Consider the following 56310-nt stretch of genomic DNA (forward strand, 5'->3'; position numbering starts at 1 on the left):
GAAATGTTGACATCAGAAGAAGTATTACAGGGTATGTATATACTCTAGGAGGTATTGCAGTGAGTTGGGTTTCTCAACTACAGAAGATTGTTGCTCTCTCCACAACTGAAACAGAATATGTCGTTGTTACAGAAGCCAACAAGGAGATGGTTTGGCTCTAAAGTTTCTTAGAAGAGTTAGGCAAGAAACAATAAAACAATGTCTTGTATTGCGACAGTCAAAGTACCGTCCATCTAGCAAAGAATCCATCTTTTTATTCCAGGACGAAGCACATACAATTGCGATATCATTTTATCCGGTCTCTTCTGGAAGATGGGATTTTGAAACTTGAAAAGATTAGTGGAGCTCAAAATCCGGCAGACATGTTGACAAAGACGGTGACCATGGACAAACTGAAGTTGTGTTCAGCTTCAGTTGGCATGCTAGAATAACAAGACTAGAAATGTTGTTGCATTGATCAAGGTCTGAAGACAGATTAAAATCAGTCTTCAAGTGTGAGATTGTTGGAAAATGTCAAAATTGGTGGGCAATTTAATGTCAAAATTGGTGGGCAATTTCGGTGGATTTTTGGAGGAGCCATTTTCGGTGGCAGCAAAGCTGAAACTTTTGACTATTGGGTAATGTAAAATCACACATTTAGTCATTGTACTTTAGGGTATTTATAAGATTAGTTCTTAAGCTTCAACTATAAATACCCTAACCCATTTAGCTTCAAAATCATCCCAAAAATCATTTCTTTCTCCCAATACTAAAAGAGTTTAGAGAGTTCTCTTGTGAGTGGTGAATGTTTTGTAAACACCTATAAATTTTCTCTCTTTAGTAAAAGATCTGCAGCAGTCCGGAGACGTAGGCAAAATTGGCTGAACTCCGTTATCAATTTCAGGTATTATTTTTCCGCTTTTATTTCGCATTCTCACTAATATGGTTATAGGGAAATTACTTGTTTATTTCCCAACAAAAATAAATAAAAAACGCATCCAAAAAAATTAGAATAAAACAATTATGTAAATAGATGTGTTTGCATCAACAAACAAATTACAATAAGTGATTAAACTATTTAAATACTCTCGACTATCGAGACACTATCAGCTTAGCTTAATCACTGAATAAATTACTTAATGACTCTTAAATTTTAAGATTAGAAACAAAATGTAACATACCTACCTAATACAACGATAGATCTCCACCGACAATTGATGGGTTTTCAGAACGAAATGGATTGGGATTTTAGGATTGGTTAAGGAATAAAAGAAAAGGAGAAGGTAAAGGCTAAAGAAGGAATAAAAGAAAAAGACAAGGTCAACGCAAAAGAAAACTAAATGATACCGGCTTATAAGAAGTAATAGCAAAAAGAATCTTTATAGTGCTTTTTCAAAGGAAATGAACAAATGAATAAATACATTACTTGATATATAAATTGTATAAATATTATATTTTTATATTTAAATTGTAAAATTTAATATTAAAATCTTTAATTTTTTTATACAAATAGAAACAATTAATTTTATTAAAAAATAAGAAATATTCAAAATTACAATGAAGGTTTACACTCATAAATGTAAACTAAGCATATAATTAGGATTTATTCCTATAATCATTGACACAAATATTAACCATTTAAGATCATACAAGAACTATACAAGGAAAATATTGGAAACTCAAACAAAAAATAGATACAAACAAATTTGATTGAGTTGGCAAACGAATCACAATAGAATATCAAATTATTAAAAGACGACAATCGCAAATCAGAGTTGAGGGTAGTGAGAAAATTATCTCCGAACACATCGTATATTCAAATTCAACCGATGTAACGTCAAATCCAACCATATAAAATTAAATGAAGAACAACCAAACAATCAATAAAGAAGAGCGAAATAAAAAAAAAAGCAGGAAAAAATATAAATCTTAAACTAAACCCTTAAAAAACTGTGTAATTAGATATTTCCATCCCATGTTGGGTTGAAAGAGGGAGTAATGTGAATAGTAGGGGTGTTCAAATCTAGGACCCAAGATTTTGGGTATCCAAAGTACTGGGTGCCCATGTTGTTCGGGTACTAAAAAATCAGCTCATGACTCAACCCGTAATAATTGAATACCTGTAAGTCGGGTACTCGTATAATCAGGGTAACCGCTGATTTAGGTAATGGGGTACCCATTCCTTTTCTTTTTTTTTAATTCTGCACTAATTTGTCAACATTATGCATTTAAAGAATCTAGATTATGCATTCTGCAATAAAGAGAAGGCAACCCAAAGAATCTTATACAACTTCATTTCCAGACTTTTCTACAAGTTATTTAGTTGAAACATTTTGCATTTCACTTTCAATAAGATAAATGGTAATATGTTTGAAATGTTATGTTTTTGACAGAATCATTGTTTAAAATGTTTTGTTTTTGACAAAAATCAAAGGAAACTAGATATAATTTAATTATTTAAGTTGCAATATTCAAATTTATTATTCTAACTTAGCCAATGCAACTCAATAAGAAAATGCTTTCAGGGGAAAAGCCCAATGGGAACGAAATAGCAGCCAAAGGTTTTCGATGAATTCAAAAAAGGGTCTAGAAAAATTCAAGAATGAAGTGAAGTTAATTTCCAATTTTCAACAAAAAAAATCTTGTGAGGCTATTGGGATATTGCATGATTCATGACCCCAATAGCACATCCTATTATTAAAAACGAAGATGCAAATAAATTGGGAACTAAGATGCAAATAGTTATCGGTTTGGGTCTCTCGATTGATTGACTGTTAAATGAAATGGAAGCACTGAGGGGCGATGAACTGGAAGCACCGATTTGGATCTCTCGCCTGCTTGATCGGTCGTTTGATCGTCCGACAATCGTGCGTGAATGCTTGAATGGTGGCTCGTGAGAATGAGGGTTGAAGGGTTAAAAATTGAAATTTTTTAATTTAAGATTGGGAGAAGGATATCCGTAAATCGTGATACTAACTTACTAAGTGAAGAGTCAAAACCTAAGCTAAAAGGTTCCAGGTACCGGGTCAGTGGGTACTCGGTTAAACCATATTTTGTGACCCGACCCCACCTGGAAAATTTGAGAAAATTATTGGGCCGGGTACCCGACTCGAAAATTTGAATATTTTCGATATAATTACTCTGTAATTTTTTATCAGGTCGGTGTGTCGTCGGGTTAGATATTTTTAAACACGCTAATAAATAGTTGGTGGAAAAGTTAAGATTTTCCTTTTTTTAATGAAAGAAAAGTACATGCCGGTTTTTTCTCCACCAGGTGGACATTAAGTTGCATGTGTTTTCTTTCTCCACCAAAGAATTTCCAATATTAAATTTGTCATCTGTCATTTTAAATTATCTTCTAAATTAAATAAACAAGTTTTGAATTTAAATAATCAGCAAAAATATATACATTATTAATAATTAAATAATATTTTAAATAAATGTTACTTTGTAATTCTAACTATTAAAAAATTATCATTAAATTTTAATTTATTTATATCAAAATCGTTTTTAATTCAAATTTTATTTGAATTCAAATCACAAATTAACTCCACTACAAGGTTAGTACGCGTCTTGACGCGTTCACACTCAAATTTTATTTGAATTCAAAGCTATAATTAATTTCACTACAGTGTCAGTACAATGCGCTGCAGCCTAGCCCCATCTATGGAGCAATCTCATCTGGCAAAATTTCTCAGATAATGGTGTGGGAAAAAGTCCCACAGATAATGTTGTTGGAGAATTATTTGTTGATATAGGGCATTTGCTACAGGTCCACGTTGCTTGCCAGATGCTCTAAGTGACCAAGGAAGTTGCCAAGCTATCCCCGCGACCACTGCTGAGTTGCTGAAGTTGTCCATGCGCCATGCACGTAGGTCGCCCGCTGTAGGTAGTCATGCACGCCCAGCGACCTGTAGGTCGTCATGCACGCCCGACGATCAAGCAACGCCTGCTCCCCTGCTCCCCACTGTCCCCTGCATACAGCTATGATAGCTGCATTATTGTAGCATGATTCAGGCCGGTGATTCCCCTGCGCCCTTACATGAGCATGCAGCAGCAGCTGCAGCAGCTGCCACTGAACCAGAATGACAGCAATAATTGTTGCATTTCAACGCCCGTGATTTGCTTCAATTATTTGAGCAGCTGGGTTGTTATATATTGGGGGGAGGTTTCGGTTGTAGAAAGAAAGGGAGAAGAAAGGAAAGGAAAGGGAGAAGAAGGGCCTTTAAGGTAATTTTTTAATTTTTAAATTAGTTTAAATTAGTAGTTTGTTAGCTAGGCATAGTTTAGGGTTATGTTATAACGTTATATAACAAAAAAATTAGTTTGTTAGTTTAAGTTAGATTAATGTTGAAGAATTATATTAAATTTGTTTGTTGAATTACATTAAATTATATTAAATTTATTATATGTCATTATTTTATTAAAAAATAGTTTTAGTTTAAATTATATTAAATTTGTTATTATATGTCGTTTAATTTATATTTGTTTGTTTGTTTGTTGAAGTTATAATATATATAAAAATTAGTCAACTAGTTTTTTAGTTATATATAAAAAAAATATTTAATTAGTTTGTTAGTTAAATAGTTTAAGTTATATTTGTGTGTTGAATTCATATTATATAAAAAAAATATAGTTAATTAGTTAATTAGTTTTAGTTATATTATAATAAAAAAATAGTTGGTTAGTTTAAGTTATATAAAAGAATAGTGTATTAGTTGTTTAAGGGCAAAATTTACGTTTAAGTTATATTTTAAAAAATTTAGTTTGTTAGTTTATTAGTTTATTATATTATAAGTTATTATATAATTTTTTTGTTGAATTTATATTATATAAAAAATTTAATTAATTAGTTTATTAGTTTTAGTTATATTATAATAAAAAATAGTTTATCAGTTTAAGTTATATAAAAGAATAGTGTATTAGTTGTTTAAGGCAAAATTTCTCAATAATTGTTGTTTAAGGGAAAAATTCACGTTTAATTTATATTTTTAAAAAAATTAGTTTGTTAATTTATTAGTTTATTATATTATAATTTATTATATAAATTTTTTTTGTTGTTTTGTAAATTACAGTTAGTTAGTTAGTTTATATTAGATTATATTAAATGATTTTTTAAATATTGTTGTTTAAATTTTTTTTACAGATGGCTGACCAAATTCCATTGCTGAGACTTGACAATAAACATATTTCTACTCATTTGGGAATAATGGTATTATTCTTATTTAATAAAATAAAATATTTGTTTAATGAATTATTATTATTAAATATTTGAAGATTATTTTATGATTGTGATAATTTTTTTGAATTATTTAATTGCAGGATGACGAGCAGCGAGTCCTTCGTCATCAACTAAATATTCCGCCCAAGCCACACCAATTGATAGAAGAAAACTTGCAACATGTTGGATTTTACTATGTAACATTTGTACGAGAATACAAGTTGGTCCCAGGTTTGATCAGTACGTTGATTGAACGTTGGAGACCAGAAACGCACATATTTCATTTTCCGTGTGGAGAATGTACAATAACTCTGGAGGATGTGGCAATGCAACTCGGGGTCCAAACAAATGGGATGTCGGTGGTAATGAAAAATGAGTACAATAATATGGAACAACTTTGCAGTGTGTTTCTTGGGCAAACGCCAGTAACACCATAGTGTAAAGGGTGGCGTGTGAAGTTGTCATGGTTGAAGAATCAATTTAAGCTCCAATGAAATAATACGGAACAAGAAATTATATATGCAACACGAGCATATATTTTGCAGTTGATTGGGGGAATTTTGATGCTGGATAAATCCGGTAATCTAGTTCACACTTAGTATCTTCTATTTTTAAGAAATTTTGTGAATACTAGGCAATATAGATGGGGATCAACGATATTGGCGTTCTTGTATCGTCAGATGTGTAAGGCGTCATTAGTCATGAATAATAATAATACAGCATGAATCGGTGGATGTCTGATGCTGCTACAATCATGGGCTTGGCATAGACTTCCGTTTTTGACACCGATTAGTCGAACTGCAGTTGACTTTCCACTTGCCGGAAGGTAATATGAATTCTCTGTTTTAATATAAAATATTAATTATAAATTATTTATTTTGATTAAAAAATAACATATTTTTATTGATTTACAGATTGAGGCATAAAATAGAAGGCACTGAGTTGGTGCACAACAATATTAAAGAGTTTAGGCTGAAGATTGACATTAAGGGCAAAAAGGAGGTATATATAATATGTTATTATTAATTATTATTTAATTTAACTATATTATTTGATTTAAATAAATTTTATTGTTATTTTAATTTTACAGTTTAATTGGAGACCATACGTAGATGCAGAAATTATGGCGTGTGTGCCGCACGATGTTTTTTATAGGTGTCAATATTGGTGTGCTGTTACACCATTGATTAATTTTGCTTTTGTTGAGATCCAATTTGCGGATAAGTGTTGAGGCAATTCGGCTTCCACCAACCTATTTCGCAAAGTCCATGGGATCATGACCACCTCCACAAATTAGATGGTCGTCGTTAGGTGAATTGGGTTGAGACGCATGACCAGCTCCACAAATTAGATGGTCACCGTAAAGAAAATGAGAATTGGGTTGTGAAGCATGCAAGCTACATTAATGCTTGGAACAATAGGGCTTCATTCTTGCCAACTCTTGATCCCATTTAAGATGACGACTTTAATTTTGAGGCTTCGGCTTACCTTGATTATTATTGGGATAATAGAAAGTCGTTCTTGACAACAATGGTAGAAAGGCGACAGTTTTTGAAATTTAAGAAAAAGTTTGGTAAAGTTGAATACTCTCTACCGAGTGGGACTGGGAGTTCATCTCAACAACCTGAAGTGGAAATAACCCATGTGGATAATAGCGCACCACAACCATTCGACGATGCGGGATCATTGCATCATGTATTTGATGATTCTACTGTCCCGGCATACGTACCAGAGTTTGTGCAGCCTCAGGAACCCATTTACTCTCTAATGTTTGAGTCAACGTATGACTTTGACCAAATGACATCTATGATGTCAAATACCAGTATTTGTCAGTCAACGTTTACAAGTGGGATGGAAGAGCAAACTGGTGGAATGACAGAGCATAGTGGTTTGGATATATTTACAACACCAGTTGAAATGCCCCCAATGAATGATAAGGATGGGTACCATACTCCTGAGCAACCGCAACGACCACAACGCATCAGACATCCGCCCCGACATTATCATTCAACAGCACCCCGGCATCGATAACAATTATAAATTCAATTGTTATTTGTTTAAAATTAAATATTTAAATCAGACTAGTATTTTATTTTGTAAACATAAGTTATGTATTAAATTAGACTGATATTTTTTAAAACTTAAATATTATAATATTAAATATGCATGCCTCCATGTGAAATGTAAAAAGAAAAAATTTGACTATTTATAAATATAAATTCAACTATTTATAAATTTGATTTAATTTGAATAAATTCTATTTAAATATTTAATCATTATTAAATAATTATTAGTAATTATTATAATTTTATTATTAGTAATCATTATTAAATTATTAGTATCAAATCATTAAATATTAATAATAAATCATTATTAGTAATCATTACTAAATAATAATATTGTTATTGTTATTATTATCAAATTTCCCCGACGAGTTTGAATTCATAAATCTCTTTAAAATCTGACTCGTAAATTATTGAGTGTTATTATCAAATTTAAGGCTGAATTAAATATTGTTTTTTAACATTTAAATTAATAAAAAAATAATTCTTTTAAATGATTTAAATATGTACAAATTTGAATTTGCTAAAATTTAAATGGTTAACGTTCGAATCTCTTTAAAAAACTTAATAGTCAGAGGAAGATTTCGACTAGTCCACACTTGTAAAGATAAATAATTTTTTAAATCAAGATTGCTCAGTTTTGAAATTGAAGTCACGTGTAAGCCTTTAATGCTCAACTACGACTAGAAAGCTAAGTTAAAAGCTAATTTGAAAGCTAAGTTGTTTCAATTGAAGTTAGGGTCCGTTTATTTCACTGAAAACAGTTTCCGGAAAATGAAATCTGGAAAATGAATTACATTACTGAAAAACATTTTCCAAAAAATATTTGTCAGTGTTTGAATGTTACATTGTAAAATGTTTTGCACTGATTGGTTACTTTTTCTAAAAGCAGTTTTCAGAATCTGTTTTTAATAAAGAAACATACATATTCGATATGTTTTTATTTTTTACCTTTTAGTTTTATTAAAATTTCACACATTGAGAGTAAGAATCAAATTATTTTATCATGTTTATTTGATCATGTTCTGAGATGTGCTATGATTCCTACTGCACATTTTTCAGTGACAAAGCATTTCATGGATTTGGAGTTCATTAGTCCTAATGCTCATCCTGGAGTATACTTCTTTTATGACTTTTCTCCAATCAAGGTAGGTTATTTTTATTAACAATCAGTTCTAAAATCTTGACAGATATGTCTGAAGTACAATAATCATTTTTCACATAGTGTATTACCTGGTACTTATTTAACTACTTGGAGGTTATGTTGTCACAAAGTACATCACAATAATGCACCGTGATCGCAATATTCTATCACAATTTTCATGCTAAGTTTATGACATCTACCTTAGCCAGCAACTGTCATGCAGCTAACCACTTTCAGATAAGTTATTTCAAGTCAAGACATGTTAGCTCAACCCACATTTAACCTACAATTTAAGTCAAAGATTTGTTTGAACTTCTTTCTGCTAAATCAAGGACTATGTTCTCCAATAGCTTTAGAGATGCCAAATCCTTCTTTACTGCTTAACTTGTGATCTTAGTTCTACCTTAATCCCTCCTCATCTCTCCATGTATTTCATTACTCCAGCTAATGTGTATCCTCAGCCTGCATTCAATATTTTAAAACCATTCAAGTCATCCTTTAAATTTATGATGAATGGTTTTTTATTATTCTTTTCATGATAACCAATCAATTCTGGAATCGGTTATTTTTCTGCTTCACTAGGCTTAAAATTTAATGTATCAGTTCAAATATTAGAACAGGACATTTTTATATCAAACTAGCAATGCAACAGTAAAAGTGTTTGCTTTTCAAACAAGCCAAACCAAACAAGACTTTTCAGTCAACAACTATAGTAAAAAAAAACAGTATTTGCCATTTTATTATGTTATGGTTCATATTTTCACCTTATGAGTTGGGGTGATTCTGCTGTGCGGCGCCTAAAAACGGTTAAAAACGGTGTGATATGTTAAATAAGTGACCGGTTAAAATTTAGACTGGTTATGTTATATCATTTAACCGGAAATATTATCAAGTATAATAATATATTAGGTAGCGCTTATATAATGTAATAGGTAGTGCTTATATTGACATATTTTCTAACTAAACATGTATATTTAAATTGGTAACATTGCAAATTTACCTATTACATTATAATTATCGGTTTTGATGTTTTTGGGATTGATACAATTTTAAATGTATCGACACTTTATGCGTGCACCTCGTTGTGCTTTCATTTTGGGAAAAAAGTATCGACGCATATTTAAAGAGTGTCGATACATAATGTAAACCTATTTGCTAATTAACCAGTATATTTTTACCGGTCACATTGTAAATTTACCTGTTACATAATAATTATCGATTTCGATGTTTATGAATCGATACTTTTCATAAATGCATCGACACTTATGTGTGCACCAGTTTGAGTTCTTCAATCATAAGTTTATTCTTTAAGAAACTAAAACTGATCTAACTTTATCCTATGGAGATAATAAGAGTATATCATAAGTTTGCGTTGAGAGATGTTTGTTTCTGGGTTTTTGTTCTTTGAGAAACTGATAACATGGTGGGTTTCCCAATGTTATTCTTTTGTTACTGTAAAGTTTTTGTTATTTTCTTACTGGGTTTTGTTTAAAATATTCAACTTTTTTGTATTAAAAAATGAAAATTCTAAAATAAAAATGATCACACAAGCACACTTTTTTACTATCGGTTTTGTTATTTCGAGATCGATTTTGTCATATTTTTACATGTTATATTGTTATAGATCGATACATTTTTTATAAAGTATCGACACTTTATTGACGCTATAACTTCTTTTCTTTTAAATTCCAAAAGTGTCGATACTTATAATAAAGTATCGACACTATCAACATATTCGGTAGCTCTTTATTGGTTTTGTCATTTCGATACCGGTTTTGTCAAATTTTTACCTGTTATATTAGAGAAAATCGCCTCAGTGACCAAAAATGCCTTATAATATACGATTTTAACCAACTTTTTTTGGATTTGCCAAAATGACCAACAAAATCGCAACGCGAAATAAAAATCGCAACGCGATCCCCAGAATCGCAAATCAGTTTCCAAAATCGCAACGCGATTCTTGAAAATCGCAATGCGATAGTACAAATTCGCATTGCGATTTTCCAGAATCGCAACGCGAATATGAAAATCGCAACGCGAACACATAAATTGCAACGCGTATCCGTAAACCGCAACGTGTATCCGTAAATCGCAACGCGTATCCGTAAATCGCAATGCGTATCCGTATATCGCAACGCGTATCCGTAAATCGCAACGACAATACGTAAAATCGCAACGCGTATCCGTAAATCGCAACGCGATTTTTAAAGCGCCATTATAATCGCTACGCGTATTTTAATTTCAAATTACAAAAACGAATATTAAGACAAAATCTCGTAATCGCAACTCATAACCTAAAACCTAAAATCACAACTCAGTCCCATCTCCATCTCTCACTCTCTACGGCGAAATCCGTCCCCATCTCCGAAGATTTCCGTCCCCATCTCCGGCGAAATCCCTCACAACCATTCACGGTCAGAAATCCCTCACAATATTCAGAAATGGAAAATCAACCTCCGAGGGTTAGTTTTTTTAATTATTTTTATTTTGAAATTTTGCATTATTGTAGGTTTTTCATATTGAAACTGATGATAAGTTTACTGTCATTTCAATAATAGATTAACCATTTCACTTAGATTTCATTTTGCGTTACGATTCTCTCGTTGCGATTTTCATTTCGCGTTGCTATTCTCTCGTTGCGATTTTCAAGTTAGTATTTGTCTTTGTCTTTGTTCTGTCTTTTGGTTGAAGTAATGCAATCCATTCAAGTTTCAATTTGCAGAAGAGTCGCAACGAGAGAAATGAAAATCGCAACGTGAAAATGACTATCTGCAACGAGAAAAATGAAAATCGCAACGAGAGAATCGCAACGCGAAATGAAAATCGCAACGAGAGAAACGCAACGCGAAACCAAAATCGCATTGCGATTTTCATTTCGCGTTGCGATTCTCTCGTTGCGATTTTCATTTCGCGTTGCGATTCTCTCGTTGCGATTTTCATTTCTCTCGTTGCGACAGTCATTCTCTCGTTGCGATTTTCATTTCAACCAAAAGATAAAACAGTGTTGCAAATTTTAGTTTCAAGAATAAACTACTACTTTTTATGTTTATTGTTTTGGTATATCTTCACAGTGTAGTTTTTGGTATATCTAACTTGGTATGTTTATTGTTTTTGTAGAAATTTTTTTCGGCTTCATTGACATTAAGGAATAAAGTTAGCCTAGCCACTACAATTGCTTCGAAGCTTTCACCTGCACAAAGACAATTGTTTGAGGAAACCTGCTTCGGGCCATGGCTGAGAGTACAGCATCCGGGTGGAGATGCTAATTTGACCCATTTGTGGCTTCAGACCATGACATCAAATCTACCCGACAGTATACAACGTGGTGAGGAAGAGATATGGTTTCATTTTCCACCAGCGTATACTTGTTTTGGGCGGAAGGAGTTCTGCTTAATCACTGGTCTACGATTCGGACACGATGATGTAGGCCGGTACACTCGTCATATCGCCCGCCCATCATGGTTATCCCAGGTTTTTCCGGATGAGTCAATAGAGAAGCCGAACCTACACGTCGACGACCTGAAGAAATTGTTTAATAAGAAAGCTGGTTTCACTCGGATGGATGACGTCGATGTTGTCCGAGTATGCCTTCTACTACTTGTGTATGCCGGCTTTTTAGGCAGAGAGGCCAGACAACCTATTCCTCGGGAGCTAATAATATTGGTAGAGGACCTGAATGCATGGAATCTGTTTCCGTGGGGTTCGTATATATGGAAAGCTACCTGGACTAAGTTGTCTACTGCCTTTGATGACCGCAAAAGTTTGCGTGGCGATGGGTCGAAATACACTTTGTCAGGCTTTGTTTGGGCCTTTAAGGTAAGAATTTCTATATAATGTTTCTAAAATTATAATTAATTATTTAACAATTACTAATTTTGTTATTATATTGTTTGTAGATTTGGATATTCGAGGCTTTCCCCAGCATGCGTACATATGCAATAAAAACGTCAAATGATATTCCCAGGGCTATTTCCTGGAAGAGGAAAAATCTGTTGGATTGGGAAGACTTAATACCATATGCGACAATAAATAATGTAAGTTAACACAAATACTTTCATATAATATATAAACAAGTTATTAATAGTAGACGTTTAACTTTGTTTGAGTTTTTATATTGTTAGGAGGCCAACATATCATTACAAAGACTGACACCCACGGAGGAAGAGCTTGCCACTGATTGGTGGCAAGCTAGTCAGAGTTTTTTTGATGGCACGGATGATGAGCAGCATCCACTTCCTCCAATTCGAGAGCCATCACCTCACCCAGAGCCATCACCCGATCGACCCGACTATACACCTCTAGAACGAGAGCCATCACCTATCCCGTCACATCATCGAGCCTCTTCTCCACCATCACCTCATGATAAGCGACCGGTAAAGAGGCCACGACATTTATCTCCTTGTTCTCCACCTCCACGGGATGAGTTACGTGATGAGGTCAATGCCTTGCGTGAGGAGATCGGTACTCTACGCGATAACGATGGTGCATGGCGTGTGGAGGTGTCAACTTTACGTGGTGAGGTTGCCGCTCTACGTGAGATGATAGTATCGTTGCAGAATGAGGTTCATACTCTACGCAACGAGGTAAGTTTAAGATTTTCCATATTTAACTTAATGATAAATTTACTCGTAATTTCACTTAGATTAGCCATTTCACTTAGATTGCTTAGTAAATTTATTCGGTTGCTGCCAATTCTGCTAAACTGTGTATTCTTTAACACTGTGAAATAGTATTTGTCTTTGTTTTGTCTTTTGGTTGAAAGTAAATTTGTTCGTTGCTGCCAATTCTGCTAAACTGTGTATTCTTTAACACTGTGAAATAGTATTTGTCTTTGTTTTGTCTTTTGGTTGAAAGTAAATTTGTTCGGTTGCTGCCAATTCTGCTAAACTAATACCCTGAAGTCAGTATTTGTCTTTGTTTTGTCTATTGGTTGAAGTAATGCAATCCATTCAAGTTTCAATTTGCAGAAGAAGAAATAGTTTACTTTCGCAACACGAAACTTAAAATCGCAACGAGAGAATCGCAACGCGAAATGAAAATCGCAACGACAGAATCGCAACGCGAAACCAAAATCGCAACGACAAAATCGCAACGCGAAACCAAAATCGCATTGCGATTTTCATTTCGCGTTGCGATTCTCTCGTTGCGATTTTCATTTCGCATTGCGATTCTGTCGTTGCGATTTTCATTTCGCGTTGCGATTTTGGTTTCGCGTTGCGATTTTGGTTTCTCGTTGCGATTCTCATTTCGCGTTGCGATTTTAAGTTTCGTGTTGCGAAAGTAAACTATTTCTTCTTCTGCAAATTGAAACTTGAATGGATTGCATTACTTCAACCAATAGACAAAACAAAGACAAATACTAACTTCAGGGTATTAGTTTGAAACATATTTTTCTTTGTTATCTGATGCATTTTGTGAACTATGATAGAATAATGACTTGGGTGAATACAATGCAAGTTTGAAACATATTTGTCTTTGTTTTCACTGTTTAAATATCATGTCTGTTTATTTACTGATTTTTGTATTTAATTATTTAGCGGCCCGATAGAGTGGATGCTTTACGTCGGGTTATGCTTGCACGACGGAGTTCACGCATCAGACAGCGTGCACGTGCTATTAAGTCTCCGTACACCCCAATAGTGCGAAGACACCGTAAGAAGAAGCCCGACTCGCCTGTCATCCCTCAAGAGTCCACTCCTATCGTTGAAGAGGCCCCCCCTATCATTCCTCGAGAGTCCCCTCCCACCGTTCAAGAGGCCACTGTCATCATTGAAGAGGTCCCTCCCACCATTCAAGAGCCCGATTCACATGGCGTCATATGTAGGCTTCTTGAGAAACCCTCTGACGTGCCGGACATAATGGATGAGAGTTGGCTCTCGTATAAGTTACCGGCCAGTACCATTCCGGTATCGGAAGTGGAGAGGAGACAACTACCAGACACAATTCTGGATAACACCCTTTGGGCTAAGACCGCAGTTGATTTTTATCTACATGAGCGGAGCCAGGGGTGTTTCACTGACATATGCAAGCTCACCGATGATATCTATTTGTTGCTGATCGGTCTTGGTGGGGCGTATTATTAGGGGTCGAAGACAATGGCTATTTCGATGGGGGGTAAGTCTTATATTTTCTTATATTTCAATTTGATTAATTTTTTTTTTAAATTTATGTAAGTCACTAATATGTGTTTTTTTGTAAAACAGCATATCGATGCGTGGGTGACACGTCTTCTAATAATAAGAAAACTTAAGAAAAATAAAAATATACGATATACAATTATGCCGACGTCTTTTAACGCCGTTCACTTGAAGAATGCACGAGATGAATCATTTGATTTGGGCAATGGACAAGCTAAACTTTATCCTGCATGGTGGGAGGTCGATAAGGTTAGTATTTATTTTAGATTGAGTTTAAAGGTTTTATGAAATAAGTGCGCAGATGAATGAATTATTACTTATGATTGCAGGTGTTTATCCATGTTTTGGAACGTAAACATTGGATTCTCGTCGAGCTTCAGCTCCCATCCCTTAAGACAATAGTGTATGACAACATGATAAATTACATATCATTGGCTGATTTAAGAGATATTATTAAGGGATGGAGCTCTCATTTGGCTAAATTCTTGGATGCGATCAATTATTGGACTCGTTCTGGAAACAAGAAGCCAAAGAAGCTCAATATTACAGTTATTAGAGACGAGACCGCGCCACAACAAACGGAAGGAGCCAGAGCAGATTGTGGTCCTCTCGTATGCTTGGCGTTGGAGCGTTTGACGACGGGAAGCACCAAGTATCTACCTCCCACCGATAGAGATAGAGCTGCAGTAGGCTTGTGGTTTCGGCATTATATGGCTAAATCGATATATACGAGACGCTGCCTACCTGCATTCGCGTTATAAAAATGTCCATAAACAATTGGTAAGTTTATAGACTTTTGGTTTGAAAATGTTTGGTTAAGTACCTAGAATTCAATAATTTGTTGTTTGTAGGTTTTAGATGTGTAGAAAGTGTTGTTTGAGCAAATGTTTGGTTTCTGCAGGTTAATCTCAGAAGTGAACTGCGTGAAATGATGTATGGCTGCAAAAGTTGATTCAATAGTTTAATTGATTGTTTTTTGATTGTTTAATTGATTTGTAAAAGTTGATTCAATAGTAGATGATTGGAAATAAGAATTATTGCTTATTTTTTGATTGTTTAATTGATTTGTAAAAGATGATTTGTAAAAGTTGATTTGTGTAATTGATGCGAACATAATTCTTATTTGTGCTTGTTTAATTGATTGAAATGTAATGGTTGATTTGTTGATTTCAATCTGCATTATGTTGAAGGCAAAAATGACTATCGCAATGCGAAATGAAAATCGCAATGCGAAATGAAAATCGCAACGAGAGAATCACAATGCGAAATGAAAATCGCAATGCGGAAATGAAAATCGCAACGAGAGAATCGCAATGCGATTTTCATTTCGCATTGCGATTTTCATTTCCGCATTGCGATTCTCTCGCTGCGATTTTCATTTCGCATTGCGATTTTCATTTCCGCATTGCGATTCTCTCGTTGCGATTTTCATTTCGCATTGCGATTTTCATTTCCGCATTGCGATTCTCTCGTTGCGATTTTCATTTCGCATTGCAATTTTCATTTCGCATTGCGATTTTCATTTCCGCATTGCGATTTTCATGTTGGGATTTTCATTTCGCATTGCGATTGTAATTTCCGTGTTGCGATAGTCAAATGCATGCCTAATAAGTGATAACAACTGAATAACAAGAGTTGGTTAAGTCAAAATGGTTGGCCTGAGTCATTAATTCAACTGAAAATGTTAAAAGTTCACACATAAAATCCACATAATACAACGTTTGCATTTAAAAATCACCTAAGTTAACAGTCCCAAAAGGTGAAGCCAATTGTGATTGGGATTTTAAAGATGATTGCCTTTTGCTTGACACCATATGAGCTTTGGATTTTGATGAGGATCCATATTTTGGTAGAGGAAAAGATGATTTTGATGGCACTGGTGATCCACATGTCAACCTTGTATGACCACTTTCCTTGCACCGACTACATGTCGATCTCTTCTTCTCTTCACCCTTAGACGGTATACGATCGTGACTTTTTGGTCGGCCAGGTAGCCTTCTGTCCATGGCTGGTGGCAAAACTGTTTGTAAGTCATCTGGTATGTCCCACTCAGAAGGATGTGGAATAGGGTAGACAATCTCGGCATAAGTCTGTCGATAAACTTCTGTAGTGTAGAAATCCATAGCGTATGCGCTTGAATCATCTTGGTTTAAATGAAGAGCAACTTTTATAACATGGTCACACGGATAACCAGATGTTTGCCATTTCATACAATTACACGTCTTTGCATTTAGATCGACTAGCCCATTTAAGTTATTATCCAGTACTTGAAACAAAGTGTTTGAACATAGTTCAACTCTCCATGACGTTGACTTCACAACACGTTTCGTTATTTTTTTTCAGTCCATGGTGTAACACGATGTTCCAATGTTCCTGTAAATTTAAATAAACAATACTTAGTAAAATATATAAATATGATAAGTTACGAATTCAAAGAAATAATACCTGCATGGTTTCTTTTCTTGTAGTACCACTGTTGAATAGAGGCTCGAAAAAACTCCATTAACATAGTAATGGGTAATTTCCGGGAATGACGACTTAGAGCGTTGATTGATTCTGCACTATTAGACGTCATGAAACCATATCTTGCTCCAAGTTGATGTACTCTTGACCATCTTTCAAACCCGACATCTTCTAGTGTTTGAGCACACTGAGGCAAAACACGTCTTAAACAATTATATGCTTATTGAAATCCACTTCCCGATAAGCTTTTACAGCCTTCCAGTATGTCCATTTGTGCTTTTTTATACCAGCAGACCTTGATTTTAGATTTCTATACAAATGAACACCACAAAGTCCATGAAAAGCATCTGGGAAACACCTTCTAACAGCGTTGTCAATTGAGTTTGCCCTATCGGATATGATTGTCAGATTGCTAATAGGACCTATGCAATCCCTAAGATGCCCCATAAACCATGTCCATGAATCAGAGGTTTCAGATTTGCCAACCCCGTAAGCTATTGGCAATATCCCATTGTTAGCATCCATGGCTACTGCTAATAAGTTTACTCCAAGGTATCGACTTTTCAAATGTGCTCCGTCAACTATAATAACTGGGCGCATGCAAGTAATAAACGAACGAATCTACAAAATAATATACACAAGAAATATAATCATTTAAATGTGAAATGCATGTAACTAACAAAAATGAGTCAACAAAATTATATTGATTTACTAACCGTAGCACCAATGGCGATAAACAGCAACTCAAAGTGTCTATCTCTATCTGTTTTGATATGAGTTACCGACCCAGGATTTTTCAGCTTTAAATTGTGACAATAAGCCGACAGTTGGGCAAACGATGCTTCTGGCGACCCCCTCAACAATTCCAAGGCATAACATTTGGCTCTCCAAGCTTGAGAATATGATATACTAATCTTGAACCGAGCATTCATGTCAGTCATAATTTCATGTCCCCGATATACCCTGCCATTCAAAAACATTAACTCAGCCAGAAAACCACCCAACACCTTTTTGTTTGCCTGTCTATGGTGAGGAAAAACTTGGGTTCTTGAACATGTATGTTTATCAATAAAAGTCCTAACTTGAAACATTTCGCAATCTTTTATTCTCTTTGCAATCATACGCCACGTACAGTTTTTGTCAATCATACACCTTGTTTCAAAACGATCTTTGCTTGATTTGTTAACTTTTAGTTGATAGCCATCTTCCACACATTTCGTATACAAAGCTATCTTCAAGTCTTCATTTGTATCAAAACAATCATCTTTCTTGATACGAATAACTTTTGTGTAACAATCAACTGCTTTCTTTACCAACTCTTCTTCCGGTATCTGAAGTAATTCTGGCATATTCCAGTTATACGCCCGTGGCATTTTCTTTCTTCGGGGACTTTTTCTTCTTCTTTTTCTTCTTCAGGATTATATGAATTACAGAATGGATGTTCAACATGTTCATTCACAGTCGTAACTTCCTCCTCATTATCATCAACAATACATTCTTCGGCAACGGCTGTTTCATCATCAAAATTCGGGTATTGACCAATATCAAATCATTACACGCAGGGTCTGTTTCTTCTTCTGAACATCATCAAAATCCGTGTATTGACCAATATCAAAGTCCGGATATTGACCAAGACCAAATTTCGAATACTGACTAGTACTCACAATTTTTTCTGTGGCTCATCATCGTCTAACTGGTCAATACGAAAACCAGAATTTGGTGCTGAAAGTTGATTGGGATTTGGATTAGAGAAAGGTTGTGGGTTTTGAGAAAAACTTAGTTGATTACTACCCGCTACTGACCCAACAATACCACTTCTAGGTTCAACAACATACAATGTAACATCATCTTGTGAAACACTAATGTAAGCAATGAATCGTTCAACATCTTCATTGTCGGTTAACAAATAAACTTTACCATTTCTCTGATAAGATAGCCTAAATCCACTTAGGGGCTCTAAATTCAATTTATTTGAAACACGTAGCATTAGAGTTTCATAAGTTAACTTTTGTAAAGACAATTTTAGTTGAAGATTCATGGGTAAAGGCATATATTGTAAAACACCATTAACATTATCCCATGACCCTCCAAAACACAAATCTATCCAAACATGATCAACATTAGATGATTTCATGGTTGTAAATTAATTTACTAAACAGACGAGCTGCGAAACTAAAACCTGTTGCCGGATTGGGAAGGATGTCGTTGGATATAGGAACGGATGTCGCCGGAGAGAGTGATAGATGGAGATGGAATGAGTTGCGATTTAGGGATTTAGTTTATGATTTGCTGCTGTTGCGTAGTTATATACCCAAAATTTCAGTGTTGTGATTTATAGATTCTCGTTGCGATTTACGGATTATCGTTGCGATTTACAGATTCTCGTTGCGATTTACGGATTATCGTTGCGATTTACGGATACGCGTTGCGATATACGGATACGCATTGCGGTTTACGGATACGCGTTGCGATTTATGTGTTCGCGTTGCGATTTTCATATTCGCGTTGCGATTTATGTGTTCACGTTGCGATTTTCATATTCGCGTTGCGATTCTGGAAAATCGCAATGCGAATTTGTACTATCGCATTGCGATTTTCAAGAATCGCGTTGCGATTTTGGAAACTGATTTGCGATTCTGGGGATCGCGTTGCGCTTTTTATTTCGCGTTGCGATTTTGTTGGTCATTTTGGCAAATCCAAAAAAAGTTGGTTAAAATCGTATATTATAAGGCATTTTTGGTCACTGAGGCGATTTTCTCGTTATATTATTATGTATCGATACATTTTTATAAAGTATCGACACTTTATTAGCGCTATAACTTCTTCTCTTTTAAATTTCAAAAGTGTCGATACTTATAATAAAGTATCGACACTATCAACATATCCGGTAGCGCTTTACCTGTTTTGTCATTTATAGACCGGTTTTGTCATTTTTTACCTGTTTTATTGTTATGGATCGATACATTTTTATAAAGTATCGACACTTTCAATATATTCGGTAGCGCTTTACCTGTTTTGTCATTTATAGACCGGTTTTGTCATTTTTTTACATGTTATATTATTATGGGTCGATACATTTTTATAAAGTATCGACACTTTTAATATATCCGGTAGCGCTTTACCTGTTTTGTCATTTATAGACCGGTTTTGTCATTTTTTTACTTGTTATATTGTTATGGATAGATACATTTTTAAAGAGTATCGACACTTTCAATATATCTAGTAGCGCTTTACCTATTTTGTCATTTATAGACCGGTTTTGTCATTTTTTTACTTGTTATATTGTTATGGATCAATATATTTTTATAAAGTATTGACACAAACCGATAAGCTAAGTTTGCCGGTTGTCAAATTTTTTAATATTTCTTCATGATTTCCACTTATTACATTATTATTACTCGATATTTCCGATAAGACTAAACCAAATTTATCAAATATCTTTTAATATATCTGATAATACCGTATATTAATCGTATATTAATTCACCTTTCCGGAGACAATCCCTATTAGTTGTATTATCAACATATACCATCTCCGATTAGCTAAATTAAAATTCAAACTTAAAAAAAAAAAATCAAAGTTAAAGCAACAGTAAAAACCTGATCCAATGAGCTGAAATTGTCAGGTATAGATGGGGGCTTGCTGTCTGGGTTGATGGTTTTGATCTGCTGAAGGTTGATGCCAAAAGTCAGAGTGAGAAGTATCATCATATCCTGATTCGGTATTTCCCATACCTGCAGAATTAGTACCTTTATAAAATTAAAAACACACCTTTACATGAAATTGAGTTAATGAGAAACAAACAAATTTATGCATGCATTGAAAATTCAAATGGAGGGTGATTCTGGTGTGCGACGTCTAAAAAAAATTAAAAAATTATATGACCTGTTAAATAAGTAATCGGTTAAAATTTAGATTAGTTATGTTATATTATTTAACCGAAAATATTATCAAGTGCAATAATATATTAGGTAGCGCTTATATAATGTAATAGGTAGCGTTTATATTGACCTATTTTCTAACTAAACAAATATATTTAAACCGGTAACATTGTAAATTTACCTATTACATTATAATTATCGATTTTGATGTTTTTGGGATTGATACAATTTTAAATGTATCGACACTTTATGCGTGCACCTCATTGTGCTTTTATTTTGGAAAAAAAGTATCGACACATATTTAAAGAGTGTCGATACATAATGTAAACCTATTTGCTAATTAACCAGTATATTTTTACCGGTTACATTGTATTAAAATATCCAATATTATTCTTTTGTTACTGCAAAGTTTTTGTTCTTTTATTACTGAGTTTTGCTTAAAATATCCAACTTTTTGTATTAAAAAATGAAAATTTTGAAATAAAAATGACCACACAAGCACACTTTTTTACTACCGGTTTTGTTATTTCGAGATCGATTTTGTCATATTTTTACCTGTTATATTGTTATGGATCGATACATTTTTATAAAATATCGACACTTTATTGGCGCTATAACTTCTTTTCTTTTAAATTCCAAAAGTATCGATACTTATAATAAAGTATCGACACTATCAACATATCCGGTAGCTCTTTACCGGTTTTGTCATTTCGAGACCGGTTTTTATCATATTTTTACCTGTTATATTGTTATGGATCGATACACTTTTATAAAGTATCGACACTTTATTGACGCTATAACTTCTTTTCTTTTAAATTCCAAAAATGTTGATACTTATAATAAAGTATCGACACTATCAACATATCCGATAGCTCTTTACAGGTTTTGTCATTTTGGGACCGGTTTTATCATATTTTTACCTGTTATATTGTTATGGATCGATACATTTTTATAAAGTATCGACACTTTATTAGCGCTATAACTTCTTTTCTTTTAAATTCCAAAAGTGTCGATACTTATAATAAAGTATCGACACTATCAACATATCTGGTAGCTCTTTACCGGTTTTGTCATTTCGAGACCGGTTTTATAATATTTTTACCTGTTATATTGTTATGGATCGATACATTTTTATAAAATATCGACACTTTATTGGCACTATAACTTATTTTCTTTTAAATTCCAAAAGTGTCGATACTTATAATAAAGTATCGACACTATCAACATATCCGGTAGCTCTTTACCGGTTTTGTCATTTCGAGACCGATTTTATCATATTTTTACTTGTTATATTGTTATGGATTGATACATTTTTATAAAGTATCGACACTTTCAATATATCCGGTAGCGCTTTACCTGTTTTGTCATTTATAGACCGATTTTGTAATTTTTTTACCTGTTTTATTGTTATGGATCGATACAATTTTATAAAGTATCGACACTTTCAATATATCCGGTAGAGTTTTACCTGTTTTGTCATTTATAGACCGATTTTGTCATTTTTTTACCTGTTATATTGTTATGGATCGATACATTTTTATAAAGTATCGACACATTCAATATATCTGGTAGAACTTTACCTGTTTTGTCATTTATAGACCGGTTTTGTCATTTTTTACCTGTTATATTGTTATGGATAGATACATTTTTATAATGTATCGACATTTTCAATATATCCGGTAGCGCTTTACCTGTTTTGTCATTTATAGATCGGTTTTGTCATTTTTTTACTTGTTATATTGTTATGGATCAATATTTTTATAAAGTATCGACACAAACCGACAAGCTAAGTTTGTCGGTTGCCAAATTTTTTAATATTTCTTCATGATTTCCACCTATTACATTATTATTACTCGATATTTCCGGTAGCGCTAAACCGAATTTATCAAATATCTTTTAATATATCCGGTAACGCTGTATATTAGCCTGCCTTTCCGGAGACAATCCCTCAAATGCACAATGAAGAACCCTTGGGGGCCGTTTGGATGGGGGAATGTGAGATTACCTTGGGAATAGAATCTATATTCTCCCGTTTGGTTTGGCCGGGAATGTCATTCCCGTTAATGTTTTATTACCAATAGTGAATTTTTTGGGTATATTACCTGGAATGTCATTACCTCCATTCCCTTAGGTATTGTAACATTACCGACGTTTTGGACTAAAATGCCCTTAAATTTTTTTCTTTCAAAAAAATCATTCTTCTGTCATTGAATAATAAAAATTATACGAAGATTAAATTATAAATTTATCCTTAAACTATTTTAGATTTACAAAAAAAAATATAATTAAAATTTTATATGAAGTTAAAGGGTTAAAATAAAATTTTACCCTTTCATTAAACCTTTTTTATATTTTTAATTTTGTAAAAAAATTATATAAATTATATAAATTTAATTTTTTTAAAGAAAATATATAAATATTTTTCAACTTGGAATATTATACAAATATATAATAAGGATAATTTGGTCAAATATATATTCTAATAATCTTTTATTCTTTTAACCAAACACGGTAATCTTATATTCCTGCTAAACCAACCAAACACAAAATACAACATTCCCAGTAATCCTATTATCTGGTAATCTTTTATTCCTACTGATAATCTTACATTCCATGAACTAAACGCACCCTTATATTTTATGTGTCGAGCATTTTCTCTCTCATGAAACACAATTCTATTAGCATTTAATCAATGATTTTTCTTTTAACTAATCACTTTTACTTTATAGAAAACTCTCGTGGAAGTAAAAAGCCAATTCGATACCTGTGGGAGAAGCCTTTTCTCTTTTCTAGCACAAAACTAGACAATAGGTGAGCCTTTTCTTCTAGCACCATAGTAAGATAACTAACGTTTGACAAATTCCACCGAAAGCAAGTGTAACAAAGAAGAATTAGAAATAAAAATGTTAACTCAGAAAAGCAAATCTATCCCCCTAAAAAGTCCAAAGCAGTTCAACAGAGCCACATCCATTATGTATCTGAAGTGTGTTTATCTGTCATAAATCCTATAATTTCCATTTTAAACGCAATAGGAAGCCGAGAAACTATAGAAACTAAATTAAAAACTCAAATGTCAACAGCCATTCAAAGCTGAATTTTGAAAGCTGAATTTGTGATTCCCAAAATTCCCTTTTTTAACTTCTTCGATAATCATCTCCCATCAACCAGCTAGAAATTTATGGGAAAAAATAGATTTCTCTCTGAGATGAAAACTGCTTTATACTCAGTTTCTCGAATTTCCGTTTTCCTGTAACTTAGTTCACAGCAATGAAAATATATCTAAATCAGCTCAAATTCCATTCCTTCAATAAAAACAACAAAAATTATATCTACACCAAAGAAGAAACAGATCAAAGACGGCAAATGTAATCCCTCAAATGCAGAAAGTACAAAAAGATGAAAAAGGAAGTCATGCGCATGGGAAACAAAGGGAATTCTGGAGAGAAAGTTACCTTTCTGATGAAGAGATGGAAAAGAAAAACAAACAGTCCGCCTGAGTTAATAATCGCCGGTGAGAAGGAGGCCACTGGATAGCGAATAAATTTTCGGTGTGGATGAGATTTACGTTGACACTTAAAGTCTTTCTTCTTTCTTGTTGAAAGCTAAGTTGTTCTTGTCGATTTCTTTCTTCTTTCTCGCTAAGTTGTTCTTGTTGAATGAAACAATGTTTACTTTATTTTAGGTAGTGGGATGTGATAGATTAGAAATAATTGTTGAATGAAACAATGTTTGTCGGCTTTTATGTTAGGAAGTCGGATGTGATAGATCAGAAATAATTGTTGAATGAAAGTCACATGTTTTGGTGCAATAATTCGATTTAAATTATATTAAATTGAATAAATTCGACTATTTATAAATAATAATAAGATAAAATATAAATAAAATATAAATAATTTAATTAAAAATGAACTTAAATATTATTAAAAACATAAATTCGATTTAATAATTATTAGTTATAAAACATAAATTCAACTTCAATTCTAAGATTTAATAATTTAAGAACAAAAATTACATAAATTTCCTTGCAAAAATAGGTTCATTATTACAAAATCAAATATATAAATACATAGAAATGCATATATGATTACTAATGAGGCCTATATCTTGGTAAATTAAGACATTTGTTTTTTGAATGACCTTCACCCTTACATAATCCACATCTCTTTGGTTGACCTCTCTCTCTAGCATGGAAATCCATATTGGTATGAATACTACTAAAACCCAAGTCGACCCTTTGGACTTCTACGAAGCATTGGATTTGGCAGCCATTCGTCATGATCCTTTTTGGGCCAATATGATTCATTTGGGATATGCCTGAACGCATAGCTGTAGACATTTAATATCCTATGTAGGTGAAAGCATTCATCAACATAAGTGTATACGCTTACACCAATATACATGCATGCAGCGACTGCATGAGCACATGGATATTTCCATGTCTGAAAATGACTTCAATCACACAATTTGTGTCGTAAATCAACTATAAATGTTTGGTCTTCTCCTCCGACGTTACGGCGTATGCATGACACAACAAAAGTATGACCAACTCGGTCGAAATTATGAACAACCATTGATGTTGTCAAACGCTCATTTGCTTCCACCACTGTAGGAGCCCAAGTTTTACCTCTATTTATGAAACACTCAATTTCCTTGCCTTTATCGGACCAAACCTTAGCCAACCTAAAGTACGTCTCTTTCACCACACTCGCTATTGGGAGATGACGTGTACCTTTTAGTACTGAATTAATGGCCTCAGCAAGGTTTGTGGTCATATGTCCGTATCGTCGACCTTCATCGTATGCTTGCGACCATTTTTCTTGCGGTATTTTTGAAGCCCACTTCCAAACACGCTGATCATCATAAAATACCTTCAAAATTTCCAATCTCTTATCAAAATTTGGTCGACGTAGTTCGTATCCTGTTTCATAATATATTTGTGTTAAACCTCAATTAAAAAAAACCACATAAAAAATGCACAAATATTGAAAATAAAACTTACCCATGCTTACTATCTCGCTACGAATGTGTGCGTTATGAAACTGGTCGATACTACTCTTACCAATATGACGGATACAAAATGTCAGATATGCATGCGGAGGTATCCAATGACTTCCTAGTCGTTCAATTGCCGCCAAAATACCCGTTCCTCTATCAGATATCAAGCAAACTCCGTCTTCTCGAATGACATATTGACGTAGATTGATCAAAAAGAAATCTCAAGCTTTTGTTGTCTCTCCCTCAACAATGGCGAATGCAATTAGGAAGATATTTTGCTCACCATCTTGCGCAACTGCCATCAAGAGTACATGCCTATATTGACCATACAACCACGTACCATCTACATGGATCATACGTTTACAAAATGGAAATCCTTCAATACATGACTTGAATGCCCAAAAGAGACTATGAAATATTTTCTTCCCTGGAACAAGTTGACCTTCTTCGTCATACGCAGGCATGGTTTGAGACTTCACTATGGTTCCTGTGATAAATCGCTTCATTGCTTGTAGCAAATATGGTAGCTCATTGTACGATGTATCCCAATCTCCATAAGTCAGCTTCATTGCCTTCATCTTCGCATTCCACGCCTTGCCATATTTTACTTGATATCCAAATTGGCTTTGAATTGATGTAGCTAACACTGAACAAGAGATCCTTAGATCCTTTTCAACCATCGCCTTCACGTATTCGCATATTACATCGGAGTCCAATAGTCGGTGGTCTTGTTCGATCGATTTTCGCAAACATGTGTGAGGACCATTGTACCTTGTGATGACCCAAGCATCGTGCCTTTGAATTTTCGACACTCTGATCTTCCACTTGCACTCTGGGCCATATTTAACACACTTCGCGTATAGGATTTTCTGGTTGGACTCTGCAACATGGACATCAACATGGCATTTGATGCAATACTCTTTAATCGTCAGCGTAGCTTCATTTTTTCCTCTGAATTGCACCCCAACTGAAAATTCACCAGAATTTTCGAATGATTCAGCCATTTGGTACGGAGGTAAATGTGGCATGTCTGGGAATTCAGGTGCCCTCATCGCATTATAATATATCTCGTACATATGAGGAGTAGCTTCATACAGTGTTGAAACTTCATCAATGGCCAAGTCAATTGCACCTCCACCGAAAAAATTATCATCATCGCCCAAAACGGGTTCTTCGGTTTCTTCATCTTTACTTGAATCATCATGAATTTCACCCCATCGATTTTCAGCATCAATATCACCAGTCAATTCCGAATGGTGTATGTTTCTCGTCTCAAACCCTGCTGCTGCGGATGTTCCTCCGACTTCATTTCCACTTTCCAATAGTGCCATAAAATTGTTTGGGAACCTGTATGTCGGGTCCTCAAACTCACTGTCGAAAGCCATTTTAGATGGATTTCGAGCCATATCTCTTGATGACCCAGGAACATCACATATGTTACGCACATCAACAAATAACTCAATAACTGTTATATTGGTTGACTCATGTAATCTAATCATGATTACAATATCATCATATTCTTCAAGTGGTACTGCAACATATCTGACTAGGTTGGGACATGCCATAAACCTGTACCTCAAACCATCAACTGCAGCTCGAATTTTTATTTCTATCTTTTGCTTCATTTCTACAAATGTGATGTCTCTTTTGAACATCATACTTATTAGTTTTTCAGACTGGAAAAAAAAACCCCGACCTCATTTTTCATAATCTATCCATTATAATGGACAATCGTGAAAAACTTGTTGCGAATTTTCTCTACAAATAAAAAAATATAAATTTATATTAAAAATTATATAAGATAATTTCATAAATCATTAAATAAATAAATATAATATACTATACTATTATATTATATTATATTAACGATAAAATAAAATTTGTTATTTAACATGATTGATCGATTATTAATATTACTAATAATGATTTAATAATTATTAATAATCTAATGATTTGATATTTAATGATTTAGTAATGATTACTAATAATTATTTATTATAAATATTTAATTATTTGGATTTAATACTAATTATTTAGTAATGACTACTAATAATAATGATTAATTTGATAATATTTTTGATTTTTTTAAATATCAAACGAATTTGTTAATTAATTTTTACAAATTTTAATATTATATTCGATTCAATTTTTACTCATTACTAATTTACACATAATCTAATATAAATTAAACAAAAGATTTTTTTTTAAACAACAATAAATATTTTTAAACAAAATATTTTTTTAAATAGGAATAAATTAAACAAATTAATTTTATATAATCTAATATAAACTAACTAACTAACTAATTTACACATACACACAACAAAAAATAACAAATTACCCGCGTATTTATGCCTTCTTCCTTTCCTTTCTTTTTTCTTTCTTCGAATCAATCTGTACGTGGGCAAAAGTTGTGGAATAATGCCCTGTAGGTGTAAACAAAATATTTTTAAACAATAATAAATTAAAAAAATTAATTTTATATAACCTAATATATTATAATATAACTTAAACTAATAAACTATTTCCTTATTATAATATAACTTAGTTAAAATAACAAACTAACAAACTAATTAAGCACTAATTAACTTTTTTATAATATAACTTCAACTTCAATAAACAACCTAATATACGTTTAAACACACTAACAAACTAATTAAATAATTTTTAAATAATATAATATATAACTTAAACTAACAAACTAATATAATATAACTTAAACTAGCAAACTAATAATTTAAACTAACAAACTAATTAACTAAATTTTTGTTTTACCCTAAACCCTAAACTAATAATTTAATATAATAAACTAATTTAAATATTAAAAATTACCCCACGATGAAGGTTTGGAACTTATCTCCCTTTCTTCTTCTTCTTCCTTTACTTTCTCTCTTCTCCCTTTCTTTCTTTCTTTCTCCTGCTCCATGTGTTAACCCCCCATATCCAATATATAACTCACTCGGCTACTTCATTGCATCAATTATTTGAGCGTTGAAGGCTACAATAATGCACCAATTATTGATGCATGTAGGGCTGTGAATCATGTTGCAATACCGTGAATCATGTTGTAATAATGCAGCTATTATAGATGTATGCAGGGGACAGTGGCATGCAAGGGAGCAGGAGCAGGTGTGCGTTGCTTGGTCGTCGGGCGTGCATGGCAACCTACCATGTCACGGGGCGTGCATAGCGACCTACAAGTCACTGGGCGTGCATGGCGAACTACAGCGGGATTACATGGCGACCTACGTGCATGGCGCATGCACAGGTCGCGGGGATAGCTTGGCGACCTCCTTGGTCGCCCGGAGCACCTAGCGACCAACGTGGACCTGTAGAAAACGCTTTATCTCAGCAAATAATTCTCCAACAACATTATCTTAGGATTTTTTTTCCTACACCATTATCTGAGAAATTTTGCCATCCCAGGCATCTCTCTTCCTTCTAAATACAAGTATATTTCTTTTCAATATTTATTTGTATCTTTTTCTTATTGTGTTCATAATAGTGTGTCGAGACAAGTGATTTATTTGTCCGATATTCCACGTCGAAATATGTTTATTTATGTCCATTTATTTATATTTATTTTTGTTTGTTCGTTCGTTTATAGTCATTTATTTATGTTTGCTTATATTCAACTTAATCTTTAAATTCGTTTAAAATAATATGCCACTTTTAATGTGTACACGAATTTTTAATGTCTCGCCAATAAAACTGAAATCTCGGTGGTTAATTTGTGTTTTTATATTGGAAAATTTATTTTTTAATTTTAAGTTATTTGATTCAATTTGAGTTATCAAGTTAATTTATGGGTTCAAGTCGAGTTAGAATTTGAAACTTGAGTCAATCGAAAAACCTAAATTTTAGCCGAATTTTTTGACAGTTTTGTGATTTTAGTTCCTAATTTCCTTATCCTTTCAATTTTTCCTTCATTTAATGTACATTTGTTTTACCAAATTTGAGCCATATACTCCTAGGCTAATGTCAAGAATATGAATCATCAATGCTATCATCTATATTGATTCATTAACAACTTAGATTAATTCTTGACCATCAATGTAATGCATTGCATCACATTCATCGACTGTTCGAAAGATACCGAACGAGAGGCTCTGTCTCGACTAGAGTTCAATCAGAGGTTATTGATTTCTCTCAGGGAAGCTAGAGGTGAACTTAAATGAAACTCATTAAAGAAAATCGGAATGAAACGATTTTTGGATTCAAGTGATTATGTATTTATTGAATGCAGGTTTATGCCATTTGCAGGCTATGCATATGAATCACCTAGGGAGGATCAACATAATAAATAAATATTATCTTGATCAACCGATGTAACGTCAAATCCTACCATATAAAATTAAACGAAGAACAACCAAACAATCAATAAATAAGAGCGATATAAAAAAACAGGGAAAATATAATTCTTAAACTAAACCCTTAAACAAACCTGTATAATTAGATATTTCCATCACTTGTTGGGTTGAAAGAGGGAGTGATGTGAATAGTAGGTGTGTTCAAATTCGGGTACCCGCGTTTTTGGGTACCCAAAGTACTGGGTGCCCGGGCTGTTTGGGTACTAAAAAAATCGGCCCATGACCCGACTCGTAATAACGTAGTACCCGCAAGTCGGGTACCCGCATAATCAGGGTACCTGCTGATTCGGGCAATAGGGTACCCGAATCCCTTCTTTTTTTTAATTCTGCACTAATTTGTCTACTATGCATTAAAAGAATCTGCATTCTTCACTAATTTTTTGCATTCTGCAATAAAATGAAGGCAACCCAAAAATCCTATACAACTTCATTTCCAAACTTGGTTTTCTGCAAGTTATTTAGTTGAAACATTTTGCATTTCACTTTTGATAAGATAAATGATAATTTGTTTGAAATGTTATGTTTTTGACAGAATCATTGTTTAAAATTTCTATTTTTGACAAAATCAAAGGAAACGAGATATAGTTTAATTATATAAGTTACAATATTTATTATTCTAACTTATCCAATGCAACTCAATAAGAAAATGCTTTCAGGGAAAAAGCCCAATGGGAACAAAATAGTAGCCAAAGATTTTCGATGAATTCAAAAAAAGGTCTAGAAAAATTCAAGAATGAAGTGAAGTTAATTTCCAAGCTTCAACAAAAAAAATCTTGTGTGGCTATTCGGATATTGCATGAATCATGACCCCAATAGCAACATCCTATTATTAAGAACGAAGATTCAAATAAATTGGGAACTAAGATGCAAATAATTACCGGTTATGGATTGATTGAATGCTCAATGAAATGGAAGCACTGAGGGGCGATGAAATGGAAACACCAGTTTGGGTCTCTTGCCTGCTTGATCGGTCCCTTGATCGTCCGAAGATCGTGCATGAATGCTTGAATGGTGGCTAGTGAGAATGAGGGTTGAAGGGTTAGGGATTGAAATTTTTTAATTTAAGATTGGGAGAATGATATCCGTGAATCGTGATACTAACTTATTAAGTGAAGAGTCAAAACCTAAGCTAAAAGGTACCTGGTACCAGGTCAGCGGGTACCCGGTTAAGCCATATTTTGTGACCCAGCTGTAATACCCAAAATTTTGGTTAGTGACCAAAATATAAATTTTAAAAGTTTGATGGCCAAAGTATAAAATTGGGAAAAGTTTAAGTCCTGAGTGGAAATTTTCCCAAAAAGAATTTTTATTCCATAAATGGATTTGGTTAGTAACCAAAATGTAAATTTTGAAGGTTAAGTGGTCAAAGTATAATCTTTGGAAAAGTTTAGGGACTAAAGTGTAATTTTAAAAAGTTATGTAATCTAGCCCAGTAAATGAATATTTTACCCCCAAGAATTACGTTTCTATGGAAATCAATTTTTTTCGTACAGATTTGGTATTAAAAGCTATAAAGTGATAAAGTCCGGTAAAAATTCGATAAATCGGATCGAATAGAATTTTTTGGAAATTTGGAGGATGATAAATTAAGCTTGGAAATATTATTTCCACCTTTTAAAATGAGGGGAAATTATATGAAGCATTGGATTTGAGAATTTAATTCCATGTTAAATTTGGATCGTTGGATTAAAGTGGTAAGATTGTAATTTTTGGGAAATTGCGAGGGCAAAACGGTAAAGTGGGAAATATTTTGTTCATCTTTGATTTTGGAAGATGATAAGGTTTATGAGGCTTGGTATTAAGGTAAATATCAAGTTTCATTAAGGGTAAATTAGTAAAGATATTTTAATTTTAAGGGTAAATTGGTAATTTAGCATTTAATAAATTTTAATGCATTATTTAATAAAAAAAGAAGAAGAATTTTCAAGATAATTTCTTCATCTTCTCAAGCTTTTCCGTGAGTCGTGCCAAGGTAAAAAAAATTATTTTGATTTTTCAAGCTAATTTATTAGGAATTTGGATCATGTCGTGAAATAGAAAATTATTCTATTCGAAGAATGCTATCATTTGGTACCATTTATGCTTGCTAATCTTACTTGATTTCAAAGATTCCAAATCCTAGGGTTTGTGTTCATGTTAGGGTTCATGAAATTGATGATGAATCTTGATTTTTTGAGGTTTTAGATTCATTTTCAAGCTTGTTTGATTATTAAACATGTTCAATCTTCCTAGAAATGCTTCTATGATTTTCGATCAAATGATGAAGCTGTAGAACTTTGTGTTTTTATGAAATTTGATTAGGGATTTGATTGTAGAGATGTTGTAAGGTTGGATGGAAGTGGATTTCATGCTTGAATCGAATCAAAATCGAGCAAAATCATGAAAAACCTAGTCTAGAAACTTTGAACCATTCGACCTTAGTCTTAAAGGATAAGGAAAATTCTGCAAAAATTATTTTTAAGGGCTGGAAATGATGTAGGAAGTATTCAACAAGCCTTAGAAAAATTTGGACACCATTTTGTAATTTTTGAAAAGTTGGGGACCAAATTGGTAATTTTGTAAAAGTTGTGTATTGTTGTGTAATTGTTTAATAGTTTATGTAATATGCTGGAAATTTAGGTTTAAGTGTTGAAATTGAAGTTAAGAAGTGAATTGGATTATTTTGGAAAGCTTGTAAAAGTTGAGGTTTAAATAAAAAATATAGAAATGTTGGGAGCTTAATTGAAAATGTTATGTGAATTTGGGATAAAAAGGAACTTGGGTGGTCAATTAGAAGTATTAAGGTCAACATTTATGTTATGACATGGAAATTGTCTCGAATAAGCAAAAGAAATTTGTTAGGAATTTATTTTCTAAAGTATGCCTATGTTAGTGAGATTCTAACATTTGGTTTGAATTTGTATATGTTTTGTAATGATGTTTATGGAGATTTAGTGCTTGAAATCAAGATCAAACATTATTAAAGCTAAGGAGAAACTTAAGGATGAAATGGGAAATTCTAAGGAAGGTTGAAAGCTAAGGAGAGAAGGTGAGTGTAAATTTAATTTGTACTTATGTTATCGAACAAATATTGGCTTGCGATGAGCCGGTGACGGAGTTACTATTATAAGGAGTGACTCCTAAAAATGTTATCTGATTTGTGATGCATGCATATATGTGCATTTGGTGAGCTAATAGAATTAGTGAACAAGTTGAAAATGCAAATTGGAGAAACATGCTTAGAATTTATGTTATGGACAGTAAGTTTAAAAAATCACCATAAATTCTAAAAAAATGATTAGAGGATTATTTTATATTTTTTTGACTATTATACCAGTCTAGTTTTGTTTAGGACAAACGGAAACTGATTTAAATGTGTATACAAAAAGATATGAATTTTTAACCGAGAATAGGTCAGAAAACGAGCACCAGATTCTGCTTAAAATATATTATGTCGGTCAACTTTGAAAATTTACCATAAATTGTACAAATTGAACTAGAAGGAGTGACTTATATGGATAGATTCGTATTTGAGTAGAGTTTCCATTGGTATAAATGGAATAATTGTTAAATATTTTTATTAATACAAAATAATATTTCTTTAAAGGTAGTACAAACTGTCAGGATAAGAAATTATGACCAATTTTGGGATTTAACTGAATTAGAAGCAAATGATCAAGTTAAAGCTTAGCGAGGCTTATTTTTGACTTGCATATAAAGTCTCAAAGTGAGTGTAATGCATGCATAATATTATACATGGATGTTTACACATCATTGGGTAGGACTTGTGATAAGTCTACCTTAATTATATTGACATGACATTTATGGCATTTATCATATAATTGATATATTCTAAATATGTCAAAGGTGAATATAGAATGCATTGATCACTGTTCATTACACATGATGTTGATCATAAATGTTATTTCGGGTATGAACTGCCCAAAGGTTAAATGGTATTGATATACTTTGCCATGGATGGATCAAATAAAAATAGACTATATGCCCAAGTATGTTATTGAGGGTCAGTGGTATTAATGTCATGCCAAAGAGTCTAGCAACTGCATATTAGATAGCAGTAGAGTGTCTAGCAAAGGCACATAGTGCAAGCCTTAGAGTGTCTAGCAAAGACAAACAGTACAATACACTACGGTGTATAAGGTGGGCACGACCCTACCTCAACACTACGGTGCATTATTAGGTGAGCAAGGCTCGGCCTCATCACTACGGTGCAATATTTAACTCCTATATCGGGGTCCTCATATAGTTATACTTTGTGCTATGGTTTACTAGTTAACAAATGATAAAAATGCAGATAAGCTTACGAGCTTGTGGAATGCATGGCAAGTTGTAGACATTGATTTTCGTTCGAGTCTTTTTTATAGCATAGTATATATAATAATTTCAAATATAGTTTTGGAAAATATATAATATATAGTTTTTGGAAACTTATTTTTAAAAACATATAGTATATAGTTTTTAAAATAATTTTGAAAACATATAATATATAGTTTTTTAAAAAAAGGTTTTGAAAACATATAGTATATAGTTTTTAAAATAATTTTGAAAACGTATAATATAGTTTTTAAAACGGTTTTGAAAACATATAGTATATAGTTTTTTAAAATAATTTTAAAAACATATAGTATATAGTTTTTAAAATAATTTTGAAAACGTATAATATAGTTTTTAAAACGGTTTTGAAAACATATAGTATATAATTTTTAAAATAATTTTTAAAACGTATAATAAAGTTTTTAAAATAATTTTGAAAATGTATAATATATAGTTTTAAAAAATGTTTTGAAAACGTATAATATATAATTTTTACTTTTTGTATTCTATAGTTAGTTATTTATATTATTTATTTTTTATTTATTTCACTTATTTATTTTATTTTTTTTTATTTTCGTTTTTAGGACCAAATCATAGTACAATCCAGCAAGGGAGTCAAACCAGGCCATACTAGCCTGACCCAACATAACAAGCCCGGTAAGGGGCCTTACCCAGCCCAATCAAACTAGGGTTTCCACACATAAACAAGGGCGTCGTACGGCAGCGCGTGGAGCCATGCGCCCAAACAGTTCGAGAGTCGATCGGATTTCTAGGCCCCAAAACACGAAATTGGACCAGCAACGTCGTGCCGAGATATCGGCTAACCCCTGAGATATTCAAGGCCATAACGACCGACCATATGGTTATAAAAACCCCGACCGGGCGCATCAAAAAACAACATGAGAGATCACCGAAAAGTTTCGAAACAACACCTAAGAAAAAGTCAAGCAGCAAAATACCAAAGAATTGTGTTGCCTCTGAAATAATGTTTTGTTTGGATTTATCTTTTATATGCTTGAACATTTAAAAAAAATGAAATTTCTTTGAGTAATAAAGAATTGTTTGAAATTCAATGAATGTCAAGTATAATGAAATACACATTTTGAGAAATGAGGTTATAGCCTTTCGACGTATACCGAGATCAAATTCCTTCTAAAAACACAAGGTCCATCTTTTACCCGAAAAAGAAAAATGTTTTCTCAGCGTACAAGTATGGAAGTAGACAAGATGGGGCATCTCCGATGGATGAAATTACAAGACTAGTTATTTTGCATTCTGTTAAGGACGTTCCGTGACGATATACAATTTTCACAAATAGAATTGGTGGAATAAACAAATTTGGCTTATATTAGTTGCTCAAAAGATGAAATTTTATGATTTCCACTGACACTCAGACTATAACATATTATTCTTGACAAATTTAGGAAATCTCGAAATCGAAGAATTAATGTGATATTAATAAACGATAATTTTAACAGTGTTAGGGGCACTCGTTGAAAGCAGTAGGTTGTTAATCTTCGGAGGTAATTCTGAAGCAGCTATGGTGGTAATGTCCGAGCTTTATGAAGTGACTTTCGTTTGAGTTTATCAAGTCAAATACATTCTGAAACTTGAATCCTTTAACTAAGGGTATTCCGCTAAAGTAATGAGCAATGTTAAGTTCTCTAACTTTATGAATACAAGTACATTCAGATCATGACACTAGTATCTATGTGTCGAGATGAATCTCCCACCAAATATAAAGCGAGGATATCAAGGTCCTCAAGTTTAACAAAGTATAATTTAAAGAAAGGCAATAAGGCCTAAAATAAACGTGGATTAGAAATTAAACTTCGATGAAAGGTGAACTAAGGGTGTCAAGAAACATATGTTATAGTTACTACACAAAAGCACTCAGGGGTTTTGTTTTAGATCAAAATTTTGGCGCTATCTCTGCTTAAGGAGTCTACGAAACTTGAACAAATGGAAGATTTCTGAGAACTGAAATAGAAATGCTCTCTAAAGGGCCTTACAGTCGAATGTATCTGTTGCGCTATTTTGTTTACACCCTATTTGAAAATCATGAAATTCAAAACCAAATCGCATTGCCTTCCCATATCACCCATGGATCTTGATACTTGTCGAAGTACTATAACCTTTGAAAACAACTTATGTGATTCATTTATTTGATATTCAGTGAACTGATACTTTGTTTCAATTGCTCTGACATCATTTTTATACCAAACCTTTTTAAAAAAGGGGATATATATCTCAGACAAGACATAATTTCTCGAAAAATAGGTTGAAGGATCTGAAACGATGTGAGGCGTATCCAGGTTTCCAATATCTTCTCTTCTACCACCTGTGCCTCCTGATGTGGTTCCTATCAAAATAGAGTTTGACGTTGCGAAGAATAAGGTAGTGTTACAATCCATGGCCAGGCGTGATACTAGATCGAAGGAACAAAAAAACCATTCTAACCAATCATTTTAAAGTAAGTATGAGTAATACAAATGATTGCTTTATCCAGCACATGTCTCTCTTTACTTTGAAGATGATCGTCCAGTAAGGTGCAAGAGACCTACATAATGAGTTGGCGGAAAGAGTTTAGCCTGTGATGACGATAAATTGATTCAATATTGGGTCCCTCCTGAAGCATGAGTTTACTGTTGTACTTGAGGATGCCATATCAAACAGAAACAATAGGAATGCAAGTCCTGGTGATAATGACAACCCAAATGAGCGTGAAAAGAAGAAAGTGAAACACTTATAACTCAATGACGTTTAGATTAAAGACAAGAAATTCAAAGTACTCTGCAAGTACAAGAAGCAGAGAGCTCACATGAAGCACTGAGGTTGCTTGATATAACTTCAAGGCAGCATGCCTTTGCCAGTCTTTTTCCAGGATAATCACAATAATTTTACGGACATTGGAGGAGGTAGCTTTGGTTGAAGAAGTTACCATTTGAGCTTCCAGACCATAAGGAAGCCTTTCATTGGGAATTTATATATCAACTACGATGATGATTCAACCAGTTCCAGTAGTTGATCATCAACCGAAATGCAAAAGAGTCTTACTCTCTTGAGTAAATAAAGGCTAAAAGAACGCTTAAGAATCCTTGGATTAAAATTGATCCATACAATCAAGAGTGCAAGATCACTGGATTGAGCAAACAAATGAGCAAATGATAGATATTTTTCTATGAAGCCGTCAGTGCTGGGGCATGATCGATCCCAAGAACAAGACTAACAGACAAAGAATGAGACTCCATCCAAGAAATAAAACAAGAACTAATTCATTTTGCATACATTTTAGACATACTTAAGAGCATCACATTTATCATTTTCGTATACATAATTTTCGTAGCTTTAGAGTCAAGTTTCAACTTCACGATGAAATATTCGATTCAAGTGTCTTAAAAAATCGATGGTGGTTGTTAAACTCAGTGGCAATGAGCTACACCTCAACTAACTTGACCTATAGAAAGATCGACAAATCTTAGAATCAACTTCAAATTGGGTTTGAGAGCTAATTCAGAGGGTCTGAGAGCTAATCAGATGGGTCTGAGAGCCAATTCAGAACAGATTCAGTTTAGCTTAACACACAGTGAATGACTAGTTTCCAGTTAAAGTTTTCAAGCCAGATTTCAACTCCACGATGGATAATATCTGACTGACAGAATATACCACTTGGCTTTCCAGTGAATGAGAGTTATCCGAAGAATCAAGGTCGACTTAAACCGTAAAAGGGAGTTATGTCACTTGACTTTCTCATTAAGGGGAGTCATCTAAAGAATTATTACCGGCTTAGACCCGCGAAGGGGAACCATCCTTCATTTAAGAACCATTTACAACATAGCTCAATGCGAGAAGGGATATCTGGCAACGAAAACTTTCGAGTTCGATTCCATTCAGCTCGAGGACGTATCAACCGCACGGTAGCACAAGAACTACTTTCCGATTGAAGTTTAAACCGAGGTCTTTAAATCAAGAAGAATACCTAGGTTGGATGTGACTTAGCAACAAGGAACTATCTCCCAGCCAAATTTACAGCATAGTTTAAGTCGAGAAAAGTCGTTGTCAACGGAAACTTTCGAGTTCGATTTCATTCAGGTCTAGGGATATCAACCGCATGGTATACTTTCCGTTTGAATTTTAAACCAATGTCTTTAAGCCAAGAAAAAGACTTAGGTTGGCTGCGATTTAGCAACAAGGAACTATCTCCCAGCTTAATTTACAGCATAGCTCAAGGCTAAAAGGGCTATCTATCAACAAAAACTTTCGAGTTCGATTCCATTCAGCTCAAGGTCGCATCAACCGTATGCTAGCAACGAGGAACTACTTTCCGGCCAAATTTTTCAACCCAAGGTCTTTAAGCAAAGAAAACCAAGGTTGATTACGATTTGGCAACAAGAAGCCATTTTTCAGTTCAGATTTTGGACTAGATTTCATCTTCACAGTGAAGGATATCATGCTCGAAGTATATCATGCTCGAAGTATCCAAGACCGACTCAACTTCATGATGAAGGATTCACCCGTAATTCAGCTCAATAGCATGGAGCCATGATCTATTAGAATTTTTGAGTCGAATCTCAACTTCGCAACGGAAGATATTCAATTAGAGAGCCAACAGACATTGAGTCAGATTTCAATCACACAGAAAGATATCAGACTCACAGGAGCAAATTTAAACCCTCTTCTTATTGAACGAAAATATGTGTCCATTTATCTTTACCCTATTTTTTTGTTACACGATAAATGGGCAAAGAGAGGCAGATATAGACACTGATTTTCGTCCGGGTCTTTTTTATAGCATAGTATATATAATAATTTCAAATATAGTTTTGGAAAATATATAATATATAGTTTTTGGAAACTTATTTTTTAAAACATATAGTATATAGTTTTTAAAATAATTTTGAAAACTTATAATATATAGTTTTTTTTTAAAAAAAGGTTTTGAAAACATATAGTATAGTTTTGAAAATAATTTTGAAACGTATAATAGTTTTAAAAACGGTTTTGAAAACATATAGTATATAGTTTTTTAAAATAATTTTAAAAACATATAGTATATAGTTTTTTAAAATAATTTTAAAAACATATAGTATATAGTTTTTAAAATAATTTTGAAAACGTATAATATAGTTTTTAAAGGTTTTGAAAACATATAGTATATAGTTTTTAAAATAATTTTAAACATATAATAAAGTTTTTAAAATAATTTTGAAAATGTATAATATAGTTTTTAAAAATAGTTTTGAAAACGTATAATATATTTTTATATTTTTAGTATTATATAGTTAGTTTTATATTATTTTTATTTATTTCACTTATTTATTTTATTTAATTTTTTTTATTTTCGTTTTTAGGTCAAATCAAAGTCCAGCAAGGGAGTTAAACCGTCATACTAGCCTGACCCAACATAGCAAGCCCGGTAGGGGGCCTGGCCCAACCTAATCAAACTAGGGTTTCCACACATAGAAAAGGGCATCGCACGGGAGCGCGCATGGGGCCACGAGCCCGAACAGTTCGAGAGCCGGCCAGATTTCTCGACCAGAATACGAAATCGGAGCAGCAACGTCGTGCCGAGATATCGACCATCCCCCCGAGATATTTGGGGCCACAACGGCCGACTATAGGGTTATAAAAACCTCGACCGAACGCAGTAAAAAACAACAGGAGAGATCACCGAAAAGCTTCGAAACAACACCCAAGAAAAAATAAAGCAGCAAAATACCAAAGTCCAAGCTACCAGAAAATACCAACACAAAAACCGAGGCAAAGCAAAAGCGAAAATAAACAAAAACAGATGAAATCAAGAGCAAAAAAAAAAAAATAAAGCTCGAAGCTTTGTTGCATCACGAGCCGTCGGAAGTACATAGGAGCATCGTCGGAGAGACAAAGGCACCGGAAAACGAAACGTTTCCCCTAAAAAAAGGTAAAAATTCAAACGTTTCTTCGTAGATCTACGCCGGTGTGGTACCTTTCTGTGCAATCGGGTTTTGGATTGGTGTTAAGGGTCGTCGGCGCGGTGGGGCTTCGTTGGAGTGGTGGCCGGCCATCGGTGCCTGTTGAGGAGAGGGGAGAGTGTTGAGAGGTTGGGGTTTTTTTAGAATGGGTTTAAAATGATATTTTTGGTTTTAGGGGTATATATAACCGGGGGACCTTGGTGTAATTAGCAAATACTTAAATTATTTTTGCAATCCTTGCAGTTTTGATGAGTAATTCGTTTTGGTCACCTGTTGTAAATTGGCTCTAGAATTTCAAATTTATTCAATTTAATCCCTGTATAAATTTATTACATTTTGCAATTCAGTCCCCTAACTTTTGTTTTTTCTCTTGCAGCTCATTTTAGTATTAATTTAATCATAAATTTCAATTTATTTTAATTTGATCCTTTTTATTTTTTATCTATTCATGATTCTTTTTTTAAAATTTTAACCTTTTTAATTTTTTAAAAAAGCACTTTTTATATTTTCTCTTTAGCATTTTTCTTATATTTTTTCTCTTAAAATTTTCCCTTTTTATTATTTTTTCTTCTTTTTAAAGATTTATCATTTTTATTTTATTAATTTTATTTAATTTTTTTCTTCTTAAACTTTTTTCCTTATTTCTTAATTTAACCCTTTTTGTTCTTCTTCATTATTTACTTAATATTTTATTTTACAATCTAACATTTTCTGACTTTTTAGGGGTAATTTCAATCGATCAAAGGTAAGAAATTCGAATCGAATCTTTAAATTTCAATTTAGCTTTTAATTTTCGCAATTTAGTCAGCTGAGAAATTAAATTGGTACTGAAAGGGCAGTGCAAGGGTGCTAATCCTTCCTTGACTAACGACGCTCGAACCCGACATATTTCTGGTAAATCACAGATCAAGTAAGATGATCGGTTGAGGTGTCCGATCAACCTAATTTTAAAAAATAAAATGATCGTTGGTGACTCTAACATGTTCAATTTAAGTCAAAGCCTGATTCCGAACTCACCCAAAGGACTGTTGCGACACAAGTATATTGGTAAGATACTTGATATCCGGTTATATCATGTTAATATATGGTAACATGGTTGGAATACAGGTAAAGTGATCATATTGCATTGAATATGGTTATTCATTTAAATTTATGTGTTGCATTGCTTTAAATATTCATATGATTGCCTCACTATGTGTATATTTAGCGTGTGATGATTTCCACGCGTAAAAAAAGGAGAAAAATGAGTAAGGAGCTGAGCTTGGCAACAATCACCAATGAAATATTTACAGGTAACAATGATGACATTCTATTGTGTTCTAAAAGTTCTAGCTGGCATGTATACAAGAAAAAAATGTCTGCAATTTATTAATATAGTCAGTATTAAATATAATTAATAGTATGAATAATCATTATGATATTAAACTATGCTTAAAAAAATTAATTTGGGTTTTAAATCAAACGTGTTAGACAATCATTTATTTATGAAATAGAAAATAACTGTTTATCACTGTTTGAAACTGATTTTGAATTGGTAACCAATAATATTATATTATGATTTTTCTCTGAATAATTATTTTATAATGATTGTTCAAGTTATGAAACTTGAGATCTTTGAATGAAACAAAATTTTACTCAGTTCAATTAAAGAAAATTTTTGAATTTTTGATGTGACATATGTAACTCGTATTGGTTCGTGTATACGAGTTATGGGTGTTACACAAGCCCCACCCAAAAACCCTAGAAAATTAGCGGACCGGGTACCCGACTCAAAAATTCAAGTATTTTCAATATAATTACTCGGTATTGGTTGAGTATTTTTGAACATAGTTGGAAATATAATTACTCGTATTGGTTGAGTATTTTCAACTATGTATATAATTACTCGTATTGGTTGAGTATTTTTGAACATAGTTGGTGGAAAAGTTAAGATTTTCCCTCTTTTTTAAATAAAAGAAAAGTACATGCTGGTTTTTCCTCCATTAGACGTTAATTTTGAATTTAAATAATTATGTCTATAAAATATATACATTATTAATAATTAAATAATATTTTAAATAACTATTAGGTAATTTTTGATCGGGTCAGCGGATAGACAGGTCGACGGGTAGACGGGTTAGGTATTTTTAAACACTCTAGTGAATAGTTGGTGGATAAGTTAAGTTTTTTCCTTTTTTTTAAATGAAAGAAAAGTACATGCTGGTTTTTCCTCCATTAGACATTAAGCTGTATTGGTTTTCTTTCTCCGCCAAAGAATTCTAAATATTAAATTTGTCATCTGTCGTTTTAAATTATCTTCTAAATCAAATAAATAAGTTCTGAATTTAAATAATTACGTCTATAAAATATATATATTATTAATAATTAAATAATATTTTCAATAACTATTCGGTAATTTTAGATTAGGTCGACGGGTCGATTGGTCGGGTATTTTTAAACACTCTAGTGAATAATTGGTGGAAAAGTTAAGATTTTTCCCTTTTTTTTAAATGAAAGAAAAGTACATGCTGATTTTTCCTCTACCAGACATTAATTTGTATGAGTTTTCTAAATTATCTTCTAAATTATATGAACGAGTTTTGAATTTAAATAATTAAATACACAAAATATATACATTATAATAATTAAATAATATTTTAAATAAATGTTACTTTGTAATTCTAACTATTAAAAAATTATCATTTCATTTTAATTTATTTATATCAAAATCGTTTTTAATTCAAATTTTATTTGAATTCAAATCACAAATTAACTTCACTACAAGGTTAGTACGCGTCTTGACGCGTTCACACTCAAATTTTATTTGAATTCAAATCTATAATTAATTTCACTACATTGTCAGCACAATGCGCTGCAGCCTAGCCCCATCTATGGAGTAATCCCATCTCTCTCCCTTCTAAATACAAGTATATTTCTTTTCAATATTTATTTGTATCTTTTTCTTATTGTGTTCGTAATAGTGTGTCGAGACAGGTAATTTATTTGTCCGATATTCTATGTCGAAATATGTTCATTTATGTCCGTTTATTTATATTTATTTTTGTTCGTTCGTTTATAATCATTTATTTTTGTTCGTTTATATTTAACATAATCTTCAAATTCGTTTAAAATAACATGTCACTTTTAATGCGTAGACCTATTTTTAATTTGTGTTTCTTATATTTGAAAATTATTTTTTTTAATTTTAAATTATTTGAATCAATTTGAATTATCAAGTTACTTTCTGGGTTCAAGTCGAGTTATAATTTGAAATTTGAATCAATCGAAAAACCTAAATTTTAGTTGAATTTTTTGACAGTTTTATGATTTAGTTCCTAATTTCCTTATCTTTTTTTTTCTTCAATTTATGTCCATTTGTTTTACCAAATTTGAGGCATATGCTCCTAGGCTACTGTCAAGAATATGAACCATCAATGCTATCATCTATATGGATTCATTAACAACTTAGATTCATTCATGACCATCAACGCAATGCAATGCATAATATTCATCGATTGTTCGACAGATACCGAATGATAAATTGGGAACTAAGATGCAAATAGTTATCGGTTTTGGTCTCTTGATTGATTGACTGTTAAATGAAATGGAAGCACTGAGGGGCGATGAACTGGAAGCACTGATTTGGGTCTCTCGCCTGCTTGATCGGTCGCTTGATCGTCCGACGATCGTGCGTGAATGCTTAAATGGTGGCTCGTGAGAATGAGGGTTGAAGGGTAGGGATTGAAATTTTTTAATTTAAGATTGGGGGAAGGATATCCGTGAATCGTGATACTAACTTACTAAGTCAAAAGTAAAAACCTAAGCTAAAAGGTATCGGGTTAGTGAGCACTCGATTAAGCCATATTTTGAAACCCAGCCCCACCTGAAAATTTGAGAAAATTAGCGGGCCGGGTATCCGAACCGAAAATTTAAATATTTTCAATATAATTACTCAATAATTTTTGATCGGGTCGGCGGGTCATCAAGTCGAATATTTTTAAACACCCTAGTAAATAGTTGGTGGAAAAGTTAAGATTTTCCTCCTTTTTTTTAAATGAAAGAAAAGTACATGCTTGTTTTTCCTCCATCAGACATTAAGTGGTATTGGTTTTCTTTCTCCACCAAAGAATTCCCAATATTAAATTTGTCATCCGTCGTTTTAAATTATCTTTTAAATCAAATAAATAAGTTTTGAATTTAAATAATTAAATCTGTAAAATATATACATTATTAATAATTAAATAATATTTTAAGTAAATGTTACTTTGCAATTCTAACTATTAAAAAATTATCATTTCATTTTAATTTATTTATATCAAAATCGTTTTTAATTAAATTTTATTTGAATTCAAATCACAAATTAACTTCACTACAGGGTTGGTACGAGTCTTGACGCGTTCGCACTCAAATTTTATTTGAATTCAAATCTATAATTAATTTCACTACAGTGTTGGTACTCGTCGAGACACGTTCACACTCAGCACAATGCGCTGCAGCCTAGCCCCATCTATGGAGCAATCCCATCTCTCTCACTTCTAAATACAAGTATATTTCTTTTTAATATTTATTTGTATCTTTTTCTTATTGTGTTCGTAATAGTGTGTCGAGACAGGTGATTTATTTGTCCGATATTCTATGTCGAAATATGTTTATTTATGTCCGTTTATTTATATTTATTTTAGTTCGTTCATTCGTTTATAATCATTTATTTATGTTCACTTATATTCAACTTAATCTTAAAATTCGTTTAAAATAATATGTCACTTTTAATGTGTACACGTATTTTAAATGTCTCGCCAGTAAAACTGAAATCTCGGTGGTTAATTTGTGTTTCTTATATTTGATTTTTTTTTTAATTTTAACTTATTTGAATCAAATTTGAATTATCAAGTTAATTTCTGGGTTCAAGTCGAGTTAGAATTTGAAATTTGAGTCAATCAAAAAACCTAAATTTTAGCTGAATTTTTTGACAGTTTTGTGATTTAGTACCTAATTTCCTTATCCTTTCAATTTTTCCTTCAATTTATGTCCATTTGTTTTATCAAATTTGAGGCATATGCTCCTAGGCTACTGTCAAGAATTTGAACCATCAATGCTATCATCTATATGGATTCATTAACAACTTAGATTTATTCATGACCATCAACGTAATGCAATGCATAATATTCATCGACTGTTCGAAAGATGTCGGACGAGAGGCTCTGGCTCGACTAGAGTTCAATCAGAGGTTATCGATTAATCTCAGGACAACTAGAGGTGAACTTAAATGAAACTCATTAAAGAAAATCGGAACGAAACGAGTTTCGGATTCAAGTGATTGTGTATTTATTGAATGCAAGTTTATGCCATTTGCAGGCTGTGCATATGAATCACCTAGGGAGGATCAACATAATAAATAAATATTATCTTGATCAATCGATGTAACGTCAAATCCTACCAAATAAAATTAAACGAATAACAATCAAACAATCAATAAAGAAGAGCGAAATAAAAAAAAGCAGGGAAAAATATAAATCTTAAACTAAACCCTTAAAAAATTGTGTAATTAGATATTTCCAGGGAAAAGTAGAATTCAATTGGTATTACTCTTTTTAAAAATTTGAATTCGATATTTTTCTTAAAGAAACATCGAACCCTTTATCAGTTTAAATCGAAAAGAAATTATGATGTTTCTCTCACCACAAATTTTCTAAATATTAAATTTGTCATCCGTCGTTTTAAATTATCTTCTGAATCAAATAAACAAGTTCTGAATTTAAATAATTACGTCTGTAAAATATATACATTATTAATAATTAAATAATATTTTAAATAGCTATTCAGTAATTTTGGATCCGGTCACTGGGTCGATGGGTCGGGTATTTTTAATCACTCTAGTGAATAATTGGTGGAAAAGTTAAGATTTTTCCTTTTTTTAAATGAAAGAAAAGCACTTGCTGGTTTTTCCTCTACCCAACATTAAGTTGTATGAGTTTTCTTTCTACACCAAAGAATTCCCAATATTAAATTTATCATCCGTCATTTTAAATTATCTTCAAAATTAAATTAACAAGTTGTGAATTTAAATAATTAAATATGCAAAATATATACATTATTAATAATTAAATAATATTTTAAATAAATGTTACTTTGTAATTCTAACTATTAAAAAATTATCATTTCATTTTAATTTATTTATATCAAAATCGTTTTTAATTACGCGTCTTGACGCGTTCACACTCAAATTTTATTTGAATTCAAATCTATAATTAATTTCACTACATTGTCAGCACAATGCGCTGCAGCCTAGCCCCATCTATGGAGTAATCCCATCTCTCTCCCTTCTAAATACAAGTATATTTCTTTTCAATATTTATTTGTATCTTTTTCTTATTGTGTTCGTAATAGTGTGTCGAGACTGGTGATTTATTTGTCCGATATTCCATGTTGAAATATGTTCATTTATATCCGTTTATTTATATTTAGTTTTGTTCGTTCGTTCGTTCGTTTATAATCATTTATTTATGATCGTTTATATTCAATTCAATCTTTAAATTCGTTTAAAATAATATGCCATTTTTAATGTGTACACGTATTTTTAATGTTTCGCCAATAAAACTGAAATCTCAATGGTTAATTTGTGTTTCTTATATTTTGAAAATTATTTTTTTAATTTTAAGTTATTTGAGTCAATTTGAATTATCAAGTTAATTTTTGGGTTGAAGTCGAGTTAGAATTTGAAATTTGAGTCAATCGAAAAACCTAAATTTTAGCCGAATTTTTTGACAGTTTTATGATTTAGTCCCTAATTTCCTTATCCTTTCAATTTTCCTTCATTTTATGTACATTTTTTTATCAAATTTGAGCCATATGCTCCTAGGCTACTCTCAAGAATATGTAGCATCAATGCTATCATCTATATGGATTCATTAACAACCTAGATTCATTCATGACAATCATTGCAATGCAATGCATCACGTTCATCGACTGTACGACAGATACCGGACGAGAGGCTTCGGCTCGATTAGAGTTCAAGCAGAGGTTATCGATTGCTATCAAGGCAACTAGAGGTGAACTTAAATAAAACTCATTAAAGAAAATCGGAACGAAACGAGTTTCAAATTCAAGTGATTGTGTATTTACTAAATGAATATTTATGCCATTTGCAGGCTGTGCATATGAATCACCTAGGATTGATCCAATGAGACCTTAATTCAATGGGTAAGCATACGTTATTCACTCGAGTCTGAGTAAAATAGAGACGACCATCGATAGTCTGAGTAACATAGAGATGACCGTCGATAATGACACTAACTAGGGAGAAAATGACTTCACTAACTTATTGAAGGTGCAATCAAAACGATTAGTTAACTTTTTAACGGAGGGATATAAAATAAAATCAAAATATAACATTGGTGATAAAAAAAGTTGATCAAAAGAAAACCAAAATGATAATTAGGTGAGTAAATATGTATTTTATCCTATTTTTTATTTGAATATTTAGGATATAAAACATATTCTATGATAATAATAATAATAATAGTAATAAGGTTATTTCATTTAAAAAATGTGATTTTTTATTTTAATGAAATAATAATTCTTTTTTTAAACAGTTATCACAATTTTCAGTTGTTTTTGTTCTTTTTATATAAATGTATTCTTTAATAGAAATAGGCTTGTTAAATAGAAAGCCCAAATAAAATGATCGAACTTTGTGAAATCGGCCTTAACCCAGCGATCAAATGGAAATAACGACCATCTATAATTTGGACCAATTCTCTCACCAAGTTTAATGTTCGAACTATCGATGTTTGTTGGATCGAAAAATAAAATTTTTATATTATCTAAATAATATATCAAATTTGAGTGTTATAAATAAAAATACGTTTGAAAATACGTTTAATATGATTGAGAAACATTGAATGTATCATCATTAAATCATTTACAAATATATATATATATATATATATATATATATATATATACCACATAAATATCTTAATATAAATATTATAAGGAGAGAATTTGAGTAATAAACTGCAGTTAAACTATTTTTATAATATCATTTATTAATCAAAATAGTTATCTATTCAGAATAAAAAAAACTTGTATCATTTTCTCTCTTAATTTTCTCTCATTGGTACGTCGTTAATATCTTTTTTTATTTATTTTTATTGATCGACGTCGGTACCAATTTTAATATTTATCGTCGATCGTCGATATTTATTATTATTTTTTTATTTTTCTTATATCACATCTTTATTTTATTTTTCATTTTATTTTTAATAAGTATGTCTGTGTGATAAATTTTCATCTACCTTTATAACAAATTTTCCTTTACTTTTTGGCACGTTTTTCAGTTGTTTGGTCATTTTCACTATCTTTTTCTAAGGATTTATTTAAGATCGACAAGACTGATCAGGATGACGCTGATCTATTATAATATTGATCTTCCATGCGTTGGACCATCGAATTGGATTTAGATACTCGTTATGTGTTCGTGGATAGCTTCTCACGTAGCTCGAGTCTGATTTTGTGGTTTTTGAGTGGTCTTTTAGTAGCTTGATTCTTTTTTTTGTGGTTCGTTTGTCGATACGATCAGTCTTTTTGTATCTATCTTTGTTCGAGTTTCTCGATTAAATTTTAATCTTTCCTTGTATGGTTCTTATGTGATCTTAAGTTACTAATTTTGTTTTAATAATTATAAGAAATTATTCTAATTGTATGCTTAATTTATGATTACAATTGAAAATATTATTGTAAATTGGAATATTTCTTATTTTGAATAAAATTAGTGTCTTCTATAAAAATATTCAAAATAAAACGTAGATGTAATTTTTCCTTAAAAACACATATCTCAATACCAAGAATACTTAATAATATTACAAGATAGAATGAAAATTTTTAAGGTTAACATATAATAAATTCACCGTAGTGTTTAAAAAATGGTTAGTGGTACGAGTTATTTAGATTAACTAAAGATATTACAAGTTAACATATAGTGATTGAATATCACATTTAAGTGTAGTACAGGGACCTAAACTAAATTTAACCATTGCGAAAGTAAGAATTTGCAAGTTGCATAAGGGAGCAAATCTCCTGTTATGTGGCCTAAAATCGAGGACAAAGGACAGTCTCAGTTTTAAGCGTCCAATCTCAATCAAACCGTTCTCAATGAATCTTTGACTAAACTCTCTCCTTTAGATTCACTTTCACTGTACAGAAACATTCCAAATCAATCCCAACCGTCGATCTAACCTCGTATCCATCACGTGCTGTTTCCTCCGTGAATTCTTTCTCTCCAATACTATTTTGACACGTTTGTATTCCACCGTGCTGTTTCCTCAGTAAATTACGTCATCCCGCTGATCATTCCGCCGTAAGGAGGGCTCCTAACACTTGACACGTCAGCATACGGTGAATTCACCCGGGGATGACGTAGCAACAGTTTCCACATGTCACGTCATGCAGCTGCATAGTAGTCAGGTTCAGATTTTGGTGGCAAACGAGGTTACGTGGCTTGATATTATTGGTCCAGTTGTATGGTTGAGCATAGAATACGGCTGTTTTTTTTTCATGTATTAATTTATTTGATCTAATTCAATTTTAATCCATCGAGTATGTTAAAATTTATAATTTAATATATTTTTAATTTGGCATAATTAGATGGCCCAATGTAATAATTTCGCAGTTATTACCTTTCAAAGTGAAGATGCATTGTTATTCAGCCACATATTTGGAGGCTTATGAAAATTTTAGTCTAGCTATTTTTTAACTCAAACATAAATTTACATGCCAATTGAATGTTTAAGATCTTTCTTTATTGTAGAAAATTCAGTTGAAAATTTACAAAATTAGTTAATTTGATCATGTTATCACTTGTCAACCATCATGTTAGTTTCGTAGAAAGTTTTTTTTTCAGTGTATCTCTTTTGTATCCAAATTGGGTAGGGGAAAGAAGAAATTATTAGATTTGTTTAGGGACTAAAATACTAAAAGCAAAGTCATTGATTCAGTGGAAGCCCGCGAGTGTCTGTTGACTGCTTGACTAAGCTAAAATGGGGCCTAAAACTAAACTAAACCCTAAGTCGTGGTTTCAATTCTTAGCAACAGCATCTTTCTCATTTTTTTCACGAATCAAATGATTTGATAATAAAAAAATTATTATTATTCTTTAAAGTTTTAGGCTCGAGCATCAGGAATATCAAGGGTGTGAGCATTCAATATCAAATGGTTGAGAGTTATCTTTGAATAAATACTGTCATATACTTGCTCCGAATTTATTAAAAATTAAACTAAACCAAAAAAGTATTAATAAAATAAAAGGAAATCACACCAAAAATGGGAATATTTTACGATAACAAACAAACTTAAAAACAAAAAACAATACAAAATTTCAAATCTTGAAGTCAAAGTCCAACGATCTTTGAAGGACACTCATATTTTTCCCCTAAATTCGGGTCACCTTTAATACAATAAAAATAATTATAATAATGGATGATTTTGGAGAGCGTGCATAGAAAAATTTGAATTTGTATTCAAATAAAAACTTATAATATGTATGTTTGATTTGGATTTATTGTTTTGTTTTTGTCTAAATATATTTTAATTTGTCAGTTGGAATAAAAGTATTAGATTTGAATAATTAATAGATGATAATGATGACTCATTAACAGAATGACATTATCATAATTTAATTTTGATTTATCTAGATGATCATGGAAGTCTATCAATATAAAGTAAAGATAGATTAATATACAACAACAACAACAAAACCCAATTCCCATATGTATGGGGTAAGGGGGAGGTAGGATAGTAGGCTGCCCCCAACGTCAGGTTGAGAGTAGCTTCCGAGAAAGACCTCCGGTAGTCAGAAAATTAAAAATATAGATAAAATGCAATGCATGTATAAATAAATACATAAATACATAGCTAAACAGTATTCATATGCAGTCATTAAAATCATATGTGCGTCTGTAATGGGAATTAATCCCTGCGAAAGAATCTCTGCATATATCCGTAAATAAAGCATGATATACACTAACGATAAAAAAAACAATAAATAGAACATGAAATACTACAAGGCATTAAAAGAAGACAGAGATAATACACCCTATAGATGACACTAAATTAATTATGAGACAAAAAGGAAAAAATATACTACAAGAACACATAAATAATGTGTTATAGAAAATAAAAGAAAAAATTTAATAATCGACGATAAATCAAGATTGATGACATCATTGATGATGAAAAATATAAAAAAAACAGTCCATTGTATCGTTTAAAATTAAAAAGGGTAAATTATGTATTTAATACCTAAATTATTAATTTTAGTCCGTTGTAGTATCTAAACTTTTAAGTTTTTTAAAATCATATCAAAATTTTACTTTTTATTTCATTTTAGTATTCATTTGTTAAAACCTTAACGTGTTTAGTACCTAAACTATCAATTTTGATCCGTTTTAGTATCTAAAATTTTAATCTTTTCAAAACATGGTATTAAAATGAAACAAAAACTAAAGTTTTAACGACGGGTACTAAAATGAAACAAAAACTAAATTTTAAGTATGGTTTTGAAAAAATTAAAAGTTTAGGAACTAAAATAGACCAAAATTAATAGTTTAGGTACTAAATGTGTAATTTACCCATTAAAATTATTATCACATTCATGGATGTTAAATATTCATCTTATGTCTTAGTACGCTTCTATTTGTTTTTGTTATAGTTATTTATGTTATTTTTTGTTTTTCTAAAGGCAAACAAATATGTATGTATATTATTTTTGTAACGCCCTGAAAACTAGGCCAATAGTTTGGGATAACTCGAGACCCATTTTAGAGCTCAAAGGATTTATTAAAGGATCTTGGACCAAGTTTAATTAGAATTGGGTTGAGTTGGACTCAAAAGATTTATGAAAGGTGATGCTATTTTTATGAGCCTGAAAGTGTAGTTTATCCATTTTTTAAGCTGAAAACTTCCCCTTTATTTTTTATACCATGTTACATAAACAAACCCTATATATCTAACCAACTCTCCTTCTTCCTCCTTCCATTTTCTTATTTTCCTCTTCTTTTTTCAAGTGGAGATTTTTAAGCATTCAAATTCTAGTTGGTTGAACCAAGGTAAGAATGTCAATCATCATCCTTCAAGATTTATTTTGAGCTCTATATTTCAAGTTTTGGATTGATCTTAAAAAATGGGTTTTTGGGAGGCTTAAAAGAAATCTTGGATTCTAAGTTGTTTTGAGTTCCAATCCTCATTTCCATCATTTAGTTCACTTAAAATTTCTTTTCTTACATTTGAATAGTGAAGGAAGTGGGTAAAAGCTAAAAAGCTAAAGGAAAAGAGAAATCACCTCTTGAGTGAGTTGGGGGCTTTGCATTTAACCAAGAATACAAGGTACCCCCATTTGTAACTTCTTCATACTTATTAGTGGGTCATTAGAAGTATTAGAAAGTGTAATCACCAATTTTCAACCCCGTACCAGAACCAAAGTTCGACCCAGATTCGACCCAGAACTGACCCGACCCTATAGGCCACCATTTTCTTCATCCACCGACAGCCACAATTGCCACCAACTGAATTCCAGCTGGATCCACAACAAAAGCACAACTTTTTCAATTATTTTGAAAAAAAGTAAGAAAATAGAATAAAAACTGTACAAATCGGGCTATATAAACCTGAACAGAAAAAGTAATATGGGGGGTTCCATTCCCATTCAAAAATTAATAAAAGCAGGAAAAAAGTTCAAATATTTTTTATGGTATTTATGTTTTGTTTTATTTTTTATTAGTTTTTCAAACAAAAAAATAACAAAAAAAGAGGGAAAAAGGGCATTTTACCGTTCTACTAGAACCTCGCTGGCTTTCAGAGGGTCGGTTCGCCGATTTGAACGGTTAGAAGGAGCATCTCGAGGAAGGGAGCAACATACTGAAATTTGGGCCCGATCCAACAGCGGACGGCGAAGATCGAAGCCCGGGAAAATAGAGCGGTCTTTGGCCATTTCACGACGATCGGAGTGTCCCCTGACGAAACGGAGCCCAGATCCATGACTACCGCGACAAGTAACAAGCCCAAAATATTTGGTGGCCAAAGGCCACCGGCGACCGGTCGTATTCTCTCTCAACTTTTTTTTTAAAAAAATGAAAATTATAAAAAAAACGTTTTTATTTATAGGACTTTATGGGTAAATTTCATTTTAAATCCCTGATATTTGCGCGCGTTTTGCATTATGGTCACCTTTAGGGATCAAAATTGGTATTTTACCTTTCTTCTATGCATGCTTTATATTTTTGGTTTATTCGCTATTTTAGTCCCCAAAAGTTTACCGTATTTTTACATTTTGGTCACTGGACTTTTTATGTCTAATTTATTGCAATTTTATTATTATGTTATGTTTTATTTTAATTTAGTCACTATTAGTTTCTGATTTAGCTACTGTTATTTTATTTTTTGCATTTTGGTCACTGTTTATTTCTGATTTAGTTACTAACTTTTATTTTCTTGTATTTTAGTCATTTTATTTTATTTTGAATTAAGCTTTCATTGTTACTTTATTTTAATTTAGCCCCTTTGAATGTTTAATTTTAGTTTGGTGATTTAAAATTTATGCAATTAGGTCCTTGTACTTATTTTATTTTTTTATTCTATGTTGTTTTTTTATTGCTTTTATTGCTTTTATTTTTATTTTTTTAAATTATTTTATTTAAGTTTATTATTTGTTTTGATATGTTATAGCTTTATTTCTTAGATTTAGTTTTAAATTAAATTAATATTCGAATCAAGCTTATAAATTAGGATTTCACACTAGTTTTAATTAGGGAGCAATTCGAGTCGAGTTTTCGTAATAGATGTCCGATTACTCGAATCGATTGTTCAAATTTTAAAATTAATTAATAATTAATATTTTCTAAAAAAACTTTAAGTTTAATAACTTAGATTAACTAGATTTTTAATTAGCCCCCTAACTTTAGAAGTTGTCGTTTTAGGTCCTTATTCTTTTAAGTCTTTTAGAACTCGGTACTTTAAACCTTAACCTTTTTAGTCCCGGAACTTAGATTAGACTCTTAATATTGACATAATTAAATAGGTTAAATAGAGCCTCCATTTTATTTTAGATCTCAAGTTTGTCTCTTAATTTAGGGATAATTAGAAGTGGCTCTCGCTTAAAAGCTCGAGGGGTCATTTCAGTTATTCGACTCAATAATTAATTAAAATCAAATAGTATTAATATTAGAGCCTACGTTTTAGATTTAAGCCCTTAGGTTCTTTAATTTTCATAATTTGTCACCGTAAGTTAGAAAAAGACTTAATTTACTTTAGATTAATTAGATTCAATAAATTTTTGTTTGATTGCATTTTATTTTAACTTTAAGGCACTGTTCACTCATTTAAGGAATTAGTAGTATATATCCCGCGATCATGCTCAGGGGGTGACTACTAGTAATTCCCTAAATAAGTCGACATCATTTTCAAAACCACATCATGTTTTCTAAAAATAAGACAATGATCGGTTAATAGACATAATAATTGATCTCCCGTATTTATGGTCGGGGACGAATGCTATCGGTCTCAATAAACAAAAATACCCTTTTCAAACTCTGCATCTTTAATGATTTTTAAATTAAATAAAGATCAAACTCAAAATTTTCGATTTTAAATATAGGCAACTAGATATCAATTTTTGGGCGCTTGTGGGGGTGCTAATCCTTCCCCCACGCGCAACCGACTCCCGAACCTGATTTTTGGATTTTTGCAGACCCTAAAACTCACTATTTTAATAAAAATAAAATGTTTTATTAAAATCACCAAGTTTTTACGGTGTTCCAATCTCACTTTAAATGATTTGTTGATGACTCCTTACATTTTGAAAATTATTTCAAAGAGAAAACCCTCGAGTCGGTATCGGTCTTTCCCCGCCCGGGCGAAAAACGGTGTTGACAGCTTGATGACTCCACTGGGTACTTTTGTTTTTTAAACAACTTGAGAGTCGAGCCACGAGTTGGTTACCCTACATTTACTATTTTGGAAATTACGAGTTCGATCTTATTTAATTTACAGTTCATTAAGTCATTTAAAAAAGAAAAAACATATTTCTCTCTTGTTAATGCTTACATTTTTGTGGAATTATTTAGGATTGTGGCATATTATAGCTCTGAACCCGAGCTCCGTCTCGATTTACCTAAGTAGTGAGAAATATCAAACCTCACGAGGAGCATTGGACTTTCTTGTGTGGGATTGATAAAGTACCTCTGGAAAGCACCCTAAGTTGTCTATCCGAATATCAGATCCGAGGTACGCTTTTAGTGTTGTGATCACCTGAGCTGAACCCGATTCGCAAGTCTGTAATGGGCCAGAATCAGGGGCAACCTTAGCAGGTTGTAAAGATGCCTGGGAACCTTTGCTAGAACCCAGCCTCATATAGAGAATTTAGTAAGCCTACCCCGCAAGAGCCATGTAGATATCCTAGGAGAACTAGAACGCGTGCGGTTATGATTATTAATTTTCTTTGTATGCCTTTTTTCAGTCTCAACTTTGAGTCATATTTATTTATTTTTGCTAAAGATTACATTTATGAACTAATCTTTTCAGCTGACTTGATTGTTTTTTGTCTTGTTTCTATGACTAACATTAGTTTTCTTTTGTCTGCTCTTATTGCATTTTTGCATGAACATGACATATCATTCAAAGGTATTGATCCCTAAATAACTGATCATTTAGAAGGTTCTTGAAAAAAATGCCACAACAATGTCTTTCGATGGGATCAGTAAGAAATTCGAAGATGCTCTACATAGATTGAGTAGCGTGAAGAGGGAGTCTACCTACTAAGGA

The 56310-nt window shown here is 32.3% G+C and overlaps 1 long non-coding RNA gene across 1 annotated transcript; it reads right to left on the minus strand.

Moving 5' to 3' along the window:
* Window positions 1-8440: 8440 nt before the first annotated feature.
* LOC120178405 lies at window positions 8441-24525 on the minus strand. The gene is made up of 3 exons (XR_005521512.1): window positions 24341-24525; window positions 20607-20741; window positions 8441-8869 (listed from the first exon to the last, which is right to left on the minus strand). It is a non-coding gene; the product is annotated as an uncharacterized LOC120178405 (long non-coding RNA).
* Between the last annotated feature and the right edge of the window lie 31785 nt (window positions 24526-56310).

The sequence above is a fragment of the Hibiscus syriacus genome, unplaced genomic scaffold (genome assembly GCF_006381635.1).
Source record: "Hibiscus syriacus cultivar Baekdansim isolate YM2019G1 unplaced genomic scaffold, ASM638163v2 tig00112349_pilon, whole genome shotgun sequence".
NCBI classification, from domain to species: domain Eukaryota; kingdom Viridiplantae; phylum Streptophyta; class Magnoliopsida; order Malvales; family Malvaceae; genus Hibiscus; species Hibiscus syriacus.